We start from the raw sequence: 72,089 nt of genomic DNA on the forward strand, positions 1-72,089 counted from the left end.
AAGACGACCCAGATAGCAGGGTGAGTTTTGTTCACGTATTATTGAGCATCATGAAGTCGGTCCAGACCGGCACGGACGCATTGTATTCTCTGATGAATCTAAATTTTTACCTTAACGGTATGATAAGCAGGATAACAAAGCTATTGATACTTCTTTCTTCAAATACTGTTTTTTTCCTGTTTAGCCTCCGGGAATAATCGTCAGGTATTACTTCAGAGGATGAACGAGGATGATATGTACGAGTGCAAGTTTAGTCTTGTACAATCCCAGGTCGATCATAATTAAGATGTGTGGTTAATAGAAACCGAACCACCAAAGAACACCGGTATACATGATCTTATATTCAAATACGTATAAAAGTAACCGTCTTTACTAGGAATTGAACAATTGAACTCTCGACTTCGAAATCAGCCGATTTGCGTAGACGCGTTTTTCACTAGACCGACCCGGTGGGTTTCAATATACAGTTTGATGCGCTTCAACCCGACGTGAAAAAGAAATAACTTTTTTGTGCTCTTTATGTTTCTGTTCCGTTGCTTGTACTGCAAGTCAAAAAGCGTAAAAGGATTGATTTCACAAACATTCAACAAAGTAAAAAAAAAAAACAAGGGTAATGGGTATCTTCTTGTCGATCTATTGCGGCTATTATCAGGTAATTTTTTTGTATTTTTTTTCATCTCCTCCCTCGGGCTGGATCAACGTGAAACATAAACACACCCCGGGGGTGTCCATTATTCTAACGAGCCTACACGTCTACCGGCTGTAAGTCCGGCATGATGGGCAGGTCCGCCGATAGGATTTTAATTTCTTTGCCCTGCCTCTAACTCCAGTGCAAAGCCAGCAGGTCCGACAAAGTCGTGCTCAGCGACCCCACCCTGGAAGCCGGGACTTGTTCTTGCATTGTCTGCTTCAAACGGAGGCAATCCGAAGATCACCTCCGCCGGGACTCGGTCTTTCAAGCGCCTGCCTCTAACAAGAGCGACCTAAAGGTCGCACTTGCCGGGACCGGGTCTTATCAGCTCTGGGGCACCAGAGTCCTAGTGTTTCATCATCGGCGGCCACCCAACCGAGCGCGGACAGATGCCGACTCCACAAGGCGCTGTCCAGCACCCTGTTGCTGATCATTGCAGCACCCTAAGTACAGCTCATTTGGTCGATTGTATCAATACCACCTTTCGTGGAATTGTAGAAAAAATTTAAATAATTTTTTCTTTTAACCTTCAGTTTCTGTATCTTGGTGCATAGTGGAATGTATAATTAAATTTAATTTGGGTGTTATTTTTTGTTAGCACTGTCATTCTACCGTTCGTAGTTGACCCGTTTCGGAGCACCTCCATTCTCAAAACTACTTTTTGCTATTTGTCTTCCAGAGGTGGGATCGTTAAATAAATAGCGATATTAAGATCATCCCACTCCCCATCACTTTTGCCATTCCTCCCGCTCTAACGTGATACAATTTCTTGAAAATAATCCTTCTGATGTTTTTATTTTAAAAATTAAAAATTTTTAAATACTACATCGAAATGTGAGTTTATTTGTCCATTAATTATTTCCTGTCCTTTTAACTTTATGTTGAATATTTCCATGCCTTGCAGAATATTTAAACGCTTTTCTTTTTCCTGCATATTGTAATATTTTCATTAATTTTATTATTTCATGGGGAATATGTCCGAAACCCGTCAACTACGATCGGTAGAGTGACAATGCTAGAAAGCGCTGAAAATATAATTCAAATCAATTACGACAATCCTAGCTTTAATATGGAAATATTGTGTAAATTTTTTATAATTAAATTTCTTTTGTAATATAAGATATCAAAGTAACTAGTGGGCGTTTTGTAGATGTATCCGTAAATAAAAATGCATACGACAGAGGTATCAGTTAGTTGTACTTGTAATAAGTGAAGGTATGTGTTTACGGTTAGCTTGTTACGTTCCTACAGATGTTAATTTGAAATCGGTGAAAAGAGTTTCAACAGCAGTTTAGTGTCTATCTGCAGTTAATTTTTGATCCGAGTATTATATTGGAGTTACCGTTTGACAACAGCTACGTTAGAATTAAATCCAGACGGATGTTTACCGGTGTATTGTTCCGTATTTAGAACATATTTGTCATCAGAATCAGATGTTATCTTAATTAACATACCGTACTTTCCTGGTTTTTCTTTCATATAAACTTTTAAACGCAACGCTGATTTAATTAAAGGATAATTTTTCGATAAAATTTAATTTTATCATTTTTGGTCGTAATGAGAAATAATTTTTCTGCAGAATAGAATTTAATAAAAATAAAAATTCTGTTGTGGAGACTACATGACTTCCTTTTACGCTTATTAAAATTATATATACGAATTTTTTTATAATGAAAAGTACTTAACATTTTATTTCATTAATAACTTAATTATTTCATATGTATTTTTTTGTTATTATTATTATTATTATTATAATTGAATTTTTATTTATTGTAAAAGATTTTTTATAATCAGAGGTTAATAATTATTAATAAATCAATAAATTTGAATTAAAAAAAGGAAAAAAAAGGAGATGAAGTAGGATTCGAACCGATGTGCCTTCCTTCCCTTTCTAAGATCCAAATATTTCGTTAATTAAAATATGGTTGAGGTATAACTCTGGAACCAATAAAAATAATTACCACTTATGATATGTCATAGAAAAGCTCTCGATGAAGGCTTATTAGTGCGGTTAAGAAAAAGTTAAAAATCCAATTTGTTGGGATTTTGCACTATGTTGGACACTCTTGGCCCACTCAACTGCAAGAGGAAAGTGTATAACAAGATGTTACAACAGTCTTAAATCCAAAATTTTAACATCCTACAGCTAATCGCTTTTAAGTTATGCGAGATACGAGGGTAACTCAATTATTATTCGCAATGTAGTTATAAATTTTATCGCAATAAAAATAGGAAACTTACATGTACATAACAAATCAGCGCCTATGGTTTTCAACATAGTCCACTTGCATTTCAGCGCACTTGCTCCGTCGTTGTACAAACTTCCTGATGCCCCCATAAAAGAAGGTTTTTGGTTGAGCTGCGAGCCAGGAATGCACCACTTCTTTCACTGTTCCGTCCGAGGTAAATCGACGGCTTTTTAATGCCTCTTTAATTGGACCAAACAAGTGGTAGTCAGAAGGGGCAAGATCAGGTCTATACGGAGAATGAGCCGGTACGTCAAAGTTGAGTTTCTGAAGCGTTTCAGCAGTGTGGACAGCAGTATGTGGACGGGCATTGTCGTGCAACAACACCTTTCGACAGCAGTCCTCGGCGTTTGCTTCGAATTGCAGGCTTCAGCTTGGGTGTAAGCATCTCACTGTAACGCGCACTGTTTATTGTCGTGTTCCTTTCCTCATAATATTCCAGTACTGGGCCTTGAGAGTCCCAAAAAACCGTAAGCATCAATTTTCCTGCGTACGGTTGGGTCTTGAACTTTTATTTGCAGGGTGAATTTGGATGTTTCCATTCCATACTCTGCCGTTTACTCTCCGGCTCGTAATGATGGATCCGTGTTTTGTCACCAGTAATGATTCTGTCTAAGAAGATGTCCCGTTCGTTACCGTAGCGATCCAAATGTTTTTGGCTGATGTCCAAGCGCGTATAGTTATGAAACTGTGTGAGTTGTTTTGGGACACATCTTGCAGTCTGTTGTGGATGATTTCGTAGGCAGAACCGTGACTAATTTGCAGACGATGTGACACTTCATCAACAGTTATTCGTCTGTCTAAGAAAACCATGTCACTTGCACGCTCAATATTTTCCTCATTTGTGGCGGTAAACGGTCGTCCGGCTCCTTCGTCGTGCGTAACAGTTGTGCGAACATTTTAAAATGTTTCAATCCATTCGTAGACACTCCGTTGCGGCAATACACTGTTCCCGTACAGTACCGAAAGTCTTCGATGAATTTCGGCCCCTGATATACCTTCCGACCTCAAAAAACGGATCACTAAACGTTGCTCTTCGTTGGTGCAAACAGAATGCGGAGCAGCCATGGTTAACGGCAGGGCAGCGATAATGGAACTAACCTAGCAGCATCAAACCTGCAGAGACATAACAACAATTAAACCACGCATGCGTCATCTTCGCAACACGACAGTACTACCAACATAAACAAAAATATAACTAAATTGCGGATAATAATTGACTTACCCTAGTCAAAATGGATTCAGGGGTGGTCAAAATGGATATTTCCGTTGAAATCTGAAAACCGGAATTTTTCGTGATACAATACTTCCTTGTAAAGTAAAAACCTTATGTGGATTTTGGGAAGCTGATTTAATAATAGGATAATTTTTCGATAAAATTTAGTTTTATCATTTTTTCTCGAAATGAGAAATAATTTTTCTGTAGAATAGAAATCAGTAAAAATAAAAAAAGGCTATTTTAACGATTGTTCTTTTATTTTTATTTTATTAATGGAAACAATATTAGGATAGATGAACGCGGCTAATTAATATAATTTTTAAAGGATGCTACATGCTGATAAATTTGTGGTTATAGGGTAGGTGGCTCTATATAGCATAAATCATTATTTTAATGTAAATTTTAGTAATATAATAATGAACTTGGATCGCTAGATCGTATGCTACTATGATAAATTGAATATTATTTTACGGGAAGCAATATATAAATATATACATACATACATATATGTATATATATATATATATATATATATATATATATATATATATATATATATATATATACATATATACATATATACATATATACATATATACGGTAGATTACAAAAAAAGAAGAGATGATGGGAAAAGAGAATACGTTAATGATGATGATGATGATGAAGAGTTGTACGAAGAGGATGGAAAGGTGAAGAGAAATGAAGGTAATATTGAAGAAGAAGGAGGGGGGAATTTAATCTTATCGACACTTCTAACTACTGAATTATATAAGAGTAAGAACAAGTAGTGAGGAAATTAAAAAGTAACGACAAAAAGAAAGAATGAAGAAAAACAACAAAGAATCGTTATTAAATTAAGTCACTTTTCTTCATTTTTATTTTATTAAAAGTACTTTACTGAGCAAATAATGTTCGTATAATTCCTTCGCTCTAATCCGGCGTATTTTTTGTTCTTTCTATTTGATTTTCCCGGCTGTTTTACTGTAATAGTAACAAAATTGAAACTATTGCGATCGGTCAAAGTAAGACATTTCCCAGGATGTTTTCTTAAATTTTTATTTCTAAATTTCTTCATTATTTAACTAAAATTTTCTTGAAGCACCTTACACATCATTACAAATAAAAAAATTCTTGGTTAAAAAAATTTTGAATGTAGTCCATTATTTTAATTTGAATGTTAGAAATAGTGGTACGACCAACGGTCATGAAGTTTGATACGGTTTCTCTTTTTTTTTTTGATAGGGATCGATTCTATTAATTTAAAAAAAAAAAATTCATTAAGGAAGAGGAATAAAATCTTGAAGAAGAAGGAATCTCATGAAAAATTTATTCATCTTTGTTTTAAAAACATTGACAAAATTTTTTTTTAAATTAAAATTTTCTGAATTCAATGATCAAATTAAAAACAAATATATTCTTAGTTTGGCGGATACTTAAATGCGGAATTTATTAAAATTAAATTAATACTTCCTTATACGAAGTAAAACAAGTATTGTGATCGCGAAAAATTTCGGTTTGCAGATTTCAACGGGAATATCCATTTTGACCATCCGTGAATCGTAGTAACGTCTGCACATACGTATGTATCTCGCATAACTAAAAAACGATTTGCTGTAGAATGTTAAAATTTTCGATTTAGGACTGTTGTAACATCTAATTATGAACCTCCCCTTTTGATTGCAGTCGAGTGGACCAAAAGTGTCGAAAATAGTCCAAAAACCAAACAAATTGGATTTTGGACTTTTCCTTAACTGCACTAATAAGTCTTCATTGAGAGCTTTGCAACGATATATCATGTGTACTTATTTTCATCGACTCCAGAGTTATAGCCAAATAAAATTTTAATTAATGAAATTTTGGACCTTACAAAGCGAAGGCACATCGGTTCAAATCGGACTTCATCTTCTTTTTTATTAATTATTAACTTATGATTGTAAGAAAAGTTTTACAATAAATAATAAGTCAATAACAATTAAAAAAAACACATAAAAAATTATCAGAAGTTGTTAATGAAACGAAAATTTATATTCTTTTCATTTAAAAAAAATATGTCTATGTATTTAATAGGCGTACAACGAAGTTTTGTGGTGTCCACATCAGATTTTTGTAGTCGGAAGAATTTAAATTTAAGACATTAACGATAATTTGGATCTTACAAGGCGAAGGCACATCAGCAAGAATCCGACTTCATTTGGTTTTTTTAACCTTTTTTTAAATCTATTAATTTATTAATAATTATTAACTTCAGATTGTAAAAAAAAATTACGATAAATAATAATTCAATAATAATAATAGAACAAAAAAAGGAAAAAATATCAGAAGTTATTATAGAAATAAAATTATATGCACTTTTCATTTTAAAAAAATGTGTATGTGTAATTTAAAAGGCGTACAAGTCATGTAGTGTCCACATGAACATTTTTTATGTACAAAAAAAAATTGAAAATGATAAATAACTTGTTTTCAACTTTTGATTCAACATCATATAATTAAAAGAAAGTGCGTAAAAAAACAAGATACCCGATAAAAAATTAATCCTGAAGAAAAAGAATTGCAAAAAAGATCATTTAAAAAAAATTTAATCTTCACCTTGAAATAAATTATGGATGAGTAATTCGAATATCCGTGCAAACGGGGTATTAATAATTTCTATTTAAATTTTTCTTTATAAAGGATGAAGAATAATATATTATGGATCATATAAGCTAAACAAATTACTTGAATATCAGGCTCAATTATAATTACATATTATTAAAAGGTTATATGTTGATAAAACGTAATTAATGATTAATTACTGTAAATTATATGTTGTTAATTAAAATTATACGTAATTTTTTTTAATTTAGAGTTATTTTCAATAATCACAGGCACAGATATTATTTATTAACAATCGATAAGTAAAAGCAAAAGAAAACGATGAAACGATATTGTCACGTGTTTGCCGTTATACTGAGAGAGTAACAAACGTAAAATTTCTTATAAATACAATTTTTTTCTCTAAAAATAAAATAAATAATAATAATAATAATAAATACGACGGATATCTCTAATGTAAAGACCGCTGGGAAATTTCACTCCTTAAGGTTGACGAATCTGTTTCGTTCATGGCCACGATAGTAATGTACAAACTGCATTGTTGTCTGTAAGTTGTCGCGTTATAGTATCTTTGATTAGTTTTTACGTTATAACTTGAATAGGAAAATCGATGTTGCCGCCGACTGTGAAATACGTGGTCATACGTTTTTTAAACCGTCAAAATGTTAAGGAGGCTGAAATTCATTATCAGTTGGTCGCTGTATACGGTGATAATGTAATGAATAAAAGAAACGTCCGAAAATGTTATGAATGATTTAGAAATAACAGAATTAATGTGCACGATGAAGAACGTTCGGGGAGGCCCTCGATAATCACCGAGGACTTGTTGAAACGCGTCGATGATGAAATCAGAAAACATCGTCGCTCAACGATTTCCGACCTGGTCCTTCTTTTTCTTGATTTTTAAGAGCTGTTATCGGTTTCATTGTTCATGACCATTTAGGCTTCAAATAAGTTTGTGCACGTCGGGTGCCGCGTCTTAATATGAACCTCACAAAAAAATCCGAATGGGATCTGCTTTGGAATTTTTGATTCGCTACACAGAAAAAAGTGATGAGTTCCGTAATTCGATTGTTACCGGCGATGAAACGTGGATTTCGTATTACACGCCAGAGAGAAAACGGCAGTCAAGTGATCGGCGTCATTCTCAATCATTGTTCTCGTAAAAGAAGACCTTTAAATTGTATTTTAAATAAATCGGTAAAAAAATTTTTCAAATGCTTCGGCAATTTCTTAAAAATGATGTTGAAAGCATCATAAGGCCCTTTCTCGTAAGCCGAAATATTGTGTCGAGCTACACGAAAACATTTAGTTAAATTTTCTGATTTGGTCGGATGGATGGGTATTGTTATTTTTTTATAGATAAGTGACTATTATTTTTAGAATACATTATGTACAGTGATAAATGTAAACACAAGGTTAACATATTTAATTTTCTAAATATAGGTTATATGATTCATACTTAAGGGCGGCAGATAATGATATGACAGCCCATTCTTGTAGCTAAGAAACTCGTTCTGATGTTTTGAGAGAACTCAAAGAGATACCGTAATTTATATGGAAATATATGTAGGTATAATAAATATTTAATAAGGATGACAAGCTTAGGGCTTTGTTTCGGCGGTTCAAAGGAAAACAGTACGGTTTGATTTATTACAAATGAATCGGTGTTATCATCCCAGAAGAAATTTAATTTAATAAAACACTCAGAGATTTTGCTTTATGGCAATAGAAATATCTCTAATGGTAGTTATATCGACTCGATTATTACTGTTACGTCTGTTTTATAAGCACACTGCAACGATTTTGTCCGTATTTATAGTTTTCCAACTAATACGGATAAAATCGTTGCAGTCCATCCACTGAATAATTTTTTTTAGCTTCTATCATAAAATTTTCAATTTCTTTGAAATAATTATCTTTAGATATAGATACAGTTGTGTTATCTGCGAAAAGGGTTACGATGAATGGCTCAAGATTTCTCGATGTAATCGCGAAACTGTTAGTATTGTATTCATCTATAAAAACGTTTAACCGATTCGTTTGGATTAAGACGAACGATTCGTGGATTAGAGAAACTATATTATTTGTAAACCTTACATTCTATTTAATTATATTTATTTTTTTTACCTTTATCATCTTCGCTACTACAACTGCTTAGCGAGCCGGCTGAAGCTAGTAGTGTGTGTCCTTGCCCGTTACAGCGTATAGCACCGTTGACCAATCTAACCGGTGGACCGGGAGCGAACTCCGATAGGCACGTTGTCTGAAACAATTAAAAAAATACAATTAAAGTAAAAAATATCTGTCTTAATAACTATTGAATTGAGGCCATTAAAGAAATGATTTCGACAAAATAAATCTGTACTTATTCTACGATTTATTCTACAGTCTCTACTAACGAATGACGACATCTTCGTCTGAAATCGTTATAAATTTTTAAAATAAGTTATAAAATTAAGAAAAAGCAAATATAAATTAAAAATCTATTTAAGATTTTCACTTCGTTGTACGAAGTATTGTAATAAAATTTGAAGAAAATTTAAATTTTGAATCAAAATGTTGTAAGTATTGTGATCGCGAAAAATTTCGGTTTCCAGATTTCAACGGAATATGCGTTTTGATCAACACTGAATCCATTTTGACCAGTTTCGGCGTGACGTCTGTACGTACGTATGCATCTTGTATAACTCAAAAACGAATAGCTGTAGGATGTTGAAATTTTTGATCTAGGACTGTTGTAATATTTAGTTGTGCAACCTCCTCTTTTGATTGCAATCGACTGGACCAAAAGTGTCCAAAAAAGCCCAAAATCCAAAAAAAAATTAGATTTTAACTTTATATCAATAAGTGGTACTTATTTATTTTCTTTGGTTCCACAGTTATAGCCAAATTAAATTTTAATTAATGAAATATTTGGATCTTACAAGGGGGAAGGCCCATCGATTCGAATTCAATTTCATCTCCTTTTTTTTAATTTAAATTATATTGATTTATTGATAATTAACCAACGATTGTAAAAAAAAATTAAAATAAATAATAATTCAATTAAACAAAAAAAATTTATGAAAAAATCTCACAAGTTATTAATGAAATAACATTTTACGTACTTTTCATTTAAAAAAAAATGTATATATAATTTATTAGGCGTACAAGGAAGTCATGTGGTGTCCACATCAAATTTTTGATTATATTTTATTGAAAACTCGATTAAACAGTAAGAAAAGTTTCTTTTTAATAATCTCATAAAGCAGGAAAACCTATTTTAAAAGCCTTTTTATATGTGCAATTTTAAAGTCGATAACAGCAAAACTTTATAAAATAATTACGAGTGTTGTTCAATAATTAAAGGGATAAATGGCAACAGCGAAACAAGTGTTTAATAAAATAAATATAAACTGTCTGATGTTTAAGACGGCATTTCTGACATAGAAAATATCAGCTGTTCGAAAGAAATTTTCATTATTATAACGTAATTTGTTTATATCTAACTGCTTTCTTTTTTCTGTTTAGCCTCCGGAACCACCGTAAGGTATTACTTCAAAGGATAATATGTATGAATGTAAATAAAGTGTAGTCTTGTACAGTCTCAGGACGACCATTCCTGAGATATGTGGTTAATTCAAACCCAACCACCACCGGTATCCACAATCTAGTAGTATTCAAAACTGTATAAAAGTAACTGCTTTTTTTAAGGATTTGAACCTAAGAAATCTCGACTTCGATTCGAAATCAGCTGATTTGCGATGACGAGTTCACCACTAGACCAACCCGGTTGGTTATATCGAACTGTTGAGTTTGCCTGAAACGAACATCGTGGAAGAACTGCGGGGTTTGATTAAATTTTTAATCTCTGAAAGTATAAAGGCGGCTAAAGTTCATTCGCGATGGTAATAAGTATATTAAAGTACTAATTTTTGTAAGCGAGTCGAAAATTTTAAATCGGGCAGAATAAGTATCGCTGATCTTTTTTTTTGAGATAACGGGCATCGACTGCTTCACTCAATTTTTGTGAGAATAGAAATTTGTAGTGTATGAATTATCCGGTGCTTGACCGGGATTCGAACCCAGGAACTCTGGATGAAAGGCTGAAACTATCCCTCCACTATGGAGATTGGTATCACTGATCTTCATCGGGAAGAAAGACCGGTAGAAGTTTGGAAAATTGAATTAATGATATTATTAGCATGGACAAAGGCATCAAATTTTGGGAAACTGTTGAAATTTCTATTGCAAATTTTGGCATTGTCCATTACATTAGCCATGGTACACTGAATTATTGCAATACGTGTTATTCCTAAATGGTCGATTCAAAATCACAAAGACAACCGAATTCACATTTGTATGGAACTTAAACAACGGATTTAGTGGAAGGTAATATTTTTTTAATTATCATAATAACTTGTGAAGAAACTTGAATTCATCATTTTGTGTCGGAATCCAAACTTTATAGTATGGAGTCGAAATATCCGAATTCTCCTGCCAGGAAAAAAAGAAGTCAGCCGCTATAATGTCACTAACGGTTTTTTAGGACTGTAATGGCTCAATTTATGTTGATTATTTGAAGAATAAAATGCACGATCAACAGCGAGTACTATTGTGAGGTTCTAGAAAATAAAGTTACATCCGTAACGAGGAGACGTCCTGGTTCTCTCTGAAAAGGCGTACTTCTTCTTCATGATAACGCCCGCACCCATACCGCTGAAAAGATATTCAAAAGTAAGGTCGAAAGTAAGGAAGTAAGGTGGTACATCCACGTTACAGTCCCGATCTCGCATTATCAGAAATTTTTTTGATCGGCTATGTCAAAGACTTTTTACGAGGTACCAAGTTTGGCAACAAGAGCGGTTCAAGAACGGCTCAGACACCAAGGTAGATAATTCTTTACTACTGAAATAATAAGCTCTCTGAAAGATGGGACAAGTGCGTAAATGTAGCCCGGGGATTATATTGAAAAGTAACGTTACTTTCAGTGGCGGGTCCCGTATAGACACTGTGGAACTGCAGCACTCCCTATTTCCACTTGATATTAACGATAACATTTAATATAACTATTCCTTTTTTCTTTAATTCTTTCCTTATACTTGTACAAAATATAATCCTTAAGCTTAATGTCAGTAGCCATCCCACAGTTTATGAAAAAAATACAAAAATCCTTGTATGGAACTGTGCGCTTCACAGTTCCAGCGGGGGTGGTGTTTGGCTGTTATGCGCATGCGCACATTGGAAGCTGCACGCGAGGCTGCGGCTTCCAATGAGAGCACTGTCGCTTAAAAACATGTGTTGTGCTTAAAAACTGTGTACCGTATTCTTGAATGTGATAAAGCGTAGAGTTAGATTATTATCCTGCTTCCAGCTATTCTATTTGATTCATTTATTTTTTCGGTTCTTTTATTTTACAGAAATCTTTAACGATGTCCTTGAAAAGGCCCAAGGAAACGTTTTCTGAAGCAGCATCCCCACTAATTTTAGCTACAAGCCGCCACTGGTTAGTTTTATTGTCAGCGATTATTATTTAATAATACATTTTCTCCAGTTATTTGTCTTTTTAATTATTAAACGATCTTCGTAATTAACATACATTAAAATATGGAATTTTTAACTTATATTTCATCACTGTCTAAGCATTAGTGGGGCTTCAAATAATTCCTTCCTAGTTATTTTATTTGAACGGTTTTGTAAATCGGTTTTATAACAGAAATTGAAAAAAAGTACGGCTGTAATTGCAAAATTGATTTTATCTAGATAGTTGAAAATTTAATTAAAATATTTTTTATTTAGATTAGTTAATTATTCATTCGTTCGAAGAAGAAAATCAAGTAACTTTACGTTCGTGTAAACAGTAGTCTACTATTAACAAAGGAACAGAAGTTACAAAGTTAGTTCGTTTGGGGGCTTCGCAACCGATCGGTCTCTCTGTCTTTATCCGGTTTCACCGGGCTTGTCGAACACCAGTATTTGAAGGATTCTGTGTATTTATATACTCATACGTAAGTTAAAAATTCAAATATTGTAAATGGTAAATGATGCCAGTCGATTTAATATTGAGATCTTTTCCGCTTACTTTTGAATCTTTTACTGGTTTACGAAGACGTTATTTACGATGTACTTACGAATGATGAATCGCATTTCCATTTACGTGAATAAAGAAAACTTCCGGTATCAGGTAAAATCAACCAACCGCGGTACACTACTCGGTGTATTACTGTATACTGTAAAGGAAATACGTCTGAATAATTGAAGAATATCTGTCTCACAAAAGGAAGAAACTGAAATAAATCAGGACACGTGATTTTGACAACAGGAAACACGGGTAAGTAATCGATGAATGCGGTGAACGATAATTTCCAGACTGCGTCATCTCTAGACGTGGCAATATTCCTCGGCCCGTGGTGTCACCTATTTCCCTTTATCATGCACTTCTTTTTGTAATCCTTTCTAATCCTTAATCCTTTCTCCCGATGATTTTTGTTAGATGACCAAGCATAAATGTTAAATACGTAGAACTTCTTGAATGTAGTAACTCGGATGAGTGCGTGTGATAGGCGATATAATTTAATCGTACTTCCAAGAATCTAGAAAGCGAGTTGAGATCGTTTGTGGACGCGAGAATATTCCCTTAATCTGCGATGTCACCAGGATCTCGTAGCGTACGAATCTTTTCTTGTGGTGTTAATTTAAGAATAAGGTAAACTTATCCGAAAAGAAGGAAAAAGGGGGAATGATTCGTCGAGGTGGATAGTTAGTGTTCTATCAAAGGAAGGTAGAAGTAATTAAAGATAAAAACTCTCACGAAATTAACGAAACTGTTGCGGATAAGTTACATCGCATGAAACAAAAAATTATATAAAATTTCACCTTGAAGAAATGTATAAATCGAAATGATAGCCGCCGCTAAATTTAGGGTGTTAAAATTTTAGGTTAATTTAATGTATAGTTAAATGCTACTAAATAAACTGACAATTTGTGGTTACCGGGTTTTTTTTTAATTTTATAAATAAAAAAATGCGATTCAATTTTTAAAACAGCCCGTTTTACGTTGACATTACACTTATAACGGTAGCAAAATGCAGTACTTGCAGTGCAGTAAACTGATGGTATACGATTATGAAGTACAGTTTGTCTAAATTTTTAATCTGCATTTTAACGTATTATTTAGTCTCGTTGCTGTCGACTGACAAGAATTGTCATAATGCTTCACACAACAAATTAATTCTTTGTTCATTTTTATTCAGAATTTTACAAAACGGAATATCACAAACGTTAAAATAAAATCCCTTCAGGTATACGCGTTCAATAATAGTACAGTTATTTATAACTATTCAATTTCATTTTATTATAATGGAAATGACAGTTAACGGACAGACCTGTATTTCATTTTTTTTTGTTGTACTTTAAACTGCATTTTAAACAGATTACAGATTCTTTCCCTCTTTTGTTTTTAAATAAATAGTTATTATTTTCTAAGAATTTATCTTATTTCAATATTTATTACGAAATTAAACATTACGTTTTGCAAAATCTTTTTAAAACTAGCTGCAGGGCGTGCCTACGGAACGCTTCCGCAGCTAAACCCTCCGGGCGGGTTGCCTTGGCGGGCGGCGTCTCAAAATTGAATTATTACAAGATTGTTACTTCTTAAGTAAAAGTTTTTTTTGAATGATGAAAATTGATATAACGAAAGTTAAATTAGAAATTTAACTCCACAAAATTGATACTAACGAATCGGGATTTTCCGCTACTGATCGGTACATTCCGGTGTCTACCTTTTGGTTATTGTTCATTATTTTACAAAGAAAAGCAATCATGTAAATGAATAAACAATAAGTCAAAATTATTTTAAAACACTCTTAAATTAAACGCACTAAAAGGTAAAAAATAATTTTAGGACGGCATCTCAGAATGAATTTTGACAACAAGCTTTGATGGTGATATATAAGATTATGTGAAAGTCATAGCTTCAAATAAAAAAATTTAATTTTTTTGCCATTTTTTTCGTATGCGTTTTTGTACCACACTCTTTACGCCATTAAAACTTTTCATTGCAGTCGACTGGACGAAAAGTGTCCAAAAAAGCACAGAATCTAAATTTTTTTGGATTTTGGACTTTTTTTTAATTGCAGTAGTAAGCCCTCATTGAGAACTTTTCAACGATGTATCTTAAGTGGTACATATTTTCATTGGTTCCAGAATTATAGCCTAATAAAACTTTAATCAATGAAATATTTGGATCTTACAAGGGGAAGGCACATCGGTTCTAATCAGACTTGACCTCCTTTTTTTTAATAACTTTTTTTTTTAATTTAAATATATTGATTTATTATTAACCTCTGATTGTAAAAAAAAAATTACAATAAATAAAAATTCAATAACTATTAAAAAATATAGAAGTTATTAATGAAATAAAATTTTATGTACTTTAATTAAAAAAAAAAAAGTTTATATGTTATTTACTAGAAGTTCGAGGAACTCATATTGTGTCCACATTAGATTTTTTAATTTTCTATTAAGAAGTTTTACTATATTTCTTATTGAATTCTTTCTTTCTTTCCTTCTGTAGTTATTAATTGAATCATTCTCTTTCATGTTAATTTTACTGACCATTTTTATTTATCCATATTCTGTTATGATGTCTTCTAATTTTGGAATCGCCTGTTGAATATTCTGTTTCATCTCTTAAAAACATCATGCCATCTGCGAACCGTTATATAATTCATTTTCCTTTCTTCTACGCCGATCTGTCAGTTTGCTTCCAGTGTATTTTTATCACACGCGCGCGCACACATACACACACACACACACACACACACACACACACACATATATATATATATATATATATATATACACATATATTTAGTATTATATATATATTAGTATAACATATATTAGTTTAGTATATATATATAAACACTAACACATACACAAACATACATACACACACTTTATTAACTAAGGAAGGTGACTGTAACACAAAAACATAGAATTTAGCAAAGTACCTCAGAAAGATATTTTTTTTGGTATGAGACCAACAGTTCCTAAATACTCAGGAATCAACTCAATGTAATACCAAAGGTGGGCAACTCAAAAAGTAAAAAGTTAAGGGCGGCTATGAGGTATCATTAAAAGGTTTTTGACATAAAAAACATCGAGCTAAGACAACTGTGACAAAATGATAGCTATTTAAATTTTTTTTTCAAGAGTTTTATTCGTCTTTAGTGCCTTTTAAATAATTGCTCAACAATGCTAAAAATTGCTCAGCATTACTAGGCTTAAAAAAACAAATTACCAGTGCTCAAAATTGCTATTTTGAGATTTGATAACACTAATTAGGTATATCGTAAGCCATTTTTAAAATTTGTTCTAAAAATTTTTAAATTGCCGGCCACTATGTTAGTTAGGATTGTCGTAGCCCAAATTTGTTTTACCTTAAAAATTTTCGTTTTCAGTGTCTCTTAAAATTTTATGTCACAATACTATCTTTTTAAATCTTTGAATACCTCCCCATTGAGGGTTTGTGTGTCTCATAACGAAAAATAGATCGTTTTGAGGTAAAAGCATTTGCTAAATTTCATATTTCTATATCAAACTGTTGAAAAGTTATGTAATGATTCCTATACTTTTTTAATTATATATATATATATATACACACACACACACACACACACACACCATATTGCATAAGTCACATACTTTAAAAAAAAGATTAAGAAGTATAAAAATTCTTTGATGGGGTTCTGTTAATCGACATCAGAACTTCGTCCGCTATTGTACACTATAATAATAATTATCGGGAAAGTAATACTTATTAAAACAATCGATCATCTGTGGTAATTAGTCGACAGGTCACAGGGTAATTTTAAATTAAATTTAGTATTAATTAAGAACTGTAATATTATAAATTGTATTCGATAATTAATATAGTTTATATCTGTATTATACAAGTACATTGGGATTTAATTAATTGTAGATTTCTGTTTTTAGTTAATAATTACATTTCAACAATATAAATTAAAAGTAGATATGGGTGGTTTGTAAGCGGATAAAATTTGCATACGTCTGTGTAAATGTATATAAATTAGATTTGAATATGTAATGTTTGTATATCTTTTATTCGAAATTGTTTATTTAGTTTTACGTAATCTAGAGATCCAATGAATTATTGTATTTGTAGCTCTCTTTAATAAAAAGTTACATTATACTGATTAAAGAGAGAGGGTATATATATATATATATATATATATATATATTATATGAATAAAATAATAAAGAATAAAAGAATAAAAATAAAAAAGAAAGAAATCGTTTTAGAAAGATGATCCGATTCCTCGTCAAACCTCTAAGGAGAAATACTTTCTACTTTTACTATTCTACTGCTTCTTGTTGAATTGAAGAAATACCTCTGTGGAAATACAGAATAACTTTAACCTTTATAGGTGACATGACAAGAATATGACGCAACGGGATTCAAACGTTATTATTAATGCGTAATACTGAAATATGAAAGTGTGTTTGCATTTTATATGTTATATAATACAACGTACAGTTATACTAAAAACAATGTATACCGAAAAATGTGAATGTTTATTCACATACATATTCTCTCTCTCTCTCTCTCTCCTCTCTCTCTCTCTCTCTCTCTCTCTCTCTCTCTCTCTGTGTGTGTGTGTGTGTGTGTGTGTGTGTGTGTGTGTGTGTGTGTGCGCGTGTGTGTGTGTGAAATTATCAGTTTAGAACAAAAATGGTCGATTATTGTATTTTACTAAAGAGTGACTACAAATTATTACTTTCCATGCCATAACATACAGAATTTTTTACTTTCTCCTGTTTAGCCTCCGAGAATCACCGTTCAGGTGTTACTTCAGAGGATGAATGAGGATGATACGTTTGAATGTAAATGAAGTGAAGTCTTGTATAATCTCAGGTCGGTGGTTAATTGAAACCCAACCACCAAGGAACACCGGTATCCGCGATCTACATATTTGAATGATGAAAATTGATATAACGAAAGTTAAATTAGAAATTTAACTCCACAAAATTGATACTAACGAATCGGGATTTTCCGCTACTGATCGGTACATTCCGGTGTCTACCTTTTGGTTATTGTTCATTATTTTACAAAGAAAAGCAATCATGTAAATGAATAAACAATAAGTCAAAATTATTTTAAAACACTCTTAAATTAAACGCACTAAAAGGTAAAAAATAATTTTAGGACGGCATCTCAGAATGAATTTTGACAACAAGCTTTGATGGTGATATATAAGATTATGTGAAAGTCATAGCTTCAAATAAAAAAATTTAATTTTTTTGCCATTTTTTTCGTATGCGTTTTTGTACCACACTCTTTACGCCATTAAAACTTTTCATTGCAGTCGACTGGACGAAAAGTGTCCAAAAAAGCACAGAATCTAATTTTTTTTGGATTTTGGACTTTTTTTTAATTGCAGTAGTAAGCCCTCATTGAGAACTTTTCAACGATGTATCTTAAGTGGTACATATTTTCATTGGTTCCAGAATTATAGCCTAATAAAACTTTAATCAATGAAATATTTGGATCTTACAAGGGGAAGGCACATCGGTTCTAATCAGACTTGACCTCCTTTTTTTTAATAACTTTTTTTTTTAATTTAAATATATTGATTTATTATTAACCTCTGATTGTAAAAAAAAAATTACAATAAATAAAAATTCAATAACTATTAAAAAATATAGAAGTTATTAATGAAATAAAATTTTATGTACTTTAATTAAAAAAAAAAAAGTTTATATGTTATTTACTAGAAGTTCGAGGAACTCATATTGTGTCCACATTAGATTTTTTAATTTTCTATTAAGAAGTTTTACTATATTTCTTATTGAATTCTTTCTTTCTTTCCTTCTGTAGTTATTAATTGAATCATTCTCTTCATGTTAATTTTACTGACCATTTTTATTTATCCATATTCTGTTATGATGTCTTCTAATTTTGGAATCGCCTGTTGAATATTCTGTTTCATCTCTTAAAAACATCATGCCATCTGCGAACCGTTATATAATTCATTTTCCTTTCTTCTACGCCGATCTGTCAGTTTGCTTCCAGTGTATTTTTATCACACGCGCGCGCACACATACACACACACACACACACACACACACACATATATATATATATATATATATATATACACATATATTTAGTATTATATATATATTAGTATAACATATATTAGTTTAGTATATATATATAAACACTAACACATACACAAACATACATACACACACTTTATTAACTAAGGAAGGTGACTGTAACACAAAAACATAGAATTTAGCAAAGTACCTCAGAAAGATATTTTTTTTGGTATGAGACCAACAGTTCCTAAATACTCAGGAATCAACTCAATGTAATACCAAAGGTGGGCAACTCAAAAAGTAAAAAGTTAAGGGCGGCTATGAGGTATCATTAAAAGGTTTTTGACATAAAAAACATCGAGCTAAGACAACTGTGACAAAATGATAGCTATTTAAATTTTTTTTTCAAGAGTTTTATTCGTCTTTAGTGCCTTTTAAATAATTGCTCAACAATGCTAAAAATTGCTCAGCATTACTAGGCTTAAAAAAACAAATTACCAGTGCTCAAAATTGCTATTTTGAGATTTGATAACACTAATTAGGTATATCGTAAGCCATTTTTAAAATTTGTTCTAAAAATTTTTAAATTGCCGGCCACTATGTTAGTTAGGATTGTCGTAGCCCAAATTTGTTTTACCTTAAAAATTTTCGTTTTCAGTGTCTCTTAAAATTTTATGTCACAATACTATCTTTTTAAATCTTTGAATACCTCCCCATTGAGGGTTTGTGTGTCTCATAACGAAAAATAGATCGTTTTGAGGTAAAAGCATTTGCTAAATTTCATATTTCTATATCAAACTGTTGAAAAGTTATGTAATGATTCCTATACTTTTTTAATTATATATATATATATATACACACACACACACACACACACACACCATATTGCATAAGTCACATACTTTAAAAAAAAGATTAAGAAGTATAAAAATTCTTTGATGGGGTTCTGTTAATCGACATCAGAACTTCGTCCGCTATTGTACACTATAATAATAATTATCGGGAAAGTAATACTTATTAAAACAATCGATCATCTGTGGTAATTAGTCGACAGGTCACAGGGTAATTTTAAATTAAATTTAGTATTAATTAAGAACTGTAATATTATAAATTGTATTCGATAATTAATATAGTTTATATCTGTATTATACAAGTACATTGGGATTTAATTAATTGTAGATTTCTGTTTTTAGTTAATAATTACATTTCAACAATATAAATTAAAAGTAGATATGGGTGGTTTGTAAGCGGATAAAATTTGCATACGTCTGTGTAAATGTATATAAATTAGATTTGAATATGTAATGTTTGTATATCTTTTATTCGAAATTGTTTATTTAGTTTTACGTAATCTAGAGATCCAATGAATTATTGTATTTGTAGCTCTCTTTAATAAAAAGTTACATTATACTGATTAAAGAGAGAGGGTATATATATATATATATATATATATATATATATATATATATATATATATATATATATTATATGAATAAAATAATAAAGAATAAAAGAATAAAAATAAAAAAGAAAGAAATCGTTTTAGAAAGATGATCCGATTCCTCGTCAAACCTCTAAGGAGAAATACTTTCTACTTTTACTATTCTACTGCTTCTTGTTGAATTGAAGAAATACCTCTGTGGAAATACAGAATAACTTTAACCTTTATAGGTGACATGACAAGAATATGACGCAACGGGATTCAAACGTTATTATTAATGCGTAATACTGAAATATGAAAGTGTGTTTGCATTTTATATGTTATATAATACAACGTACAGTTATACTAAAAACAATGTATACCGAAAAATGTGAATGTTTATTCACATACATATTCTCTCTCTCTCTCTCTCTCTCTCTCTCTCTCTCTCTCTCTCTCTCTCTCTCTCTCTCTCTCTCTCTCTGTGTGTGTGTGTGTGTGTGTGTGCGTGTGTGTGTGTGAAATTATCAGTTTAGAACAAAAATGGTCGATTATTGTATTTTACTAAAGAGTGACTACAAATTATTACTTTCCATGCCATAACATACAGAATTTTTTACTTTCTCCTGTTTAGCCTCCGAGAATCACCGTTCAGGTGTTACTTCAGAGGATGAATGAGGATGATACGTTTGAATGTAAATGAAGTGAAGTCTTGTATAATCTCAGGTCGGTGGTTAATTGAAACCCAACCACCAAAGAACACCGGTATCCGCGATCTAGAATTCAAATCCGTATAAAAATAACTGACTTTACTAGGACTTGAACGCTGGAACTCTCGATTTCCAAATCAGCTGATTTGGGAAGACGCGTTCACCACTAGACCAACACGGTGGGTTTAAGGGTGACTGGATGGACAGAAAAGTATGGAGATAGAGATACTGGATGCTGAGAAGTAGACAGGAACTCTGCTTGAAGTAAAGTAAGTAATTTTATCTATTTCTGGGAATTCGGTTTTAAATTGATTCGGTGTGCTAAAGAAACAATTCACTTATATAGTTTAATGTAAACATTTTTGTACGTTAACAGTTTTTTTCTGCCATAACGTATGTAGGTATTAATTAAAATTATTAGAAAGAAAAAAAGATGTTTTAATTTCATAAAATGTTAATTAAAATGAATTTATTTATTTATTTTATTTGATATTTTGTGCTTTTTGATCATATACTTAATTAATATTTAATTAAAAAGTTTTAATAACAATCTTTTGTAAATGAATATTCGTTAATTATTTATCGATATGAATAGTTAAAAAAAAAATAAAAATACTTTTATAGTCTATTCAAACATTATAAAAAATAAATAAATAAAACAATAATAAAAAGATAAAAGAAGATATTGCATTTTATAATCCGCAGTAGAATAATAAATAAATTAAAATATTAATAATGTTGAAAATTCAAATTTTTAATTGATTACCTTACGCTACACAGTAATATCGTATCGGAGAGATGAATAATCGAATGAAATGTTAGTTATAAAGGGAAGTAGACAAGGGAAACATTGTAGCTTGAATTCGGGAAGGAATGAAGTGTAAAGCGAAAATGTTGTATGCATCCCGTACATTATTATTATAAGTTATTCACTCAGGAGCATGTGCATTCGTACGATACTGATATGTAAATTATGCGACAACAAAACGTTTGGGAGGAAAGTGTGAGGGGATTAACATAAAACTGATTACAGTGAAACCGAGTTAACATCCAATGCGGAAGGTATGTGGATTAATTATACTTCCTATTATATTAATGTACATTCATTTCGAAAGACAGTATGATTCCGTATAGAAATTCATTCGATTATGACTATTCTTAAATCAACGTACAACATTTGATTTTTTCGTGTAATTGAATATTATGTACGAGTTATGTTATTATTTTTTACTTTCCAAACTTTTATAATGAGAGATTCTTTTTTTGTTTCTAGACGTTTTGAATTCTAATGAACTCAATGATTAATATTACAGAGCGGAACCTGATTCTTTTTCTGTTTCAATAAAAAAAATATATGTAGTGCACAGTAAGCAGGTGTACAACTTTATAAAAAAAGGTAATTCAAATTTTGAAAATCGGTTCTCTGGTACAAAATTTATAATTATTTAAAAATTTTACTCAAGAAAATAATATTTACCTTTACATTTCTTGGCTTTTGGTTAAAATATAATTAAATAAAATCTAAACTGAAATAAAATTATTTAAAAAATAAAAAAAGCTCGTGTGTACGTACGCACGTAAGAAGATATACTTCTTTGGCGTGAATAAAAAAAAGAATCATTTTACGCAGTCAAACGATCGATAGACGACATTAAATCCCATGAACAAAAGTTTGAATAAATAACACTTAAATTAAATAATATTTATTTTATACACTTTAAAAAGTATTGAAGTATTCGTTGTCATATAAAACAATGAATATATTTCGATTAGTTTAGTTCCATTAATTATGACGATTGAATAAGCACGAGGATTTTGCCTGCCATCCAAAATCTGTGTAGTGATGAATTTTTTTGAGTGCAACAAAAGGAGCCTTACTACCATCTAGATATCAGATTGTACCTCGATAAAACTCTACCCGGACGGTGGGCGGGTCGAAGACGTGCTGTTGATTACCTTCTTCGATCTCCTGATTTTACATCTCTGGACTTATACCTCTCGGGACCGTAAAGAATGACGTGTATCGACAAAAACCAGCAACAGTCAACGAGCTACGTTAAAAAATCGTAAGAGTCATGTGTTGTCGTTACGCCAGATACACTAACAACCGTATTTCGGCGCCTTGGGAGTTGTATAGAAGCTGCTGGTGGTAATTTCGAACACATACTATAACCCTCTCTGAGTGCCAAAAATTATCACGTCAATTCAAATTTGTCACGTGATATGGACTAGCAAACAATGAGTGCATTCTTTGGACCCTTCTGTATTTTACTCCTCTTAATCGCATAAATATTTTCTTGATAAATTAATTTACTACAGAAGATTATACACTGGACTATGGAAATGGAATTTTGTAAAGTATGAAAAATGGCCAAGCCTGACCTAGCGTCGAATCTGGGACCGCCGTATGAAAAATCGAAACGCTACCATTCCGCCATAGAGATCGGCTAAGAAAAGGGCAGTATTACTAACGATTAAATAATAATCCAACCAGATTTTTATATTTTAAGATGCCCTGAGTCTAAAAATATTACACAATCTTCTGTATATAAACTTACATAAGTACAGAGTGCTAACCCTTATATAACTTTTGTACAATTAAATATAGAAAAAAATAAAACTTGGAAATTACGTTCCTAACTCAAAACGATCTATTTTTCCCCTTGAAATCGCTACTTTTGATGAGCTTTCGGCCATTTTTTGAAATTAGCTGTGAATAATATTAAATGTTGGTCGGTTTGACCTAGCCTGATGTATTTTAATCAACGTTTTCGTTTTCCAATAGAGTTTTAAATGATTTATCGAAACCTTTACATGTAACATATTTGAGTTTTCCCCCGACTGCTTAAGGTAGGTGGGTCTCATATCGAAAAATATATTGTTTCCAGACAAGACCATTTGCTAAATTACATTTAATTATCTTTAATGGCTGAAAGGTTATTTAAGGATAGCCATACGTTATGAACTTCTCTTTTTCTTTGCGTGTATTTATTTTTCCATTTTTCCAATATTTATTAGGAGTTAAAGTTTCATAAATAAAAAAATAAAAATATAAATTGTTTAAAAAGTAATGTTAAAATTAATTAGTGTTTTATATATCGTGAAACGGTGGGTTTACATATAAACCCACCGGGTTGGTTTAATGGTGAACGCGTCTTTCCAAATTAGCTGATTTGGAAGTCGAGAGTTCCAGCGTTCAAGTCCTGGTAAAGTCAGTTATTTTTACACGGATTTGGATACTAGATCGTGGATATCGGTGTTCTTTGGTGGTTGGGTTACAATTAACCACACATCTCAGGAACGGTCGAACTGAGACTGTACAAGACTACACTTCATTTACACTCACACATATCATCCTCATTCATCCTCTGAAGTTTTAGTTGAATTGTAATTACCGGAAATTGAATTGTAAACAGGAAAAAAGAAAGAAAGAGAAAGAAAAATAAATTTTTACATAGCCTGTAAAAATTAAAATTTGTATACATTAACTAATTTTTGAAATCATGCTGTACTTTTTGATTAGTTAAATAAAACCGCGTAATAATTTTTTTTTTAAAACTAATCATGAAAAGCATGTTATTTAAGTTTGCATAATCTTTTTTAATATCTTAAAAATAATTTTTTTTAGGGTCGCGTCTGTGGTTTTTATTGAGTGTAAAAAGTATTGTAACAAATATCACCGGTATGGGCCTCTTGTCAACTGCAGACAACCATTCGTGATACATTTACTGGCTATACGAAATCTACTCAAATTGTTGAGTGTATTTATATTATGTCATAACGTTTTCTCCCTATTTATTATTTTTTTTAAATAACAAAGTTTGGTTTGTTATTTTGACTGAAAATTGTCTTTACTCTCATAAAGTTAAACTTCATTCCTTTTTAACATTCTTAAAAAAATAATGTATTTCGCTATTCCTAGATTTGAATATATATATATATATATATATATATATATATAAATTAAATGAACACGATTGAAAGTTTGATAAAACATTAAAAAATTGAACCCTGCGAAATTTCTTAAAATTTAACCTTTCACTTTATAAAAATCAGGATGTAAATAAATCCAATTGTTAAAACAGCACTACCCATCGGATTTAATTCAAACTATTCTCTAAACACAGTTGTCAATTCATAATACCCCTAACTTTCTTACTACTAGTCAGATCGAGGATTTCAATAGCTTTAAACTTTCTCTGAACAACGCGGACCATTTTGCAAAAAATCGCCCGTAAATTGGACTAGTAGTTTTTTAGTTTATAGCGGACACACATACGAACATTACCTTTTATATATATATATATACTAGCAGACCTGGCAATGCTTCGCTACTGCTAAATATATATATATACAGAAAGAGAGAGAGAGAGAGAGAGAGAGAGAGAGAGAGTGAGTGAGAGAGAGTGGGGGAGAGAGCGTTTAAATGAACACAATTGAAAAATTTGATAAAAAAATTAAAAAAACTGAACTTCACAAATTTTACCTTTCACTTATTCTCCTTCCCCTTTTCCCTTTCCAACCTCTCCCTTTCACCCTTCTCGCTTCCCCTCTCCGAGTTTTGTTTTTACCCTTTCCCGTTGTCCCCTTTTCTCTTTTCCCCTTTTCCCCGTTTTCCATTTCCCCTTTTTCATTTTTGCCCGCGCGTAAATCGGACCATTAGTTTTTTGGTCTTTAGCGGACACACATACGAACATGCCTTTTATATATATATAGATATAGGAGAAAAAAGTCCGTTTGTATATTTGTTTGTTTGTTTCGTAAATATCTGGACACCGGCGCCATCAGCGGGTCCATTTTTCGCAAAACAATATTTCTTTTCACGTAAAAAATGTATATTCTGAATGCGAGTCAAATAACATTTTTCGAAATATCTCGGTCCCAGCGCCATCTAGCGGATCCATTTTTTGAAGAGGTATTTTTTTTAAATGTAAGTAACACATATTGTGAATATGAGCCAAATCGGACCATAAATACAATTTTTCGAAATATCTCGACCCCCAGCGCCATCTAGCGGGTCCAAAATAATTTAGAAATCTTCTCGGGCGTGCGCACAACTCACCAAAGTTTCATAAAAAACGGATGTATGGTATAGGAACGCATACGGGATAAATAAACAAACCTTCATTTATATATATATATTTATATATGTCTGAGAAAAAATATCTTAGTATTTTAATGCAAAAGTAAATTTCCTAAACATTTTTTCATATATTTTAAATGAAGTTTAACGATAAACCAATTATTAAATCGATCAATTTTTATTATTATTGACGTAAAGTCATAATCCCAACATTGTAGAACCTCTGTGTACTAAACGAAAAACTATGAAAAGTGCTTTTTCATAGGAACTTTTGAAACAACTTCACACAGATAAGAGAGTTCTGTAGGGTCCGTAAAAATGGTAGTCTGATGTGCAATATCAGCACTACACGGTCAATGCATCAAAACATCTCGGCCAAGCTCTCCCAAAACTTTTCAATAGGTCGCTAAACGTGTTTGGGGGTCTGGTTTGTCGTGATGGAAGATGGCATCTTTCCTATCGACCACTACTGATCGCGTGGCGTAACCTATCCAGTTGTTGAGTGTAGAGGTTAGAATCGATCGTTTAATCGGGTGGATGCAGCTCATAGTGATACCATACACACTGCATCATTTTTCTTGGCGACCGGTAACGTCACAAGGTGGGTGTCTTCTCTGTACGGTGATGGGGATGTCCGTAATAAGCCATTTCAAAATTTGTTCGATATCATTCCGGTTTAGCAACGATGCATGTAAATATTCGACCTATTAAATTTTTCATTTTTATATCATATGATACCCAAAAATCGATTTTTTTATTTTTTAACTGGTCTTCATCAAACGGTTTAAAACTGTTTTGCGGTTGTTGTTTATTTTATAATTATCTTGCTCATTTTTTTCCACGATTTCAGTTCTTTTCTAACTTTCAGCGTCGGCTGACCAAAGCTAGTTGTACGGTTGACATAAAAACTTCCAGATTGAAAACGCTTAAACATGTTACGAGGATGTATGAGGGGATGACCAGGTGGGACTCGGATCAAATCCTTATGGAGGAATGGCAGGCGCCTCAGTCAAAGGGGCCTGAACAAGACAACTTATCCTCAGGCTGGAACCGTGGATCCGGAGGCGTCATGGGGAGCTGCCTTATTTTTTTACCCGGCTCCTTTCGGGCCACGGGGAGTTTGGCTCTTACTTAGCCAGATTTGGGAAGAGAATAACCCCAGATTTTATATACTGTGGTGCGGAGGACTCGCGTTAGAACACGAGGTTTTCTACTGCGATAGATGGGCTACATTCAGGACTTTACCCGAGGCGTGGAATTTGACTCGTGAAAACATGATTGAATACACGTTGGGAGGAGTCAGGCAATGGGAGTCTGTATTTGCCTCGGTAACAAACATCCTCAGAGTTAAGGAGCAGGAAGCTGCGAGCTGGGATTAAGGATTCTTCACGGAGACCACTTAAAGGACAGTCCCACAAAGAAAGGTCCTCTTTGCAGAGCGAAAGTTTATGATTGGTGGGCGAAAGGGTGATGGACAGCCCCCTGCGGAGCCGCCGTTTATTCACGCTTGCGAGGATGGGCGTCGGTGATGTATGGGGACTCTTGACACCCCGAGCTCGAAGGCATCTTCCGGGGTTTAGTATCGCTTAATTGCAGGGCCGGCCCTGGGAGGATCGGTGAAATATGAGGTTTATTCGGTAGGGCGCAGGCACACATACGCTCTCTTCAACTAGCGAAACAGGTTAGCGAGTCCGACAATTCGCCCGTAAATGAATGGGGTTCCTCAGACTCATCGTAAACAAAAAAAAAAAAAAAAATTGAAAACGCTTGAATCAGCTTTGTGTTACACATAATGATATTGGATTATGTCCATAAGCACCAAAAAACTTTTCGTAGCAGACCTCGGGCTGCTAAAAAGTCTCATTCTTCCTTTTTCATATAAAATTTTGAAATTATCGAATTTATTTATTTTCGCTTGTTCTGAAGACGGAATAACTTTTACATAAATAAATTAATATAACCTTTTACAAAATATTCAGTGTTACGTCATCTTTCAAAAGCCCGTTTTGCTAGATTTGATTAACATTATCGGAGCTATGCGATTTTAAAGCTATCTACCCCTGGAATACGAAAAAAACTATTTCACCAACCTCAATATGTATTTATAAACATATATTATTACCCGCTGGGTTGGTCTAGTGGTTAAATTCATCGTAAAATAAGCTGATTTTCGAAGTCGAGAATTCTTAAGTCCTTATAAAGGGAGTTGCTTTTATATGGATATGAATGCTAGACTTTAGATACGGTGTTCTTTGGTGGTCGTATTTCAATTAACCACGACCTCAGTTTGTTCAAGACTAAATGTTTACCGGTACATTTGCACTTACGTTGCACTAGTTTGTAGCTTCCTCATGCCTGACAAACCGGTAGCGGTGATTGCAATTGCTAATCTATACTACACATCCAGATCCGGCAGTAGCTAGAATACTGGTTGGTGAAAACATACATATATATATATATATATATATATATATATATATATATATATATATAGTTAAAAATCTCCGTTAAACAGTTAAAAAGTCTGTAAATATTTCGTGTATATTGTAATTGCGAAAAAGTTTGGTTTTCAGATTTCTACGGAAATATCCATTTTGACCATCCCAGAATCCATTTTGACTAGCTTCGGCGTGACGTCTGTATGTACGTACGAATCTCGCATAACTCAAATACGATTTGTCGTAGGATGTTGAAATTTTGGATTTAGGACTGTTGTAACATCTAGTTGTGGACCTTCCTTTTTGATTGCAATTGACTGGATCAAAAGTTCCCAAAAAAGCCCAAATTTAAAAAATTGGATTTTGGGCTTTTCTTAACTGCAGTAATAAGCCCTCATTGAGAGCTTTTAAACGATATATCATTAGTGGGACGTATTTCCATCGGTTCCAGAATTAAAGCTAATAAAATTTTAAGTAATGAAATATTTGGGTCTTATAAGGGGAAGGCCCATCGGTTTGAATTCTCCTTTTCTTAATCTCCTTTTTTTAATTTTAATATGTTGATTTATTAATAATTATTAACCTCTGATTGTAAAACTTTTTTACGATTAATATAATTCTATAACAAATAAAAATTGGAAAAATATTAGAACTTGTTAATAAAATAACATTTTATTTACTATCGTTTAAAAAGAAATTGTATATATAATTTAATAGGCGTAAAAGGAAGTAATGTGGTATCCACATCAGATTTTTTTTTTGTTTCTTTCTCATCATGATTGCATGGTATTGAATTGTAAAGTAATGATAGGCTACACTTATATATCAGTATAAAAAATCAGTTATTATTCGAATACTAAAGATATTTTCACAAGAAATTTAACGACAATTTTTGGAAAATCTAAACATTAAAAAAAATTTTTTGATTTTATTTTATCCGAATGAATACGCTTAAACTTAAAAAAATATACGCATAAAAAAAGTAATATAGATTCCGGCATTCCACGGTAGGTAATACTTACCTTAAGTCGAATTTATATAATTTTACCATGATCCAAGCTTATTTATTTTTATTTTGTTGTGGAACTGTTTTTTTCATACGGGTAACGATTTTTTTTGTAGGATTCATATTTTAAACAAAAAAAAATCCTTTTTGGCAGGCCGGAATGCGGAGGTAGATTTCATCGATGCTAAGTAGGGGATAAAACAGATTTCTATCTTAAAGTGAAGAAAAACATCAAATTTACTCAATACGACAACGGTTGTTGTGAAAAAAGTTTCAAATATTCAGCATACGACAAGCCCCATCTTACAATTGCAGCAAAGGTTTGGTCTTCCCTTGCTGTAAGGGTTGGTCGTACCAAAATCGTTTCAGGCAAAAGTTTTAGGTAATATTTAGAGAACTAACGACTACTTTAAATTGATTCGATACTATATCTATTAAAGGAGGTATGATTTTTTTTTTGTCTACGAAACCCTATTTTTCACCCGCTGGGCCAATGGTTGGTGATACAAAAAAACTTTACTTATGTATGTTTTAGGTCCTTATCCAAAAAATAGCAGGAACTTTAAACGAATTCGATATTTTACTTAATAAGAAAATTATTGCGATATTTTTTTTTTTCAAAAAGCTCTACCATTTCCACTCCGATGAACCAATTTTCCCCATTAACGAACTCGACCGAGATTTTGGATCGTTATATTTTATGAAGCAATTTGAAAGTGATTGACGGAAAATTACGGCAGTTATCGTGTCCACAAGAAAGTGAAATATAAATATAAACGTATATATACATTTTTGAGCTGACGGTGGTTTTGGGATCTTGGGAATGTGAAACGCGAAGATATGTCGAAATTTTCCGGATATTGAATCCTGGTACCTATTACAATACGTAGCTTTCTTATGAAATCTATCTAATAATCCTTACGCTTTATGAAAAACAATTTCAATTAAAAACAGAACGGGTAGAAAAGTAAAAAATCCGTTAATGAAAATAAAAAACTAACAAATACTAAATTTTTTATTATAATTTGTAAAATTTTTATATTTTACTGTTACTAATTGTTAGTTTTTGTAGTAGTATTTCATAGTTTTCCCATCAATCGACTATATGATAGTCACTTTGTTTTGTTGAAATTAAAGCATAACTTGCCATACGCGTCACGGGGAATAAAGAAGGTAAAAAACCGGTTTCATAAAAATTTTAAATCCTTACTCTTTAAAACGATATTTGTTTTATTAAGTTTAATTTTCATATTTAGATTTGCTACTCAATTATATATGATTTCGTATATATGATTTATAATACTTATTCGCGTAAAACACTGTGTCGAGAATAATAAATAATTTTGGAAATTTATCGATATCGTACAAACAATTTTTGAATAATTCGTTTTTAAAATTTCTAAAATTATTGTATTTTTTTGTCTTCAGTCATTTGACTGGTTTGATGCAGCTCTCCAAGATTCTCTATCTAGTGCTAGTCGTCTCATTTCGGTATATCCCCTACATCCTACATCCCTAACAATTTGTTTTACATATTCCAAACGTTGCCTGCCTACTCAATTTTTTCCTTCTACCTGTCCCTACAATATTAAAGCGACTATTCCAGGATGCCTTAATATGTGGCCTACAAGTCTGTCTATTCTTTTAGCTATATTTTTCCAAATGCTTCTTTCTTCATCTATTTGCCGCAACACCTCTTCATTTGTCACTTTATCCACCTATCTGATTTTTAACATTGTCCTATCGCACCCCATTTCAAAAGCTTCTAATCAGATTTTCTTCTCAGGTACTCCGATCGTCCAAGTTTCACTTCCATATAAAGCGAAACTCCAAACATATACTTTCAAAAATCTTGTCTTGTCATTTAAATTAATTTTTGTTGTAAACAAAGTATATTTCTGACTGAAAGTTCGTTTCGCCTGTGCTATTGGGCATTTTATATCTCTCCTGCTTTGTCCATCTTTGTTATTTCTACTACATTTTATTACTTTCGTTTTGTTCTTGTTTATTTCCATGCGATAGTTCTTGCATAGGACTTCATCCATGCCGTTCATTGTTTCTTCTAAATCCTTTTTACTCTCAGCTAGAAATACTCTATCATCAGCAAGTCGTGGAATCCTTATCTTTTCACCTTGTACTATTACTCCGAATCTAAATTGTTCTTTAACATCACTAACTGCTAATTCTATGTAAAGATTAAAAAATAAATTACTGTATATGTATTTTTTTATATTAAACCCCGGGAGCACTGTTAGGTATTGCTTCAGAGGATGAGATGAATGACAATCTTTTAGCGTGTGAAAATATGCCGTGTCTAACCGGGATTCGAACCCGGGACCACCGGATGAAAGGCCGAGACGCTACCACTCGCGCCACGGAAGCCGGCGACTATATGTATTAGTTTGTTCCAGTCTAACCCAAATGGAGACCGGTCTCTTAATGTTATGTTATGTTAATGTCATTTTGATGTTGCTTAATTAATTGATGTAATCGGTGTATAATTTGTGTGATCGATGTGGGTGTATTCAGGAGCGTGTGCGCGCGTAATTTATTATAATTATCTAGTGAGGAGATTGTTTTCGTTATCATTCTGTAATCAAATTAATCGATTTAGTTTGTTTTTATTTTACTACTCTGGAAGGATGGAAATCTGTTTTTATGAGGTTGTTTGGTTGTATTCCTGTAACACAGAAGGTATAGATGCAACGACTTTTGTGAAATAAGTATCAAACGATTTGTAACAGCGAGGAAATGACCTCGATATATCAACATCCTACATGACAAAAATAAAAATATGAATGACTGTAATCCATCAACAAATAAAAAAACCGTTTTGTACTATTTTAAGTATGAATTTTCAAAAAAAATTGTAATTTTAATATTGATTTTCACATTTTATTTTAGAAAACGAGCTAAGTAACACTTTCTATGCGATCTATAAGTTGCATGCCGACTGAAAAATGAATAAAATTATAAATATAATTTTTTATTTTTAAAGATTTTTTAAAGGCTTTTCCGGGCTACAGAATTACAGCAGTTTTGCATTACAGAATTTGAATTACAGTTTTGAATTACAGAATTACAGAATTTGCATTTCATTTTGTTGCTTTCATAAACTTTTTTCTTAAAATAAGAACAATTATCTATTTACTTTTCCGATAGTAAGAGTGTGCTAGTACTATAAAATATACATTAAAACAAAATAAAACATTATAAATTTTGATTTTTCAAACCGATACCAAATTAAAAATAGTTATATACTAACTCATAATAATATATCCGTTTAAAAATTAGAAATTAAAAAAAAATTCTAGTATTGTATAGTATTTTATTATTCTTTCAATAATATAAAATATAAAATATATTTAAATATATATATATATATTTATATTTATATTTATATTTATATACTTTTTAAATTTAAAATGTGGATTGACTTAGAAAAAACTGAATCGTTATGGAAAAAAGACGTTCACAAAAAACGCAAAGGTAAAAAAAATCCGTTCCGATAAAAATACCAAAAATGGATTACATAGAAACGGCGTAATGAATTTACTACCAAGTGTGAGGTAAAGATGTGTAAAATTTGAGAATTTAATTTTATATTATTATTCTTTCTTCATAAGTTTTTATATATGTACTAGCAGACCCGATAATGCTTCGCTCTTCCTAGATTTGAGTATATTTATATTAAATTAACACAATTGAAAGTTAGATAAAACATTAAAAAACTGAACATCACGGAACTTCACAAAATTTAATCTTTCACTTTATAAAAGTCAGAATGTAAATAAATCCAGTTGTCAAAATAGCACTACCTCTCGGATTTAATTAAAACTACTCTCTAAATACAGTAGTCGGTTCAAAATATCCCTAACTTTCATTCTACTGTTCAGATGGACGATTTCTATAGCTTTAAACCTTCTCTAGATAACGCGGACCATTTTGTAGAAATCCGCGCATAAATCGGTCCAGTAATTTTTAGTCTATAGCGGACATACACATGAACATCGCCTTTTACATATATAGAAGAAGAAAGTCTGTTTGTGTATTTGATTGTTTGTTTCGTAAATATCTGGACACTGGCGTTACCTAGCGGGTGTATGGCTTTTGCAAAACTTTTTCTTTTTACGTAACTAATATATATTCTGAATATCAGCCAAATTTGGACCGTAAATACAATTTTTAGAAATATATCGACGCTAGCACCACCTAGCGGGTCCAAACTAATTCAGAAACCTTCGCGGGCGTGCGCACAACGCACCAAAGTTTCATCGCAGTCGGATGAAAGGAATAGGAACGCATGCGGGACAAACACACATTCATTTTTATATGTATTGAAAATAATGGTCACAAGTTTCCATTTGAAGAAATAAAGATGAATTATTTGTTTTTAAACTATGTATAATAAATTTAATGTATTTAATAGTTGTATTTCATCCCTTTTGTAATGTTAAATGACTTGGTTGTACGCATACTGAATTGTGTTGGTAAATAAATCTTGGTACACATATAAGGGAGGTGCTATACCTTATCTCACTGAAAGGCGATGACATATATGCTCGACTGACTGGAGCTAATGAAAGTATACTGTGTGGATGTCAAACTCCACTAATGTGAATTTAAAAAAAAAAAAAAAAGTCCGGGGGAACTGGCGAAAAAGATTCTGTCGCTAGGGGGTCGAATCGTGAACAAGTGCAGGGCCAGGGAGGCAGCCTCTTTGCTGAGGGCGTTCGGGTCCAACAGATGGCTGGATCAGGACGTTCTGATGACGCATTGAGGACCCTCGTGGTTTGTGAGGCGGGCGGGCGTTTCAGGGGGGGAATGCGTGGGGTGCATACCCGGACCCAACGTGATAGGGAAGGGTAGCCCTGTTGGGGAGAGTCACCGTGGCAACCGGGAAGGATATCGTGATGTCTTAATGATCCAAGAGGGACCTCGTCGGGAGATCAGCTTCAAGCTGCACAAAGGGGGGACTAGTCTTCGGCCACGTCACGGGATCGACCGAAGTAACGTCTTCTAGGGGGTTACCGGTTACTCTCAAGTGGTAAAGAAAAAAAATTAATAAAAAAAAAAGCTTGGACCATAAAGAAATACAGAAGGGCAAATTGAGGATCTTTTCCATATGTTGTTAAAAGTCAACTTTAATGTTCCAGTTTTCACATTGTTAATTACATCTTAAAGAAAAAGAAATAAGTCAGTAACGCATTTCAGATTAATACATCGAGGATAAAATTATTACATAACAAGCTTTTTGTATTTACAAACCTGTACCATAACATTTATTAATTATTAGTATTTTTAGGACATTAATAAGGTGTTTTTACTGCAAAAAAAAGATAAAAGTAATGTTTAAAAATTATGAAAAATAAAATAAAGTGAAGAAAAAAAAACAAATTGAACGCTTATTTTCGATTTATTAAAGTTAAAAATTTGATACGTTAGTAAACGTTTTAGCCAGGATATGATGCCGGTAAAATGTAATAAATAAAGTAGTTTGTATATTTTAATGCATGATTTAGGGAGCACTTTTTAAAATTAAAAAGCAAAGGGCATAATTAAAAGTACAGAGACATCATTCTATACCGGCATGAAATGGAAATTGCGAAAGGGGTGTTGTCGCCACCGTTTGATCAGAGTTGTTGGCTGCAGCCACTGTATTCGAGCCGAACAAATTGAAAGAGTGTGCATGTATTTACTCGCGCGAGAGAGAAAGAGTTAGTGAGAGATCGAACAAGAGGAAACGGGGAGGGATGAATTGTAGCAGTTTATCCGTATTGGATTTTACATTTTGTGTGACGTCCTGCTTGATAAAGTACACCCGGTCCATCGGCCGTATTGAATTTTGAATTGTTCGTTTCCTTTCTCTCGTACCTGTTTTTTTAAAATGTTTCTCGTTGTGTATCTTTCATCTCTCTCTAAAATCCTTCGATTAAGTTCTCTCACAACAGTACGTTTTTGCTTTCCACGTACGACATATTAGTTACTTTGATGTTTAAAAAATTCGGTTACTGATCGTTGAAACCGCATACAAATAAAAAACTCAAAGTAAAATTATCCGATTTAATTTTTTTCATGTTTATTTAAATTCCCACTATATTACCATTTATATGGCGTAGTGTGCTTGTAAAAGATTCACATTATAATTGTAGGTAGCTCATTTATCATAATATTTATACAGAGTGTTCGATAAGGTAATCCGGAAATTTTCAGAGCATCTTTTACTTTTAATTTTATTTGAAAATTAATGAAAAATTTTTATAAACACTGGTCCGCAAACGATGCGTTTTCAAGTGACGGCTACCTAAAAAGATATACTTAAAATTTTAGGACACAAAGTATGAAGAAACTTCTATGCTTTTGAACTCCAAAAGGAAAAAATCTGATGTGAACACCACATAACTTGCTTGTACGCCTATTAAACTACATACACACATTTTAAAATGTACATAGAATTTTATTTCACTAATAACCTCTATTTTTTATTTTTATTATTCGTTTATTATTTATTGTGAATTTTTTTTATAATCGAAGATTAATAATTATAAATAAATCAATATATTAAAATTAAAAAAAAAAGTTAAAAAAAGCAGATGAAGTCTGATTCGGATCGATATGCCTTCCACTTGTAAGATCCAAATATTTCATTAATTAAAATTTTATATGGCTATCACTCTGGAACCAGTGAAAATAAATACCACTTATCGTTGAAAAGCTCTCAATGAGGGCATATTACTGCAGTTAAGAAAAAGTCCAAAATTAATTTTTTTTTGAATTCGGACTTTTTTGGACACTTTTGGTCCAGTGGATTGCAATCAAATACCAACCGGGTTGGTCTAGTGGTGAACGCGTCTTCCCAAATCAGCTGATTTGGAAGTCTAAAGTTACAGCGTTCAAATTCTAGTAAAGGCTATAAAAGTAAGTTCTAGTAGCCTATAAAAGTTCTAGTAAGGCTATAAAAGGCTACTAAAGGTATAAAAGTTACTAATTTTATACGGATTTTAATACTAGATCGTGGATACCGGTGTTCTTTGGTCGTTGAGTTTCAATTAACCGCACATCCTCAGGAATGGCCGAACTTAGACTGTAAAAGACCACCCTTTATTTACACTCATACATATCGTCCTCATTCATCCTCTGAAGTAATACCTGAACGGTAATTACCGGAGGCTAAATAGGAAAAAGAAAGGATTCCAATGCGAGATAAATATGTAGGTACGTACAGACGTCACGCCAACACTAGTCAAAATGGATTCAGGAATGGACAAAATGGATATTTCCGTTGAAATTTGAAAACCGACATTTTTCGCCATTACAATACTTTCTTTACTTCGTACAAGGAAGTAAAGTGTAGTGTAGACGTCCGGAAAAGATGTGGTTCAAAATTATTATTGCACAGTATTTTTCTGGCAGGTTTCAATCTGTTTTATTTTACTAAAAATCAGATTTTAAGAAAATTATCTTCATATTCAGTTGAATTTTCGTATTTATTTTCTCATAAATAAATTCTCAACAAATTTTGTAGAAAAATTTAATTTGTAAGATCTGCTATGATATTGAATGAATAAATTACGTCAGTAAAATTTATTAATTTTATATTTATTACAAGACTGACTAACATTACTAACATTAGAGCATTAGACAAATTCATTTAATAAGAGTAACTAAAATAGTGAAAATTTATAAATAGTAAGAAAAAAATGAACAAATTTTATTTTTACCAATAAGAAAGGAGGAAATCAAATTTGAGTCAGCATAATCAATCGATTTTATGAGGAAAAACCATCACATTTATAAAAAATATATTTTTAATTTATATTTTGCATGTATATCGGTATATCGATTTATAATAATATAACAAGTAGTCATCTGACCACCAGGAGACATGTTCTAACGAATCGGAATTTTCCGTTAGTGATCGGTACACTTCGATGCTAAAATAAGGGGGACGCACACACAGACAAATGCCGATTAGTAGGGTAGGATCAAGTTATCTTTTCGTTTTTGTAATTCAATGATTCTGATAAAGCGTGCACGCATACCGTATTTCATTCTCGTGGATGTGGCGGTATTAGCGGCCTCTTTAAATACTTTTTTACACTTTAAATATTATTCATTTATTTAATTCTACCGCTCAGCTGTGGTGTCGCAACGTAGCAGACGTTATGATATGTTATTCAGACATTTTTTGTCGTAGCAAAAACTGATGTTGTAGCAAAACTGCTTTATGTCAGTGTTACACTAGCGCTTCTTGTGATGTAAGGGGGTACTAATGACGCAGTATACCCACTTAGCCACTAGGTTAGTTAGAGCATTTTTTTTGGGATGGGAGTGCGATTTTGCTAAACGTTTTTTGTAAATATTATTTTTTAATTTATTTATATAATAATTTCCACTTACCAAAATCTTTAATAGTATGTTTGAGCGCTTTCGGATTAGTAATCCATCCTCAGGAACATTGATGTATTATAATTATAATTATTTACTTCACATATCATTAATTATACTAATTTATTTTTTTTTTAAAACAAACATAAATATAAGAATCGATCGTCAAACGGTAAAATAATTTCAACATTATCCGTCATGTCAGTATGAAGGTCTCAATTGTTATGGTTATTAGTATGAAGCAGTATAACCAATCTAAGAATCAAAATTATTGTTTGATATTTGTTTGAATAATACATCATTTTCAAATTTCGTTTACTCATTTTTCAAATTTTTATTATTTAAGTATGTATAATATTTTCTATAATAAATTTGTTGTCAAGTCCGATAAAACTAATATCCCTGTAATAATTAATAATAATTTATACATTGAAAAAAACTAATAAATTTGTACAAGATAATAAATTCAACGGAAGTAAGGATCCTACTAACAAAATTAAAAAAAGATATCAATTCCAACGTTAAAGAATGTAAACATATTTCAGGGAAGAACAGATTAAACGAGAATTTAAGTTAAGTAATACAAAAAGCTCCTATGTTAAAAGCATTACCTAAAATAGATAAACCTGATACACCTATGAAATCATTAATGAATTGTATTAATTCACCTACATACACATTAGCAAATTTATATCTAATACCTTAAAAACATATATTAAAATTGACAATAAATATAACCTAAAAAATGCATACGAATTATTAGACATAATAATATAAATATAAATAAAACACCAAACCTCATAACATTAGACATAAAAGACTTGTACACTAATATTAATACTAACGAAACCATTAATATAATTAATAATATTTTAATTGAATTAAATATAGACAATAACATTATACACGAATAAATAAACCTATTAAAATTATGTATTAGATATAATTATTTCGAATTTAATAATATGTATTACCAGCAAGAGAAAGGTCTTATTATGAGAACACCACTTTCAACTATTTTAGCCAACATTTTCATGAATGAATTAGAGAACAATAATCTACACCGTATATTTAATAAACATAAAATTTTAATATATAAAGGATATTTTGATAACATATTGATCATATATGATCAACAATTTAAAGATGAAGATAAAATAATCGAAGAAATGAATTCCTTAAATAATGACATTAAATTCACATAAGGTCGAGAAAATTAAAATGGCATAAATTTTTTGGATGTAAAAATTAATAAAAATTATAATAATAAACTTGATATCGACATATATAGGAAATCCACTAAAGAGGACACCGTAATTCATTATAATTCGTTTCATCCTTGGAATCAAAAAATGTCGACGTTTAATTCTTTAATATACAAAGCTATAAAATATTTAAAACATAACAATATAAAATTAAATACTGAATTAAATAATATCAAACATATAAATAATGGATACAATGAAAATTTAATAATTAAATTATATATTAAAATGATAAATAAAATTTATATAAAATATAATATAAAACTAACAAATAATAATAACGGATACAAATATGTTAAAATTGAATACAATATAGAATACAAAAAAATCAATAAAATATTTAAACCGTTTGAATTAAAAACTGCATATCAAAGAATAATAAAATAATTAACTATATAAATAACAGGCATCCTACTAGAATAATAAAACATAACAATAAATTTAATTTAGATAAACAGGGAGTATATAGTTTAAAATGCGCAAATTGCGATCTGGAATATATCGGGATGACAAACCGATCTTTTTCGATTAGGATTAATGAACACATTAATTGTATAAATAAAGGAAATAAAGAACGATCCAATTTTGCTAGACATATCTTAGAAAATAATCATAATTTCAACCCAGATAGTTTTATTAATATTCTTGAATATTCCGTTATAAGTTTTATGTTAGATCTTTTATGGTTTATAGTTTTCTTTTTAGTCTTATTGTTATCCGAGAATGGGCCCTTTACACCCATCTCGGACTTTGTTAAATTCTATTCACTTTTGGTTTTATTTTAGATTTTATATTAATTGTAAGTTTTATTCATCTTTTTTGATTAACTTTAATTTCTTTTATTTTTTTATTAAAAAAAAAATTCCGGGCGATGATAACGGGCAGGCGTTTTTCATCCCCCCCCAAAATAATCTTGAATATTCCAATAACCTTCATAAAACAAATATTATGGAAAAATATTATATATACTTAAATAATACAAATTCTATAAATGAACAAAGGTAATTTGAAAATGATTTATTATTCAAACAAATATTAAATAATAATTATTTTGATTCTTAGGTTGGTTATTCTGCTTCGTACTAATGAACATAATAATTGAGACCTTCATACAGGCATGACGGATAACGTTTACATTATTTTACCTTTTGATGATCAATTGTTATATATTTTTTTTTTTTTTTAACTGAATTTTTACGGGCATCGACTGCTAAGGTCATCAGCCCTCGTCACATTCTTTAAAAGAAATTATTAACTCCATCAGGATCTTCATATGTAAGGGTGTAAAGGGCCCTTACATTTTATTTAAAAACACAAACTTCACGATAAACATTAAGACATAAAAGACAAGGACAATCACAAAAACTTATGGAGTGTAAAGGGCCCCAATATTAAAATTTGAGATAGGTTCTCAAAAGTCCATAAAATTCAAATTTCAGCTTATCAATACCATATCTTTCTTTCTTTCTTCTACGAGTCTCATTTATAGTTTGTTTAAGAACCCTCGGGGCGACCAGAACCGCCGTTGAGCAGTATATCAGTCGCGCCAGGGTGCCGTGGCAGTTGAATCCTTCTTATAAACAGGCTATAGGCATGCACGGCGTACACCCATAGCCTCGCGCCCTCAATCCACCCTTGAGGGTCCCCCATGCCATCATCGGACACACCCCGACTCACTGCTCTTGATTGCAGGTGAGCCAAAATGGCCTAGGCAAAAGGGCTACCTCCCGTCACTATACGTGCCACGCTTCGAGACTTCCTTACATGTATATATAAAACTACCGCTTAGAGATTCTTTTGTCACAGCTTTAAACAAACATTCATTTTATAGACTTTTAAGAAGTCCACTGGCGTGTAAAAATGCAACTATATTTTCTTCATTTCCATTATCCAGATCAGCTCTAATATTATTTGTAAGACGGAATCTCTTTCTGAGGTTCTCATATATGGTACACTCTTCTATTAGATGCTTGGTTGTCAGTGTTTTATTACAAACACATTGGTCTCACTTCGCCGGTTAACATATATAAATTTGTTAATCGCGTGTGACCGATTCTAAGTCTGGTCACCGCTACTTGTTCACGGCGAGTCAACTTAAAGTCGCTTTTCCATTTATAAGGAGAAGTTTTAATTTTGTATTATTTATTTTGTTTTATTTTTGTATTATTTTGAGTTTAATTTTGTATTTAAACTCCTCCATTCAGCGTTCCACTTATTTCTTACTATGTTTGTTAGACGGTTTTTAACATCTGCCACTCTTACAGGAAATGCATCCAAATCATCGCAGACTGTTGCCTTTCTGGCAGCTTCATCTGCGATTTCATTACCTGTAATGCCAGCATGCCCCGGAGTCCATACAAATACGCATCGCTGTCCTCGTTGTTTTAGAACGTATAAAGTGGACAGGATGCTTGCAATTAGGATATCCTTAATGTTCTTGTTCCGAATTGCGACAAGTGCACTTAATGAATCGGAACATATTAGCACTCTCTCTTCGCAATAGTGTTCAGTGTAGCGAAGAGCTTGCTGAATTGCAGTGAGTTCTGCCGTGTAGACACTGGCCACATCTGGCAGTTTCCAAAAGTGGGCTTCTTCATTTATATATATTGAGCATCCAACACCATGTTCGGTTTTAGAACCGTCAGTATAAATTCTAATATGTTCTTCGTAACTACTGACGGTTGCCAAAAATTCCTGTTGGATGATCACTGCTGGTTTCTTTTTTATTTCTCCTTGAGAGAGATCCAAATTTGTATTTACCGCTGGCAAGAACCATGGCGGTATTTCTCTAGTAGAAATTGCCAATGTATCTGGAATGGCAATTTCATATTTACTTCTTAATTCGTGGTACCTAATTCCGGCTGGTCTGGAATAGGTAGCACGACGTTCGTATAATGCAGCCATAGGATGGTTGTTAAAAAGTTTATTATTTATATGGGCAGGATAAGCCCATATATTTGCTGCATATCTTAACAAGATGATCTCTCTTCTATAATGTAGTGGCATTATTCCGGCTTCAGACATCAGACTAACCGCCGGACTTGTGCGGAAAGCGCCTGTTGCGTATCTTATTCCGCTATTATGAACTACGTCTAACTTTTTTAAATGCGACTTTCTAGCGGATGAATATACGATACATCCGTAATCTAGTTTAGACTGAACCAATGCTTTATACAATCTCATTAATGTCTCTTTGTCTTAGCCCCAATTTAAGTTCAATAAACATTTTATAATGTTTAGGGCTCTTTTGCATCTATCACTCAAGTCCTGTATATGTAATCCCCATGTAAGGGATTTATCCAATACTAATCCTAAATATCTTACATTGTCTTTATATTGTATTGGATTATCATCAATTGTCAACGCAGGACTTTGATGAGGAATTCTCTTCCTACAAAAGTGTACACAGCACGTTTTTTCTGGTGAGAATTGGAATCCGTTATTCTTTGCAACTTCATTTAAAGTATTGATCGCTCGTTGCAATTTTTACCTCACCATAGCAGTCTTGTTGCTGGCATACACAATTGCCAGATCATCAACATAGACGCGTTTGCTGATTTCTGCTGGAATGGCTAATATCAATTTATTAATGGCAATGGTAAACAAGGTACCGCTCAACGGCGAACCTTGTGGTATGCCATTTTCCAAATTTCTTACAGATGAATATTCGCTACTGACTCGTACTTGGAAAGTACGGTCATTCATATAGTTGCTCAGTAAGACTGGCAGGTTGCCACGAATGCCCCATTCATGTATCTGGAGCATTGTACCATGACGCCAGGTCATATCGAAAGCCTTCTGAAGATCAAAGAAGACTCCGACACAATGTTTCCTTTTAATGAAGCTGTTATATATAACGTCCTCTAAGCTGATCATTTGATCAGTGGTAGAATGGTATTGCCGAAAACCTGCTTGATACGGTGATATCAAGCATCTTCCACGGTGATAAGCATTTTCTACGGTGATATCAAGCTGGGTTTTTCCAAAACCCAGATGAGTTGATTATTAATCATTTTTTCTAGTAATTTTCCCATAGCACACGTCAAAGAAATAGGACGATAGCTATTAGGGTCTGTTAAATTTTTATTTTTCTTTGGTACTGGAACAACATGAGCTTTTTTCCACTGCTGCGGGTACGTTCCATCCCGGCATATTTTATTATAAAGTTCTAATAATCTACGCTTTGCAGTGGTATTCAGCTGCCTGATCATATTATAGTGGATTTCATCCGGACCAGCAGCTGTGTTACCTGATTTTTCCAACGCTTTCGCGAATTCTTCCATTTTAAAAGGTACATTATATGAGTAATTATACTCAGTTCTGAAGTTTAGTAGACTTTCAAGTTGTGCTTTTTTAGTACGAAAATCTTCTTCGTAGTTGGCCGTTCTGCTGGCCTTTTTGAAGTGATAAGATAACAGCTCTGCAATTTCATATAGAGTGTCTTTTATTTCATCTTTATCTTGAAGGCTAGTTATGGGAGCAAAATCATTACACCCACAAATCGCCTTCACTTTCCTCCAAACATCTGATGCAGTAGTAGTTTTGTCAATGGATGACACGTATTGCTGCCAGGATCGTTTTTTCGAGTCTATCATAAGAAGTTTTGCATACGCCCTGTATTTCATAAAGGCAACAAGATTTTCTATACTAGGACGCTTCTTAAAGGCGTTATACGCCCTTTTCTTTCTTTTTATAGCTTCACTTATTTCATCGTTCCACCATGGAATGGGTTTCTTCGTAAATTTCCCAGATTTTTGGGAATGTATCTCGATGCCGACTCAATTATTGCGTTTGTTATGGCGTCATCCTCCGATAACTCCAGTTGTTTCTGGGAGTATCGTTCTAGCTGTGAAGCTCGTCCAGTCTGCCTTTTCAAATAACCATATTTTAGGGATGGGATATATTGTTCTTGTAACATCAGTTACAATTTGCACCGGGAAATGATCGCTTCCATGCAGATCGTCTATGACATGGAAGATGTACCTTGGTGCTATCGATCCGCTTATAAGTGCAAGAACTATACAGGACATTGATCCATCTCTGGCATTGAAAAAGGTTCCTGATCCGTCGTTTAAAATAATAAGTTCTGAATTCATCAGGAACCCTTCCAGTTCTCTTCCACGGGGATCTACTCGATCCGATCCCCACAGAGAATTATGAGCGTTAAAGTCACCCACCAGTAAAACAGGTGGGGGAAGCTCGGAAATTAGTCTTACTATGTCATCCTTTTTCCAATCAAAATACGGCAAGTATATGCTGCAGACAGTGACCTGAAGCGGACCCTTCATTCTAACGGCGACCGCTTGTAGGTTAGTGTTTAGAACAACCGCTTCGGTGGTAGCTCTAGTCGATGTTAATATAGCTACTCCACCTCTAACTCTTACATTTGGCGGTTTATCTCGCCGAAATATATCGAATCCTTTTAATTTAAAATTTTCATTTCGGCGGAAATGCGTTTCTTGCAGACATATACAAATCGGGTCTACATCATGTACCAAGTGTTGGAGCTCATGGATGTTTGAAAAACATCCATTGATGTTCCATTGTACAATCGACTCGCTAATTTTTAATTAAATTATTGTCTGGGTTTGCCTTTCGGCCATCCTTTTTTTCTCTTCTTCTCCATTATGCAAACGGCATCAAGTTCGCGGAGAACGTCGTCGCCGGCGTAGCTTCCGGCCTCCGAATCGGAGACCACCGAAGCCGCCGACGACGACGGGCATGGATCGGCGCCGGTTTCAGGCGCCGATTGAGAGGCGGCAACCTGGCCGCTCCCCGACACGGGGGGTCGCACCGGTCACCGCCTGTGGAAGGGGGGACACTCGTCCCCCCTTCCACATTTCCCATTTCCAAATTTCCCCCCTGTGAAATTTTTTGTGGCCTCTGAGGCTTAGAGACCACTTCAGTTACAGGAGGCTTGGGAGCCTCCATAACAGACTCTGTAGCTGTCACTTTCTTATCTTCAACTAAAATCTCACTAAGACGGACTTGGATTTCAGGTTTAGTGTCCGTTTTCTTCTGTACTAGAGCGACTTTCTGTTTTGGAGATATGTCTTCAGGAGGCTGTATAATTATTCTTGGGTTAACAGGTTCTTTAGTGCTGAGAGGCTTCATTTTGTTTTCAATTATCCTCTCAATTAAGCCAGCCAAGGTAGGTGCGAGTTTGTTAATGATTGCACTCTCATCAACAGCAACTGGAGCAGGAGCAGAAACAGCAGCCGCAGCCTGAGCATAGGTTGTTGTTGCTCTAGGTCTGCGGGCGTTTACGATCTTTTTTGCTTCAAAGTAGCTGACTTTTTGCAGGGATTTTACTTCCTGCACAGCCAGTTCGTCTTTGTAAACAGGACAGTTCCTGGATCTACAGGAATGCTGTCCTCTGCAGTTTATACAGGTAGGAGGCTCCTTACACAGCTCTTCTTCATGAACTTCATCACCGCACACGCATATTTGCGGCCTCTCACACCTAACAGCGGTGTGTCCAAAGCGTTGGCATTTAAAGCATCGCATTGGTTGCGGGACAAATGCCCGCACATCCAACCGATGTATGCCCGCTCTTATCTTCTCCGGCAAAGTAGGCCGGTTAAATGTAAGAACATGGGATGCTGAAGGTAGGACTTCGCCATTCCTTCTCATGTTCAACCTCCGACATTCTAATACTCCTTGCGGCGCTAATTCTTCTACAATTTCCTGCTCCGTACAGTTAAGAAGATCCCGACAGACCACAACACCCCTTGAGGTGTTGAGCGTGCCGTGGGGATCAACACGTACAGCTAGTTCTCCAATTTTTTTAAGACCTAGGATCTTCTGTGACTGTATATCATTTACAGTTTCTACATGAAGTCCTGTGAAAGTTTTCCTAATTTCCTTAACAGGGTCTCCAGCACATTTTGTTATTTCTCGAGCGATGAGGAATGGACTCACCTTCGAGAAATTACCGTCTTCTTTTGTAACAACTAAGTATTTTGGTTTGGGAATGCTGCTCTTGAAAAAAGCTTTCTGCAAGCTCTTTCTAGCCTCAATCTCAATCCTTCTAGTCTCCGCACTCTTTCGGCGTTTCGCCTCAGGCGAAACGGCCGGTTCTAGACGAGGGTGTTTACGTGAACCCTCTGGCACGTTTAGTTGTTCAGTTTCCATGAACAATTAATCCCTTCTGTAGTAAGGCTAGCCGCCGGGGTACACCCCCACTCCAGGGCTACCAACCCTGGAGCATGTGGACGACGAAAGGTCTCCGTTACACCTGCAAATAACTTTGACCGTGGCCGCTACATCGCCAGCTCTAAAGGCGGTATTAATCCATTTCCATAATCGTTAAGAATTTCGTATCTGCAGGTGGCCGCAAACTCCAGTCCTGTAATTCGGCCTATAGATGAAAATCGGCCGAAAAAAGCATATCCGAGAAACAACACTCGGAACCCCGTTAGCCAGCTATATGTAATGTACTTGAGTACAGCTGTTGCCGCCCTGGAGGTGGAACGTAGATGTTGTGTTTCGGACGTGGGGAATATCTACCTCAGGGCAATTGTTATATTTATAATTTTTGTTTTTAAAATTCAAATTAGTATAATTAATGATATGTGAAGTAAATAATTATAATTGCAACACATCTATGTTCCTGAGAATGGATTACTTATATGAAAGCGCTCGAACATACTATTAAAGATAGTGGATAAGTGGAAACTATTATATAAATAAAATATACATCAATACCAACGGGCCATGATTAATAAAATTAATTATTTTTTAATTGTTAACAAGTGTTTCTACGAAAAATAAGACCTTAATTAGGTAAAATCACGAGATACTGAGGTTGACCTTGCTCTACAGACTTACCCCCTTAACCTTTTAAGTTGAAAATTTAAAGGCATCAATGCTCTAAATATTGAAGAAATATGACCAAGTTTGGTCGAGTAGTTCTGGAGATATAAAATGATTTAGGATGCCAAACAAAACACTGAAAACACACACACACACACACACACACACACGCGCGCGCGCGCGCGTACATACGAACATCCGGAAAATTTCCATCCGGTTTTTTGGGTTCCTTAGATGTCAAAACATCAAGATCCGGTGAAAACCGCATATGCCCAAACTGGACCTCTTTAAATAGTTTCCCTTCTAATAGCTCTGCTTTATTTAGTTAATAAAAGTAATAAACTATTTTCATCTAAATTAATAGATGTTATATTAAAAATAGAAAAAAAAGAAAATTAAAGTTTTTCTTCAAAAAGATAAAAATTCAAGACGTTTATAGTTATTATACCATGTAATATAGTTTATATAATTATCATTTAAACTTAGTTTGTCGAGTATCTCATCGTAACCGTATTAGAAATTATATTCAGTGAAATAACGAAGATGAGAAATACATTTATTTTGGATGAAATTTAGAAAAATAAACGCGACACGCATACACAAACGATGAATGGATGTTTATTGGTGGTCCATCATATAGTGGATCCGGATAACAACGTAAAACGTTAGCGAGGAAATCACTAAAAACACGGAAAAGTGTTTTGCGAAGCAATGGATGGATTACGACAGGAAGAGATTGACGTGAAAAATAGAAATGTGTAGCTTGTGTGGAATACGGTAAATATATAGATATAAATGTACAACGCCTTAAAAAAAATCCTTTTCGGTACGCCGGAAGGCGGAGGTAGATTTTACCGGTGCTAAGTAGAGGATAAAAAAGATTTTTATCTTGAAGTTGACAGTGGTCTCATGTGAAAAAGGTGTCTTATATTTAGCATACGACAAGCCCCAACTTTTTACAATTCCAGAAACATTTTGGTTATCCCTTGCTATAAGGGTTGGTCATATCAAAAATTGTTTCAGACAAAAGTTTTAGGTAATGCTTACAGGATTTACAATCACTTTAAACCGATTCGATGCTTACTTGTTAAGGGAGGTATGATTTTTTTTGTTCACCTTTTTTTCACCCGCTGGGCCAATGGTTGGTGATATCAAAAAACTTTACTTATTGAAGTTTTAGGCCCTTATCCAAAGAATAGTAGGAACTTTAAACGAATTCAATATTTTACTTAATATGAAAGTTATTGTGATATTTTGTTTTTCAAAAAGGCTCCCCCATTCCCACCCCCATGGTTCGATTTTGCCCATTAACGAACTCGATCGAGATTTTGGGTCGTTATATTTTATGTATAAATTTGAAAGTGATTGGCGGAAAATTTCTGTAGTTATCGTGTCCACAAGAAAATGAAATATATATGTGTGTGCGTGCGCGCGCGCGCGCGCGTGTGTGTATGTAAACTTTTGATCTGATGGTTGTTTTGGGGTCTGGGTGATGTGAAACGCGAAGATATGTTGAAATTATTCGGATATCCAATCTTGGTACCCATTACAATACGTAGTTTTCTTATGAAATCTACCGAAAAGGAAAGATGAAATTATTTTTAAACGTAGGTCTTCAGCACTGAATTTTTATTAATTTTCGTGATATTTTACTGGTTTAACTAATCATCATTGAGTTACCGTTTTTATTTTTTATTTTTAAAGATAAATCTATATATGTAAAAATCAATGTTTGTTTGTCTGTCTGTTCCAACTTAACTCGAGATCTACCGGACAGATTTGTCTAAAATTTTGCACACCTACAGTTTGAAGCCCTGCGGTGAACATAGGCTCACTTTTTTGGACCTCCGACATAACGACATTTTACAACGAAATTTAAAACAATTTATTTCTTCCTTAAAGCTTATTTAATTTTCAAAATGACTTTGATTTTCAAGAAAAATTTTGAAAAGGGCTGAGGTTTTAACGTACAGTTATTCCTAAGTTTCAATTGATTTAGCGCACATGCGTATGTAATTCTTACGATTCATTCATTTACAATTTTTTACAACTGTTTAAAAACATAAATAAATAGCTGCTTTTGTTTATCATGTGTGTGTGTTACTAATTTAAAGCGTGTAAAGTATTTAACTGCAATCTTTTAAATTTTGTGATCTTTTTTCAAAACATCATGACATGCCTAAAAGACATTCTTAAATCGGGAGAAATACAAAAAAAGCACGTATGATGAAAACTGTTCGTGCGGCAGAGACTTGACGAAAGACAGTCAAGATTGGAAAGCGACCGAATACACGCAGCCCAATCCCGTTCGCTTGAAACAACTGAGCAACGGGAAATGCGATTAAAAGGCGTCCGAACTCGCGCAGCTAAAGTCCGATTAACAGAAACAATGTCAGAACGAGAGGAGCGACTACGATTGACACGATCACAAACTGCTCAATCTAGTTGGGCATCAGGCATTGAATTGAAAGAATGCGCCTACCATTACGATGCCAACTATGATTATTCCACTCATTCAAGTGTCGCAATTGGAAAAATGGACAAAGAGTGCCCATATTGTTCTGCACTTACGTTCAAAAACGAATCACAAGGAATCTGCTGCGCAAGCGGAAGAGTTAAATTGCCCGACATTGGTTTGCCACCTGAGCCTCTATTGCCGCTTCTATCAGGAACCACAAGTGAATCAAGGCACTTTTTAACAAAAATCTGCAAATACAATTCGTGTTTTCAAATGACGTCATTCGGAGCAGAAGCTGTTGTCCTCGAAAATTATATGCCTACATTCAAAGCGCAGGGACAAATTTACCGTCGCGTGGGGTCATTGTTGCCTCTACCAAACGAAGGCCATACGTTTCTGCAAATTTACTTTATCGTGGTTAAAATTTTTCAGAACTTTGGAAACCTGGAAAACCAAAGCTCCGAGCGAAACGAGGCCTGGCTGGGAGGTCCGGCGAAGCCGGGCCGAGCGGCTAGTAAATAAATAAAAATAAAATAAATGTTATAGAGTTTTCAAGGTTTTTTTGTTTTTGAAAACGATTAAGGTTTAATCTCTATGTAAATACCGGGAAATATTCTTGGTATTTCTTTAAAAAAAAACTTGTCTATTAAATTTAAAATATTACGTTACCGAATCGATAAATGTCATATTTCTTGTATAGATATTTATCGACGTAGCAGATGTTTATATATGAAGTTAAAATGGAGGAATTTAGAATTAGTATTCAGGAGATTATTTACGGGACTCGATTAAATCCGGACAGACTATTGAAAGTTAAGCCTTTTTGTATATATATATATATTTTTTTTTGTTCAACTGTGTTGAAATCAATAACAGAGAATAGCGGAACAGCGTCTGTCCAAAGTTCGCCCTCAATAATCTTCGACTGTATATCATTTTATTTTCTCTTTATTATTAAAGGCTACATCGGTTTAATTTTATATATATATATATATATATATACATATTCATAATGTTTTAGAATTAAAATTTCTGATATAATTAAAATAAAAAAATGTGTTTTTCTGACTCCTGTAGCGAAGCAGTTTTTCAAAAGAGAAATAAATATTTTTTGGGGAAAGAGTTGTAAGCCTTTGATCGATAGTAATCTATATATTTTTTTGTTTTTCTTCTTTCAGGCAACTTGTTTACGTCATTTAAATCGTACTTACCTTTATTAATAGATTATCTTTTTACTTTATTTATTATTACTCACCGGGTCGGTCTAATGGGAATATCGTCATCGTACATTAGTTGTTTAACATCTTATTTTCGAAGTCGAAAGTCCTACGTTCAAAACCCGATTAAGATAAATTACTTTAATACGGATTTGAAAACTACTTTGGTGGTTGGGATTCAATTTAAATACATCTCAGGAACGGTCGGTCTGAATTTGTTCGTCATTTTCTTTTCATGTATATATCATTCTCATATAATTACGCCACGGAGTTGCTTATTGTTCCAAAGGTGAACAGATAGTATCTTACATGTAGAATTATTAATTTTATAAAAACTATTTCCCTTGAAATTCTACTGATTTCCCGAGTTTTATTACACTAACTCATTTACTGAGTTAGTGTAATTGTGTATCGGTTGTTTTAAATGTACTGATCCTAAACAAAACCATCTTCAAAAAAGATGGTAAAACGGCGCACACCGTCAACATTTCGCTGAATTTGCTGCATAAAGTTTTCGGGAATAACTCATTTTTGTCACTGAAGATCTGGTTACAGGTGACTGAGATTCTCAGACTTACAGACTTACACCTATAGACTTTTATTTAAGAGAAGCAACGGAAAGATCTGTTTACAAGAACAATCCTCCATACTCTGGATAAAGTGAAAAATTAAAATCAAATTCTTAACTGCAGTCATTTTGGTGCTTTAGCGTATATTTTCAAACATGCCGAAACGTGTTTAGGCGTGTCTGGAAGCAAATTGTAGCCGAATTGAATACCAGAAAAGTTCATTGTAGTAACTATTATTCCTATTTCTGTAATTTTTATTGAATGTAATAAACTAAGGGGGATCCAAATGCCTACCTTCCCCGTGTTAATATTTGACCCGTTTTCCATTAAACTTATGAAATTCAAATTTTTTCTACACTTTACTTGTTCATTTTTACAAACTTTTTGTTAAGTTAGAAAAAAAGTTTTATTTCACAATGTTTTTCGCTCGTTGAAAAAAAAAAACTTCTTTTAAAACAAATATACTGACAATCCCTTGTATATATCTGTGTAACTTTTAGCCAAGAACACCTGGTAAAAATTTTAACTTGATATCATTATTGGTCACCGAGAAAACGGGCCATTTATGTGAATAAAATATGATTTTCAGAAATTTGCGATTAAAAAAGTACGTTACATTTAAGCCACTTAAATTCACCTGCCGGCCTCCGTAGCGCGAGTGGTAGCGTCTTAGCCATTCATCCGGAGGTACCGGGTTCGAATCCCGGTCAGGCATGCATTTTCACACACGCTAAAAATCATTCATCTCATCCTGTGAAGTAATATCTAACGGTGGTACCAGAGGTTAAACAAGAAAAAAAATCACTTAACGTATGCCAGCTCCATAAGCGGTAACCTACAAGGTTGGTCTAGTGGTGAACTCGTTAACGCAAATCGGCTAGTTTCGAAGTCGAGAGTTCTAAGGTTTAAATCTTAATAACGGCAGTTACTTTTATACTCGTGGATACCGGTTTTCTTCGGTAGTTGGGTTTCAATAAACCATTCATCTCAGGAACGGTCGACCTGAGATTGTACAAGACTACACTTCATTTACACTCATATATATCATCCTTATTCATCCTCTGAAGTAATATCTGAACGGTAATTTCCGGAGGCTAAACAGGGAAAAGAAAGTGAATAAGTTACTTTTATACGGATCTGAATACTAGATCGTGGATAACGGTGTTCTTTGCTGGTTGGGTTTTCAATTAATCACACTTCTCAGGAACGGTCGACCAGTGTCTGTCAAGACTACACTTCAGTTACATTTATACTTATCATCCTTATCCATCCTTTGAAGAAATACCTTACGGATGGTTCCGGAAGCTAAACAGAAAAATGCTCCAATAGAGGAGCAGTAGGGATCTTATTCTTTTTCTAACTCTGTTTGTAGTTTTAAATAACAGATTTTTTCCCTCATTAAAATTGAAATTTCCCGAATTAACAAAGAATTATTTTCGAACTAAAAAAATTACAAAAAATAAAATAATTACAAAAAAATGCTCTCAGTGACAACATTTCTTCAAAAATCATAAAAAATTTCTATCCTCACATTTTCATAAATAAGGTCTTAAATTAAAAGCTAAAAAAAAAAAATATTAAACAATAATTTTGGACCAAAATTCAAAAATCGGAAAAAGTTCTATTTTTTTCATTCGGATCCCTCTTAAATGTTGGCAATCATTGGTGCATAATTCCATTTTGGACAGCCAGTATAACAAGTAAAAGACTTTATGTAAAAAAAAAATAAATAATTTTCTGCGTATTTATTAATGTTAATTTATAATAATTATTCTTTTTAAATCAATAAAAGCTACGAATATAATTTAAAAAAAAAAAAAAATATTTATGTTATTATTTTATAACGAGAAAATTGAATATTGAATTTATAATGAGTTTTAACTATGTAATATCTCATCATGTGGCGCCGTGTGTCTCCATTTACCCCCGACCATTAACAATCAGTTACCATGACGACGTACGTCGAGGCTATCGTACATAATATGGGTTCACCGATATCACCGTACAGTAGACTCTTCCTGCTTTCAAAGTTAAATTTCATTACGAATAATTTTTAATGGTTTAAACGTGATTTTATGTACCGTCCGTGACAACCGATTTGGAACTCAGTCGACCGTATACAGTTGAAATTCAGTTTTATATACTCGTCCGTATTCGTAGCGCTTAAAATTTGATAATGAATTGGCTTTTATGAATAAAATTCAATTATTCCATATTTTTCGATGATAATATTAATTATTAATAATCGTTAATATTTAACGTTGTGTAGATATAATTAAATTACTATTCCAAAGTTTATTTTCTCTTGTATTCGTCTAATTAAGTGTTAGTGGATCATTATACATATTAATTCTGCAGTATTTAATATTTACTAATGAAACAAATAATTAATCGGCTATATTTACTTCTAAGAGGAAACGAAACTCGGAATTACAACGTAACCACCTTTATCTCAAGTACGTCTCCTCTCTAAAGGGCCTTCCACTCTCTGAGTCTTACTGTCCGTCTTAGGTGTACCGTCTTAAGAATGGACGGTGCCATTCTTAAAGATGGAGAGAAAGACGGAGAGTGCATTTTGTTTTAAAACGAATGACTTCATTGCGTTCAGTTAATCGGTTGACACGAACAAAATCAAACTGCCTCTGATTTTCTTCTTCGCGTGTCGTTTTAAGGTCTTTTATATCGCTACATTTTCTACCTGTATGATAACACTCGGTGCTCGATTCTACATCGCGATAGAAAACCTTACATTTTTTAAACTTTCACCGATTTAAAACTTCCAAAAATCTGATGTGGAGACAACATGACCTCCTTGTACGCTTATTAAATTACATATACACAAATTTTTAAAAATGAAACGTACTTAAAATTTTATTTCATTAATAATTTCTGATATTTTTCCAATTTTTTCTCTCTATTATTATTGAAGTATAATTTGTTTTAATCAGAGATTAATACTTATTAATAAATCAATATATTTAAATTAAAAATAAAAGGTTAAAAACAAAAGAAGATGAAGTTTGATTCGAACCGATATGCCTTCCCCTTGTAAGACCCAAATATTTCATTAATTAAAATTTTATTTAGCTATGACTCTGGAAACAATGAAAATTAAGTACCACTTATGATATATCGTTGAAAAGCTTACAATAAGGGCATATTTCTGCGGTTAAGAAAAAGTCCAAAATCCGTATTGTTTGGATTTTGAGCTTTTTTTTATATACTTTTGGTGCAGTCGATTGCAATCAAAAGGAAAGGTGCACAACTAGATGTTACAAGAGTCCTAAATCCAAAATTCCAACATCCTACGGCTAATCGTTTTTGAGTTATGCGAGATACGTACATTCGTATGTACAAACGTCATGCCGAAACTAGTCAAAATGGATTCAGGGATGGTCAAAATGGATATTTTTGTCGATATCTGAAAACCGAAATTTTTCACGATCACAATACTTCTTACAAGGAAGTTAAAAACACAGTGTTGCTTGCAGTAAGCATTTCATGAGAGGTTAATAAATTTCCTCAATCCGGTATTTTTTTTTTCTGGCGACACTCATTTTAGCAATTCGTTACGTGTACATCCATCTTTAAATAGTTACAACAATCGTCGGGATTTAATCTTAATTCAGACAACAGATTAATATATCCTAAGTTATTCTCTTTTCATAAGCCAACTTTTTTCTATTTTTTTTTTTAATAATTTTTCTTCTTTATTAAGCTGCAGATTACTGCTTCAGAACACACTGTTGTTATATCGGACATTATTATCGGTATACTGTTGCTCCTAAATTAAAAAACAGTTCGACGAGAACAAGTCCAGAGAAAAGATGGATTATATAAACGGTTCGCTGTGTTCCAATACAAAGGCGGGAGGGAAAACTGGGAAACTGTTCAAACAGGGAAGAAAACAGTTCAACAGGGAAACGTCAACAGGAGTGTGGAAGGCCTTTAATGTTGGTTAGGCTTGCATAGTGGTTGTTTTTATGTTATTTGCATTTTTTCTTTTCTTTTTTTAATTTTCTATAATTTTGGCTGGATATTTGTATGTTTGTCACAGCGATATATTAGAAACGGCTAGATAAATCGTGTTGAAATTATAACTTTTAGCTTTTAGTATCTTTTTCACTAAAAATCACAAACAAATTTAAATGAATATTAATGTTGAAAATGCGTGTGCGATTGTTCGGCGCTTTGACTATTTTCGATGTAAGGGAACGATATTGTATTGGCATTCTATGGAGCTACATTTAGCCACTTCCTCCCACTGCGTTGGTCTAGTGGTGAACGTCACCGCAAATCAACTGATTTCAAAGTCGACAGTTCTAACGTTCAAATTCTAGTAAAGGCAGTTACACTTATACGGACTTGAATACTAGATCGTTGAATGTTGAAACGTTGAACGTTGGAACTCTTGACTTCGAAATCAGCTGATTTGCGAAGAAGCGTTCACCACTAGACCAAGCCGGTGGGTACGGGTCCCGGTGGGTACGGGTTGTTACCTACATTTTGTTTAAATTTCATCCGATTTAAATTCAAATTATATTAGCGATTGTCATATAAATAGGACAATATGATTTTTTTAATTTAAATTTTCATTGAGTTGTTTTTCTAATATTTTTAATAGGAATGAAGCGGATATGATGGAGTGTTTATTTAGGATTATCAGAACGTCATTTTAAAAATATTTTTAACGGTAGAATTAAATAACAAAAAGAACATATAAACTTTACTTATAAGTACTTATAAAAATATATAAAATTCATTTTAAATAAATATTTTAGCTTAAGAATTAACACCAATTTAATTAAAATTTTATATTTTAATAAAAAAAAAAAAACTCGTTAAAAAGATAAATAATGAAAAACAACATACCGTTATGGTTGACATAATGGAATGACGACAGAGACTGCTAATCCAACTGTGAGACAGAATGACAGTTAAAGTTTTAAATAAAAAAATATTCTCGTGTTTTTGGATGATACCTATGTACTTTGAATTAATAAAGTCCAATAAATCTTTCTTAAAATAATATTTTTAACGCATTTTCATGTACGAACAGGTTAGTGGCTATTTTATTAGTATTAATTTATTTATTTTTCTTTAGAACAGATTGATGACTCATCATGATTTTTTTTTTTATTGTGATGGAGTTTTGAAATGAGAAAAAAATACCAAAACCGTAAGGGGAATCGAACAATGAACCAGTTAAATATAGAGTCCTGTTTAATCACTTTTTAACGTGTGCATCTTTTAATGGTTAGAATTTCTGGAAAGGAAGTTCGAATCGGAACGTCTCTTTAGTACCAATAGTAAACCAGTTATTAATGAAAACTTTAGTAAGACTTTCCCGAACGAACATTCTTCTTCTTCTTCGTCGTATTATTATTATTGTTCTCTCTATTACTAATTCGTTTCAGATAAAGTTATTATTTCTAACTTCTATTTGCACTACATACGCTAAGTTAATATAATTTATTTATCTCTTGTTTGGCGGTTTTTCAGGCTTATTTTTTTTTCATTTATTAAGAATTTAGTTTTTCCATCGTTTTGTAATCTTACAGTTTATTTACAAAGTGGATATTTATTTATATATTGTATGCATTTTAGTAAACCATTAGTGCGTTTGAACCAACTTTATAGCTTACAGTATTATTACGTAATAATTATTACAAAATTTTCATTTTGGCGGCCATTTTGAGAGGTGAACCCGACGGCCGATCTCGACCATTCGTATATTTTTTTGAATCCTCTAAATATACTTAACCCGAATTCTAAATCAAAATCAAACTCCGAGATAAAAATGTTCATACACGTACATACGTATTGAATTCAATAACGAATTGATGGTTTGTTGAAAAATATGTATAAAAGAATTAAAAAATAGCTCCCCTATCTTGGGAGTGGTATTAAGTTATTTTTGTGAGTTTATTGTTTCAAAAATATGTTTTCAACATTAAAAATCTTAAATTGCGAAAAATATTTTTTCATTTTAGGTGCATCCATAGGGGAGCCGGATTTAGACTCGATGAAATTTGGGGCCCTTTATAAGTTTACATATTCTGTGTCTGTGACAAATATGAGTTTGGATACGTAAAGGGTTAAATTGAAATACAATTAAGAAGTATATTGATACCGAAATAATAAATCTTTAACTCAAAATCATTTTTATGAATAACAAACGTAATAAGTTAATGCAAACTGTGGTAAAAAGAAACAAAATTTCTTTTAAAAGACACAATTTACAAAGTCTTATTATTTAATCTATAGAAACATGTTATAAGGATTAAGGAATTATATTGAACTAAAATATTTTCTTTTATTTTTATATATTATTCACTTTTCTAATTTTTTGGGGCCCACAAGAAACTGTGCGCCCTAAGCTATAGCCTGTGTAGCTTATACGTAAATCCGGCACTGGGCACCCACAGTCAAGGGGAATCATTCGGATAAAAGTAGTTTCTAAGAAAATAATCTTTAAGTGGCGGAAATAAATGTTATAAATACAAAGGTTCAGCGATAATTCTAAATAAGCAAAATTATAGTTTTTCTAGGAAGGGGATGAAAATTTTTAGGTAATATTTTTCAAGAAATACTAAAATTAAGGTCTATCAAAAAATTAAGATTTACATTTTAAATGAATGCGTAACTTGCGAAAAGAATTTAAATTTAAAATAAATTTACAGAAATTCTTTAAAATTTAAAAAAAAAATTTTTGTTACCGCTGACCGCTGGAATGGAATGGGCAAAATTTTTTCATAATAATTTGTAGACCTATCGATGTAAAAAAAAATAGATACAAAAACTTCCATTAATTCTTTTTTTGAAGCAAGATACAGCGAAAAATCTGATGTGGACATCACATGCGTTGTACGTCTATTAAATTACATATACGCATTTTTTTAAAATTAAAAGTACATAAAATTCTATTTCATTAATAACTTTTGATATTTTTCATTTTATTTCTTGTTATTATTGAATTATTATTTATCATAATTTTTTTCACAATCAGAAGTTAATACTTATTAATAAATCAATATATTTAAATTAATAAAAAAGTTAAAATAAAAGGAAAAGAAGTCTAGTTCAAACCGAAGTGCCCTTCCTCTTATAAGATCCAAATATTTCATTATTAAAATTTTGTTTGAAGTAATACTGGAATAAATGAAAATAACTACTACTTATGACACATTGTTGAAAAGATCTCAATGAGGACTTATTACTACATTAAGAAAACGTCCAAAATCCAAATTTTTCTTACAAAACTACTTTGTACTTCCTTATGTGAAGTAAAGAAAGTATTGTGATCGTAAAAGTCTCAATTTTCAGATTTCAACGGAAATATCCATTTTGACTATTCCTGAATTCATTTTGACTGGTTTTAGCGTGACGTCTGTACGTACGTATGTATCTGGCATAACTCAAAAACGATTAGCGGTAGGATGTTGTAATTTTGCATTTAGAACTTTTTTAACATCTAGTTGTGAACTTTCCCTTTTGATTGCAATCAACTGAACCAAAACTGTCCAAAAAAGCCCAAATTCCAAAAAATTGGATTTTGAACTTTTTTTTAACTGCAGTAATAAGCCCTAATTGAGAGCTTTTCAACGATATGTCATAAATGGCACTTATTTTATTGGTATCAGAGTTGCGCCAAATAAAAATTTAATTAATGAAATATTTGGATCTTATAAGAGGAAGGGGCATTTCGGTTTGAACTAAACTTTTTTTCCTTTTATTTTTCCGTTTTTTTAAATTTAAATATATTAATCTATTAATAATTATTAACTTCTGATTGTAAAACAATTTTGATAAATAATAATTCAATAATAACAAAAAAAGAAAAAATATCAGAAGTTATTAATGAAATAAAATTTTATGCAGTTTTCATGTAAACGTTTTTTTTTCAGTTTTAAAACGTTTTAAGTAATTTAATAGGCGTACAAGGAAGTCAGTTTGTGTACACATCAAAATTTTTATTGTAATAATGAATAAAAATAGAAAATACAAATGATAATTTAGTTTTTATAAAGTATGTTGTTGACATATGTTTGTGAAATACTAAATATGAATATATGAATAATGATTAAAATGTAACTTAATAAACCGAGTTAAAAAATAGATTTACTAACTAAAAATAAAAAATGAGAAAAACAAAAGAAAATACAATAAATCCCTTCGCTAAGCGTAAATTAAGTTTAACGGGGGATCTCCCGTGAAGAAATATCTAAAGAATTATCCTCTAGGCTTAAAAATTAAGTACCATGATGACTTAATAGAATAAATGACAATAAAGTAAAAAAAAGTTAGATACGGCTTTATGCCTAAAGTATGAAAAATTAACTCGTAATATTGTAGTTAAGAAGAAGTACTAGCTACTGTTTAGTACCTAGTACATTAATTAAGTTTTCTAATTGATAAATTTATTAATTAAATCCACTCGGATATGCAGCTTAATTTGCTACCGTACACTGATTAATTTTCATCGTTATAGGCTGAAATTACTTTAAAATGCTCAGCGTTTCAAAAAATCTCCTTTTTTGATTTTGTTTAAGATGCATTTATCTCTATAAAAAAAAGATAATTTTCAATTATAAGAGAGTAATGTGCAATGTATTGCACATACCCTTTTTGATCCTAAATAAGTAACTGCTTTACTTTTTTTTTTGATACCTAATTAAGTAACTGCTTCATTGTGTCGGTTGATTCGCTTTTTCCGTTTTTTTTTTTTTTTTTTTTTTTTTTTATAAAGCAGTTCTATTGAAGTCTATATATATATATATATAACTGAATGTTTGTGGGTATGCGTTCCTATAACATTCATCCGATCGCGATGAAACTTTGGTGAGGTGTTGGGGCGCACGCCCGCGAAGGTTTTCGAATTAGTTTGGACCCCCTAGGTGGCGCTGGAGTCGAGATATTTGGTAAAATTGTATTTACGGTCCAAGTTGGCTTACATTCAGAATATATATTAGTTACGTGAAAAGAAATATTTTTTCAAAAAATGGATCCGCTAGGTGGCGCTGGGGTTGAAATATTAAAAAAAATGTATTAATGGTCCGAATGGGGTCATATTTAGAATATGTATTATATGAAAAGAAATACCTCTCCAAAAACTAGATCGGCTACATGGCTCTGATGGTCGAGATATTTGGAAAAATAGTATTTATGGTCCGAGTTGGCTTTCATTCAGAATATATATTATTTACGTAAAAAGAAATATTTTTGCGAAAAATGCAAAAAGGGAAATAAGGTAACAGGGAGAAAGGGAAAAGGGAAAAAGGGAAGGGTTAAATTTCGTGACGTTCCGTTATGTTCAGTTTTTTATTGTTTTATCAAACTCTCATTTGTGTTCATTTAATCTATATATATATATACTCAAATCTGGCAATGGCGAAGCATTGCCGGGTCAGTTAGAATTAAATAAAATTATAAATATAAAATCAGACCACCTAAAGGTAAACGAACAGAAGATGTTTGGTATTTCAGATGCTGTGGCCGAAATTCCATCAAAGTCGATGCGTAAATTAGCACAGCAGTAGGATATCGGACTTGCTGCCGCACATAAAGCTGTAAGAAAAGAACTGACATTTTTCCTATATAAAGTAACATGTATTCAAGAACTGGAACCTACAAGTCATGCCAAAAGACTAAATTATTGTTATTATTAGTTTAAACGTTTTACTGACAAAATTTTCATAGGTATCCTCGACATTACGTTTTTTACAGATGAAGCGTGGTTTCATCCGAAGCATCTGTGATTAATTTCCAGAACACCCGACCGTGTTCGACAGCTAACCTCCATGAATTACTCGAGTAATCTTTATACGAAGCGAAAATTGTAGTCTGAGTCAGTGTGAGTAGAACGCGCATTGTGGGACCAGTTTTTTTTAAAAATACAGTTAATAGTGATCGTTATTGTGTTGTTTTAACAAACTTCACTAAGAACTGGAAATCAATCACGGTCGGTTCCAACAAGATGGCGCCACAGCGCACACAGCTAACAGATCGATGGATATTTTTAAAAAATGTCTTTGGTGAACGAATAGTTAGGTTTATGGCTTACCTGATCACACGATCCGACTTCGCCTGATTACTTTCTGTGGGGGGCACGAAACAAGCCGTGAATTGCAACAGACCACGCACGATTGACGAAATTAAAACCGTTTTAACGGCATACGTAAGAGACATTCTAGTACATCAGCCAGTTGTCACCTCCTGGCGGGATGGTGTTTCGTCTGTAGCGGAAATGCTGATACATAGATACTAGGGGGAGGGGAAAGGGTGAAAAAGATACGGGCATCCGGGTGCGAAATGTGGAACCGTGTAGGGTCGGGTGTAGCCTCATTGCTGAGGGCGCTAGAGCCCAAACCATAAGCAAGGGTGCCTTGGGTCGAGGTGAGCTGATGAAGCAATGAGGACCCCATGGTATGCGGGGCGAGCGCGCTGGTAGGGGGGCATACCCGACCATACCCGAACCCTCCCCGTGCCTATTGGCATGAGAAGGGCAGTCCTCTTCGGGAGGGGGATCCTGGCCTTCCAGAAGTGGAAGGTCAGGGAGTTCTGATTAGCCAGGAGGAACCCCGATGGGGGGGGGGGCAGTAAGGGCTCTAAGCTAGGGAGATCTCTACGAGAGTCAAAATCCCGTTTTAATATGAATGTGTTTTTACGTATATAAATATATAATAATTAAACAGTAATTTATTGTAGATAAATGTTTAACATTCGAAATAGTAATCTAAATTTAGTATTTTTATTATTTCTTTTAAACGCATTTTAAACGTTTTCTATTTTCGAATTTATTTTAATAATCGTTTACCGTAAATTTTCTATATTTATATAATTTAAAATATAATTATTACGTACAATTTTAACGTAACAAAATTTATTTATTAAAAATGAATTATGTTTAATGTCGTAAAACTAAAATAAGAATTACATTCTCAAAAATAAACAATATTACTATTATCTTGCCTATTACTAAATATTTTTTCCCTTGTTTGAAAATCCGGAATATTTTCCCTCGTTCTACTTAAAAATGATGTTCCTATCATTTGGAAGTGATCCAACAGTTGTAATACACTGTCCAAACAACATATCGCACAAACATAACATACTAAGACATATACGGATATAGAACACGCTTACAAATATACACAGTATATGTACTAGCTACTAAACACAAAAGAAGGAATGACTGTCTTAAATTAAGCGTTATCTGAAATCCATACTTGGTTGTTGCGTTCTCTCTCTTAAAGTAACGGGACGTTTTTCTTTTGTTTTATACATAACTTCTTAAAGTTACGACGTATGAATTGTTATAAAGTATTGAATGAAGCGAATGTTCGTTTGATAGTTTTCGTTTATAGATAGGTTAAAATAATTTTTAGTATTTATTTCCTACATTTAATACTTTTATTTATTATTACTAAGAATTAACTATACCCATTGTAAAACTAACGAGTGAAAGATAATCAATAATATTACAAAAATTTTTCCAAATTTTAAAAACCTGCTTTATGCTCTTTATTCGTAATTTAATCAAATTATTATCATACATTGCATGAGTTTAATTAGCGGGTTAATTTGTTTTTCAAAAGATAGCATCATACATTGCAATTTCTAAAATATTTATAAAATATCAAACAAATTTTTAATCTAACATTTACCATACAAAATAACGAAATAGTGAAGTTTTTGATTATTAAAATACAATTGTAAATTAACAAAAAGAAAATTTTGTCGGTTTTCAATTGGTTGCCGACAGTGTTACCTCTAATCGCACTGTCATCAAACTCTACAACTTTACTCTCCAGTTTATGTCAGTTCAAATTTAATTTTCAACATCTTTCTGTGACATATCTAAAACTACTCTGCTCATTTACTGCTTGTGAGTACAGAATGAACGCACAAGTACAATAAATACCCATATACTGTTAAATTACTGTTGTAGTAAATACACACACACGCACACACACATATATATATATACGAGGTGCGACAATAACGTAAAGAGACTGATGTGAAAAAAAATGTTGCTTACCGTTTTAGTGATGTTTAGTGTTGTCTCCTTCAAAGTAGTTCCCCTCTGATTGCACACACTTATTCCACCGCTTCTGCCATTGACGGTAACATTTCTGGAACTCATCTTCTGTAATATCCTCCAAGACCCTCGTCACAGCTTTTTGGACATCTTGTGTTGTTTGAAAATGGTGTCCCTTGACCGCCATTTTGACTCTTGGAAATAGAAAAAAGTCGCACGGTGCGATATCTGGTGAAGGTGGCTGTGGTAGTACTGAAATTTGTTTTGAGGTTAAAAATTGCTGTACTGACAGAGCGGTATGGGATGGCGCATTATCGTGATGCGGAATCCAATTATCGGCAATGTTGGCACGGACAGGAAGAACTTGTTTACGAAGTCTTTCTAACATTTCTTTGTAGAAATATCGGATAACTGTTTGTCCAGGAGGCACCAACTCTTTATGAACAATTCCCTTGGAATCGAAGAAGCACACAAGCTTGCATTTCACTTTTGACTTTGACATGCGAGCTTTTTTGGTCTGGGTGATCCCTTTGAGCACCATTACGAACTTTGACGTTTTGTCTCTGGATCTTATTGAAAAACCAACCTTCATCACCAGTGATAACACGGCTTAACAAATCTGGATTGATTTCTGTTAACAGATCGGCTGCCACATTTTCCCGTGTTTCTCGCTGTTGTTGTGTGGGATTTTTGGGGATCATTTTTGCACAAATCTTTCTCATACTAAGATCTTCAGTTAATATTAGAGGAACCGTTTCTCGATCGATGTTGAGTTCTTCTGCAATCATTTTCACGGGTAATCTTCGATCAGATCGTACGATTTCACTCACCCTGGTCAAGTTGACATCTGTCCGTGAGGTTGACGGTCGTCCGCTGCGGTCTTCATCTTCAACATTCGTTCTGCCTTCACTAAAACTTTTGTGTCACCGAAAAACTTGAGCTCTTGACATAACCTCCTCTCCAGAAGCCTTCTGAAGCTAACCGTAAGTTGTCGTCGCGTTTTCACCCGATTTAACGCAAAAAGAAATGGCATACCGTTGCGCAATATTTTGCGGTTTCATTTCTGTGACGAGAGATACAAACACCTGTTCACTTATTACAGCACACCTCACGACTGAGCAGTTGCATCAATGTGCCGCTTGGACTAGAAGTAGCTTATAGACCAAGGTCAAAGATGGTGTGCCTACGCAAGCTGCATGGTTGCCACATCTTGCAAAGAAAAATCAGTCTCATTACTTTATTGTCGCACCTCATATATATATATATATACATACTGTGCTTAAATGTTATTGCATTTAGGGAGTTTTAACGACCGTTCAAACCAGTTGTCTACCGGTATGAGTCTGAATTCCTATTTTTATGCCAAAAAAGCAGATAGGAACCATTATATATATATATAATATATATATATATATTATATATATATATAATATATATATATATATAATATATATATATATTATACAAAGTGTTGACAAAGTATAGTAACGCTTAAATAACTTTTCAGCAGTTAAGCATAGAAAATTAAATTTACTTAATGCTTCCTCCTGCCTTGAAACGCTAAGTTTTCGATATGACACCTCCATAACCACAAAATCCCATCTGGTGGCAGCTGAAAAATTTTAAATGAAATTGATAGGGCTGTGAAATATCATTTTGAAAAAAACCTTATTCAAAAACTTCGAGCTGCTAGAATCCTAATAAAAATCACGGCTGTTAAATATTTTTCCCGGTTACTTTCAAAATTAGTAAACAGATCACTTCAAATAGAGATCTCATGCGGAGAGTTTTTTTGAGGTAGAAATAATTGTTAATTTTTTATTTATTTTCGTGTTTCATTGTTTAACTGTTATTTAATAAGTAGTGTAAACCCTTTTTTGAAACTAGCTGTGAAATATGTTTAAAGGCTACCATTTTCATTAAGGTTATCATAAACTGAATTTTTTACGTAAAAAACTTTTTCAGCGCTTTTTACTTCCTTGTACAAAGTAAAGGAAATATTGTGATCCGAAAAATTTCGGTTTTCAGATTTCAACGGAAATATTTATTTTGACCATCCCTGAATCCATTTTGACTAGTTTCGGCTTGACGTCTGTACGTATGTACGTATCTCGCATAACTCAAAAACTATTTGCCGTAGGATGCTGAAATGTTGGATTTAGGACTGTTGTAACATCTAGTTGTACACCTTCCCTTTTTTTATTGCAATCGACTGAACCAAAAAAGCCCAAAATCCAAAAAAATTGATTTTGTACTTTTTCTTAACTGCAGTAATACGCCCTCATTGACAGCTTTCCAACGATATATCATAAATGGTACTTATTTCCAGGTTTATAGTCAAGTAATATTTTAATCCAAAAGTGCCCAAAAAAGCCTAAAATTCATAAAATTTGGATTTTGGACTTTTTCTTAACTACAGTAATAAGCCCTCAACGGTATATGATAGTTGCTACTTATTTTCATTGGTTCCACAGTTATAGTCAAGTAAAACTTTAATTAATGAAATATTTTAAAGGAGAAGGTTTTTTTGTTTTTTAGTTTAAAAATATTGATTTAATAATAATTACTAACCACTGATTGTAAAAAAAATAACGATAAATAATACTTCAATAATAATAAAAAAAGAAAAAATATCAGAAGTTACTAATGAAATAACATTTTATGTATTTTTCATTTAAAAAAAAATGTGTATATGTAATTTAATAGGCGCACAAGGAAGTCATATAGTGTCCACAACAAATTTTTTAATTGGATGACACAACCCTAACCATTTCGTTTAAAAGTGCTTTCAATTGGAGGCACCCTGAGGGCTTATAATGTGGTAATTTCATACAAAAAATAGATCAACACATAAATTGATCTTTTCGAGGTATGAGTTGTTTCAAAATTTTATTTTTAATTCTTGAAAAATTATCTGTTACGCGTCGCCGTATTTGTTAACACAAAATGTATTATATTTAAAAAAATCTGTTGAAAGTATTACTGATATTTTCTGCGGCATTTGCATAGAGTCTGAAATTAATTCTTTTGACTGGTATAAATTTAAAAAAAATATTCTTATTCATGCACATTTAATTGTTTTATTTATTTACTTTTTTATTTTTTTAAGTTAAAAAAACGATAGAAGTCTTTTGATAAAGAAGTTAAAATGAATTATTAAGTAATGATTACCATTTTATCCTCTTCATACTTTATAAGAAAAACATAGTAAAAATACCTCATTATTTGGTTATAATTCATCATTTAATTTTGTTCCGGTTAACGTTAAAACATATTTTAAATGTAATGGTTTTTACGTTACATGCAGTTTTATTTTAAATTATGAGTCTATATAGACCAATTTTTATTACATATAAAATGTTTTATTTGAGTTTATTTTTCTCCTGGTATAAGAAATATTTGATTACAAACTTTAATAATAAAAGGTTTTTTTTACAAACCTTGTTCATTTTCCAGTCCTTGATTATCTTTAGTTTTTTCCTCGGATGGAAAATTTACTTAAGAGATAAGAACGAACAGAGCGTATCTGAAGAAGAGGATTACACACATATATGAGTGTACACAGAACGAATGTATGTATAATATACTCTATATGTGTTGCTACTATAGAGAAGAAAGTAAGCTTTTCTAGATGACTGTGTGTGCGTGTGTGTGTTAAGGGGGAGCAGGTTGAATCTATTGTTGAGTCAACAAGCCATTGTTGTCGATTATCTTACATCATTGTGTTGTGTATTACATAGTATGTTCGCACACCTTCCGATCCGTTCGTTATATTGTTCAAACTTACAATCTTACCCACCCTTATTCCCTATTGTTTTTCCAAAATAGAGTGCTGTACGATATACTGCCATTGTTATTTACATCGTTGACACAAGCAATCCGATCACGCTTCGTGAAACAACTTACTATAAATACGTTTACCGAATACAAGAAACATTGTATTTGTGTTTTCATCTATTTTATGTAATACAAATCAGGAATGATAGCAAATGAAAGCGAAAAGAATAGTTGAACAGAAGTGTCGTAACGCGAAGATCGCTTATTATTGTATCAGAGTAAGGTGCGCAGTTATAAATCTAAATTATCATAGTTCGTGCGATAGCTAAGTTTTAGAGTATAGATAAGTGAATTTTTGAAGCAGCTGATAAAACGCATACAACGAATAAACGTAAACGTAAAGGAATACGTAAACGTAAACGTAAACGAATAAACGTAAAGGAAGATATTGTTAAAAACGTATTCGCTCTTTAGAAGAGAAATTTAGTAGAAAAAAGCCGGAAACTCTGGCTACAGATAGCTTCACTTTCAAAAAATTATTAATTAAGAGGAAAATTAAAACGAACATAAAGTACGTAAGTACGCGAATAAAGAATTATGTAAAAAAAAATATTTTACTCTTTTTGTAAAATTTTGAGATACGTGAACGTATATCGACATCCTTTTGCTGGATAATTGTGATAAATTAAACGGCATAATTGATTCGTATTCGAAGTTTATTGTACAAAATTTCATAAAAAAGGTTAATCCAGTATAAAGATCAAATATAATGATAGTTTACTGATAAAACCGAAAATATGAGGCTTATTATTCTCCAGTTCTGAATGAAATTGCCTGAATAAAATGACGAAATGATATACAAACGTAATGGAATCATCTAATTAGTATAAATATGTGATTTTGAGACGAGAAACGACAAAAAAGAAATTAACTATTTTAGTTTCCAATTCTTTATAGAGTAATTTAAAATTCATCTTCATGTAAACAAGTCGCAATTGATAATTAATTTAATAAATTATATCCGTCTATGTGAACTTTATATATGGTATGTACTTACTTTTAACGCGTTTCGGAACTCAGCTTCATCTTCAGAAAATCAGTCATAGAGGACGAAAAAACAGATCTGTATAAAAGATTGAATAAGACGAAACTCCTTGAGAAACTATTTCGGTTACCTAACTAATATTGAATTATGGAAAAAATTTATGTAATAAAGTAAAATTTTGAGGTACGAGACCCGAGAGATTAAGTTCTTTCTGGCCCTTTGATCGGGTTGGTCTAGTGGTGAACTCGTCATCGCATATCAGATAATTTCGAAGTTGAGAGTTCTGAGGTTAAATCCTAGTAAAGATAATTACTTTTATATGAGTTTGAATACTAGATGGCGGATACTAATGTTCTTTGGTGTTTGGGCGACCTTAGACTGTATACAAAACTACATTAACATTCATACATATGCTCATTCATTCTCTTAAGTAATACCTTACGGTGGTTTCGGAGGCTAAATAGAAAAATGAAAATGGTCCTTTGATCAATTGTGACCAAGATTAAACGGTATCAATGCCTACGCCATATATAGAAAGTACCAAGCGAAATTTCATCCAGAATGACCCACCCAAGCGACAAACATATGTACATACGAGGTGTGTGAGAAAAGTAAAGAGATTGGTAACACTGCGAGCCATCTGGCAACGTTGTGTGTACCGGTCTGTGCTACACCGGTTTGTTCATCCCTTCCACATGCTCAGTACGAGTTTCACCTCTGTTCAGCCAATACATTACATTGTAATGTACGAGGTGTGAGAAAAGTAATGAGCCTGACTTTTTACTTACCAAAGTTTTTATTTTCTTTTAAACAACAATATTATCCCTTCAAAGTAGTTCCATTGAACAGCTATACACCGGCGGAGTCGTTGTTCCCATTCCTGGTAGCAGCGCTGGAAGGCTTCAACTGATAGGGTTTTAACTGGTCGGTCACAGTCTTCTGAATGTTCTCTAGAGTTCTAAAATGATTTCCTTTTAAGACATGTTTCAATTTCGGCAAAAGGAAAAAGTCACAAGGACTTGAATCAGGAGAATAGGGGGGTTGAGGGACCCATAGGAATCCAACCATAGGAATGCATTTTGAGGTAAAAAATTCCCTGATGGAAATGGCCGCATGATACGGGGCATTGTCATGATGAAACACCCACTTGTCTGCAATGTCTGGTCTCACGCGAATCACTCTTTTCCTCAGACTTTCAAGGACACCTTAGTAAAACACTTGGTTGATAATTTGTCTTGGAGAAACAAATTCTTTTTGCACGATATCCCTACTGTCAAAAAAGCAAATTAGCATGGTTTTGATCTTTGATTTGCTCTTTCGACATTTTTTAGGTCGAGTTGATAACGGGTGTGCCGCTCTTCTCTTTGCCGCTTTGTTTCAGGATCTACTCAAATATACAGGATTCATCACCTGTGATCACACGATTGAAGAATTCTTGGTCATTGTCAATTCTCTGAACAAGATCAACGCACACGTTTCTTCGATTGTCCTTCTATTCCGTTGTGAGGTTTTTCGGCACCAATTTTGCAGAAGCCTTTCGCATATCCAAATCGTCTGTCAAAATTTGATATACGGTGTAAGTGTTTTAACTGTTCACTCATTATTCTTATTGTTAAACGACGGTCTGATCTCAGAAGAACTTTCACACGCTCAACATTTTCGTCAGATTTTGAAGGTGAAGGTCTCCCTGAGCGATGTTGATCTTCAACTTGTTCTTAGCCTTCCAAAAATGATTTGTGCTCTTGCTCATAACTTGTGCTCTTGATAAGCAATGTTCCCCATAAGCCTGTTTAAACTTTTCAAAGGTCACATTCGCGGATTCACCAAGTTTAACACAAAACTTGATTGCACAACGTTGCTCTAAATTGCTCCATTTTCGTATTACACAACAAAAACACATCTTCACTGATGGTGCTGTCAAAAATAATGTGTTGGCTGAACGGAGTTGTAACTCGTATTGAGCATGTGAAAGGAATGAACAAACCGGTCTAGCACAGACCGGTAGACACAGCGTTGCCAGATCGCTCACAATGTTACCAATCTCATTACTTTTCTGACACACTTCGTATTCAGGGGTTTTAAAAATGTTGAAAATAAAAATATTCTGGTGGTGAGTGAAAATGGTTTTAATATCAGCAATAGTTTTGCTCTGTTAATATATTCAGGATGAGGAACTTAACACCAAACCGAAGCAGCAGATTTGAACTGCAGTTATTTGAATGTTACTTTTTTTCCGGGTAAAAAACGCTTCGGCGTTCGTTTTACCTTGCTACTTCACGCTATTATAGGTGCGAATAACATTTCTATGTTACTATTCTGTTCTATTGGTGCCATTGTAAAACGTTTCATTTTTCAAGGCGGTATAGTTTCGTTCTTTGCCGTTTTTCTAAGATGCCTTTTTTGATCGAGGAAAGGGTTGCTATAGCGAAAGATTTCCTGCTGTCTTTTTCCTTTCAAGAAACTCGTGAAATATTTGCGGAAAGTTTTTCAAATATCTATATCCCAAGAATGAATGGCACATATGATTTAGTATAACAATGGTGTATAAACGGTTCGGAATCAAACGCTAACGGAAAGTCGATTCGGCGATCTTACGTCAGGACTCCAAAGGCAAAGAAGAATTTCAGGCGGTCCGAAAAAATCTATATGTAAGCTATCATAACTAAACTGTGTAAAATACACATCTTGCTGTAACATATTTTTTTATTTAAATTTGAAACATCTGCTGAAACAACTATAAAGTTGTTGCTAGGTCGCTACATGTGTAACGACCTAGCAACAACTTTATACAACAGACAAAGCAAAACGTCTTAATTATTGCGATTGGTTTCTAAAAAACTTTGTCGATGGACAGGTAGGCTCGATGCTATATTTCCCGTCTGACGGTTCCATCTATCTGGGCATGTTATTTCATCCAGCACCAGATTTTGGATGACTGAAAATCCTCACCGGATGGTTGATAGTTCATTTCACGATGAGAAATTCAGTCTTTTGTTTAATCGAATAATTTTTAATCGGTGTGCTGTTGTTTGTAATCGTACAGTGGAGGACTATATTTTTTGACCGGACTGTCAGTACAGAAGTGTACCGTACAAAAATACAATTTTCGAAGAATTTCAGATCGGAGCAACGTGTCGCATGTTCAACTAATCTCTAGAACGCATTCATGCGGCTTTTTATAAAAGAACGAACTGTCGGCAGAGGGCGGGTGGCCTTCTGGTTTCCCACAATTGTTTAGTTGTTATTTTTTTCCTTCTACAAATATCATCAAACAACAACGTTCAACAAGAAATCGACAGCATTGACAATAACGCTTTGGATCAAGTGATTCTTAATATGATAATTCGAGCCCAAAAGTATATCGCTGCGCAAAAATATGGTAAATGTAAACTTTTACTAATGTAAATACAGAATTTAATTTTATGTATTTTATTTGTTTTTTTCCAATTTCATTCATAAAATGCTATTCATAACTGCACGCACAGCTTTGAATTTTAGACTCTAGCGGTTCGGTCTAAAGTTGCTCACCTTACCCAGCCGGTACTACAATCGTAATCATGGATATAAAGATAGCAACTGATGATTAATTTTAAATTTTAGAAAAGATTTTAATCTGTTTGTTACTGGTAGCAAGACAGCTGCACTGTTAGGAAACCCTTTGAGAGAGTTTATGTTTTTAAAGGTTCTTTTATCGATCGTTTAGTAATCGCAGTTAAATTTCCTTTGAGCAGTGATTGAGACATACACTGCGACGAGGGTATGAGTATTTCATGTTTGTATTATAAGGATTACGTAGTAACATAATATTACAATGCTAATATTAGCTATGCGACATCGTATATCAAATTGCAGGAATACATAGTAGGAATTGCGTCTGTATGTATCTGTGAATTGCCTTCGAGTGAGATGTTAATGTAATCGTAACGAATCGGTAATTCAATTACATTCCTACTCTGTTATTCAACCTCGATGCTGTTTCTCTTACGCGCTGACAT

The sequence above is a fragment of the Lycorma delicatula genome, chromosome 6 (genome assembly GCF_047948215.1).
Source record: "Lycorma delicatula isolate Av1 chromosome 6, ASM4794821v1, whole genome shotgun sequence".
Taxonomy (NCBI): domain Eukaryota; kingdom Metazoa; phylum Arthropoda; class Insecta; order Hemiptera; family Fulgoridae; genus Lycorma; species Lycorma delicatula.